Here is a 72,089-nt window from a genome sequence, read left to right as displayed (position 1 = left end):
ATTTAAGGAAATACGGTCCTTGCCATCAAAAGAGCTACAAGTGCAGGCATGTTATAAGAGCTTAACATCACCTCATGTTATCATGTTGTTATCATGTTGTTATCATGTTGTTCCTATTCCAAAATGCTAGTTATAAAGAATTTCCATTGGAAATACCTTTCCTAGACAACTTCTGCAGAGTGGCTGAATTGAATCAAATTTATTTATTTATTTATTTTGCCCTAATTAACAGTGTAACCTTGCATAGTTGGCTAAAACTCACTGAGTCTGGAGTTCTTCACTGTGAAATAGAGTGATAATACCAACTTCTTAGTATTTGGGGAAGGATTAAGTGAGCACTAACATGGCATATAAAAGAAATTAAATAAATGTTTGCTGCTTGAAGTGCTACAATCAAAGAATTTGTATTCTAGACCCCAAGAGGACAGGTAGAGAAGCAACCTCAGAATTCTGTAAAAAATGACAATGGAAGAGATAAGCCCAGGTAGAAGGGACATTAAGCATGCTAGCATGTTGTCGGCTTGGGCAACAACCAACCTATGCATGTCCATCAGTGATCAGCAATGTTGTTATAGGGCTCTGGAAGCCCCGTGATGGTCCAAACATCAAGCTTTTAGTAGCTGGCACCATGGCAGGTGAGAGGGAGGACTTCTAGGAGGAGAGACCAGGGCAGTAATGACTATGGAAGGATTCTAGTAATCTCTTGAGGAGGCTTAGCACAGTGGCTACTTCTAGCAGATAATGAAGTATTTTAATAATTTAATCATAGAGAAAAATCTTGCTAGTTAATACCAGCTCTGTGCAAAAACAGAGGAGATATAGGGACACTCAGTGGAATCAGAGAACACTTCCTGGAGGAGGAAATTAACCATAAAATAAAACTGTGGAAGTCATGAATGAATTGAAAGGACATCACCAAACTTTTCTCCCCCAAGTCTAACAAAAGGAATGAAAAAGTCAAAAGAAAAATCGTGAAGTTTTAACCAACAGTAACCAACTGAATAAAGGACTTGAGCTAGAACCACAAAGTCCAAAGCCTGATGGCTGACGATGGAAATAGAAGGCAGCAGAGACTTCAGGGGTAGGGGTGTTGTTCCTAACAGCTTCTCCAAGCTCTTGGAACCTACGGTGCTGAGTTGACCAAGACTCGAATATTCTCACTGTGTACCTAGGTCTTCAAAGAAGAGGATCCCTAAATTTCCTTTAAGTAAGAGAAAAGTAGAAATGGCTGCTGGAGAAAAAGGGGAGGAAACAAGAAACATGAACAACAGAGAGTCTCTCTTTGGCCAAAAAGTAGACATGGCAACTACATAAGGAATTAGAGATATTCCCAATGAGAGTGGGGCCACCCCTAATCCCACCCCATCTAGATGACATGAGTTCTGAGCAAGAGTATTCCACAGACATTTGGAAGAAGAGCAGAGTGGAGACATTCTTCTAAAAAGAAGAAAAGCAAAAGCTCCATCCCAGGAACATTTCCTGCTCTCTAACATTTACTGAGGGTGGAGAAAACTGGTGGGTGGAACAGGAGATACCCATTCATTGGTAAATCACAGCTCAGTGGGAAGACAGCAGCCCACACATCACCAGAGCAAACAAATGTCTGATCAGTACTAGGCAAACATGAGTCAGATGGAAAATACATTATGGCAGGCAAATTAATCTGCTTGAGGTTTTTCAGGTGAACAAGTTCTTTGGGAAGAGGGGTGAAGTGTACAAAAGACAAAAAGAAAAACAAAAAACAAAATACCATGATATGCAAAAATAAGGAGAAGGCCAACTAGACGAAAAGATTGAACAGAAGACCACTTTTAGCAATTGTGTTATGCTATCCAGAGCAATTTAGTAAGAATAAAAATTCAGGTTTGTTCCAGATGAAATAATAAACCAATTAACTAAAAAAAAAATAAATTAAAAAAGAGAGAGAGAGAGAGAGAGACAGAGACAACTTCCAGATCTAAGGACACAAGCCAAAACTGTTATTACTGAACTCAAACATAAATTACATTTTATAAATGAAAAGGGAAGCTCCAGACTAGGAGAAAACACTTGCAAATCACATATCTGAAAAGGACTTGTATCCAGAATATGTAAAGAATACTCAAAACTCAATAGTAAGAAAACAAACAGTTCAATTTTCTTTTGTTATGTTATGTTAGTCACCATACAATACTTCATTAGTTTTTGATGTAGTGTTCCATGATTCATTAATAGAACACCCAGTGCTTATTGGAATATGTGCTCTCCTTAATACCCATCACTAGACTGATCCTTCCATCCCCATCCCCCTCCCCTCTGAAACCCTCAATTTGTTTCCTGAGGTCCATAGCAACACCCACCATTTGCATTGACGTGGATGGAACTGGAGGGGATTTTGCTAAGTGAAATAAGTCAACCAAAAGACAATTATCATATGGTTTCACTCATATGTGGGACATAAGGAATTGCATGGAGGACATTAGGAGAAGAAAGGGAAAAATGAAGGGGTGGGAAAATCAGAGGGGGAGAGGAACCACGAGAGTCTATGGACTCTGGGAAACAAACTGCTCAATTTTAAATGAGCTACAGATTTACCCATAAAATGAAAACCTATGTGCACACAAAATCTACACATGAATGTTTATAGAAGCTTTATTTGTAATTGACCCAGACTGGAAAAACCCAGATGTCCCTCAGCTGGAGAGTAGATGTACCAAGTAGAAGAGCCATAAAATTCAGTAGTACTCATTAATAAAAAGGAACAAGTGACTGATACATGCAAGGTAAATCTCAAACGTATCAGGGCAAATGAAAAAGAGCCGAAGTCTGTATACTGTATGATTCCATTTCTATAACCTTCTGGAAAAAGCACTATAGAAATGGAAAGGAGATGATCGGTTTCCAGGGCCTGTGGAGGAGGGCGAAGCTAACTACCAAGAAGCAGGGGCACATACGGAGGGTTAGGGACGTTCTGTAACTTGATTGTGGTGAGAGTTACCTTACTGTTTGTCAGATGCAGAATTCTACTTTAAAAAGGGTACATTTACTGTATATACATTACACCTGAATGAGAAAATAGGAACAAATTTTAAAAATGAATAAATTAAGGGTCCTGGGGTGATGCAGTTAGCTAGGCATCCAACCCTTAATTTGGGCTCAGGTCAAGATCTTGCGGCAGTGATGGGATCGAGCCCCATGTCAGGCTCCACACTCAGTGCAGAGTCCGCTTCCCATTCTTTCTCCTTCCATCTCTGCCCCTCCCTGCTCGCAGCTCTCTCTCCCAAAGAAGTCAATAAAATCTACAAAGAAAAAAAAAAAAGTAAATAAATTAGGAACACCAAACAACAGTGAGGAGTCTGAAAATCATATTCGTGATGCGGAGAAAAGACCTGATAGAATCACAGACAACGCAGACCACTGAAGCTAAGAGAGTAATAAACTAGGAGAGGCTTTCGGTTTCCGGTTCTGCGCATGAGGAGCTCTCCATTTCCGGTTCTGCGCATGAGGAGCTCTCCATTTCCGGTTCTGCGCATGAGGAGCTTTCCGTTTCCGGTCCTGCGTGTGAGGAGCGTGGAAGTGGCCGCGCTATCCCAACAAGTGGAAAAACAACCAGGTGAAAAATTAACAGCTCCTCTTAACTGTTAGAAGAGAAGTGAGGTCACAGGGCAAACAGCTGCCCCCCAGACTGAAGAGACCATCCGGCAGATGCGGAGAATCCCAACTCCCCAGAGGAGAAACCACGGCAGGAACCAGGGCTGGGAGGGAAACCGGAGCTGTCATGATGAACTGCTGGAGGCTCAGTGTGGGCAAGTCAGTTCAGAATCCCAGGGGGACCCTGGCACTGGGTGGTCTTCATGTTTCTGTGACTTTTACCTCCAGGAGCTTGACCAGGTTCTCACAGCGAATGTAGACACAGATAGAGATGATATAAAGATATAGATATATTGTATGTATTGGAGAGAGAGAGCGAGCACAAGCAGGGGGAGCAACAGAGGGGGGGGGGCAGGGGGGAGAGAGAACCTCTCCAGCACATTCCGTGCTGAGCGGGGAGCCAGAACCGGGGCTCAGTCCCAGGACCCTGAGATCATGACCTGAGTCAAAGCCCAAAGTCAGACACTCACCCACCTGAGCCCCCAGGTGCCCCTCACAGTGAATATTGGCTAGGGGGGTGAGGGGATTCCCCCCCCCCCCCCATGCTTCTGGCAGGGAGAGAGAAAGGAACCATTTAAAAATATGCCAGAGCATCTGTTCTTATTCAAAAGATCTGCTCTCAGGAGGAGCTTGTTAACCAGAGCTTAACATGCTGGGGTTTTATCGGAGCTTACTTGAACTAGGGGAGGTGGACACCCCCAACTCCAGGCCACTAGAGCCATCTTGTGCCACCTAAGGAGCGGGCTGGAGAAATATTCGTGAGGTCCACGGTCCATAGGTACAGACTCACTAACAGACTGAGGACTCCGAGTACCTTCCCTCCCCCTACTCCTCATCACCACATTACTACAGGCCTCTTGCCAGTGGTTCCTTTTACCTGGTACATCATGTCTGGCTATCAAGACACAGTTGCTAGGCATACCAAAGGGCAAAATGTACAAACACAGTTTGAAGAGAGAGTGCAAGCATCAGAACCATATATGGCAGGGACGTTGGAATTGTTAGACTGGGAATTTAAAACAACTATGATTCATATGCTAAGGGATTTGATGGATAAAGCAGACAGCATACGGGAACAGAGGGGCATTGTACACAGAGAGATGAAAATCTTAAGAAGAAATGCTAGAGATTTTAAAAAAACAAAAACAAACAAACAAACAAAAACACTGCAATGGGTGCCTGGGTGGCTTAGTTGGTTAAGCATCTGCTTTCGTCTCCGGTCATGATATTAGGGTCCTGGGATTGACTCCTGTGTCAATCCTTGCTTAGCAAAGAGCCACCTTCTCCATCTGCCTGCCACTCCCCCTGCTTGTGCTCTCTCTCTTTCTCTCTCTGACATATAAATAAATAAAATCTTAAAAAAACCCAGCACTGAACAGAGATGAGAAATTCCTTTGATGAGTTTATTAACAGTCTGCATGTGGCTGAAGAAAGTGTCTCTGAGCTTGAGGATCTATCAATAGAAACTTCCAGAGCTGGAAAGAAAAAAAAAAAAAAAAGGCAAAAACCAAAAACAGAACCAACCAACCAACAACAACAACAACAACAACAACCCCAAAACAATGGACATCAACAAAAACCCAAAGATAGAAAAAAATATACAGCAGAATATGCTTGATGTGTGGGACAACTGCAAAGGTGTAACATAAATGTGATGAGAAAATCAGAAGATAAGAAAGAAAGGAATAGGATAAATATTTGATACAATAAAGACTGAGAATTTCTCCCAAATTAATATGACACACCAAACTACAGATCCAAGGAGCTCAAATAACACCAAGAAGAATAAATGCCCCCACAAAACCCCCAAATAAATAACAGAAAAACCCAAACTATACCAAAGCATACCTAATTCAAGCTACAAAAAAATGAAAGATTAAGAAAAAAAAAATCCAGAAAAATCAAAGATAAAGAAGCCAAAGGGAAAAGACACCTTACCTACAGAGGAACAAAAGTAAGAATTATAGGGGCGCCTGGGTGGCTCAGTGAGTTAAGCCGCTGCCTTCGGCTCAGGTCATGATCTCAGGGTCCTGGGATCAAGTCCCACATCGGGCTCTCTGCTCAGCAGGGAGCCTGCTTCCTCCTCTCTCTCTCTCTCTCTGCCTGCCTCTCTGCCTACTTGTGATCTGTCAATTAAATAAATAAAATCTTTAAAAAAAAAAAGTAAGAATTATATCTGATCTCTCAGAAACCATGCAAGCAAGAACAGTATGAAATGAAATATTTAAAGTGGTAGGAGGAAAACCCCTGCCAACTCACAGTTCTGTGTCCCTGCAATATTCTCTTTCAAAAGTCAAGGAGAAAGAAAGACTTCCTCAGACAAAAATTGAGGGAAATTTATTGTCCATACACCTGCTTTGAAGAACTGTTAAAGGAAGTTCTTTAAAGAAAAGCAGTGCAATTTAGGTCAGGCTTATGGTGGCAGGGTCTGGGGAAGGAGTGCAGGTGCCATGTCCAGCCATGGGGTTGTTGAGGAGCTCCTGCAGCAGCCCAAGAAACAGGCCAGGGAGAAGGACAAGGAGCATAAGACATTCAAGCAGAAGCAGAAGAGAAACAGAAGAAACCTGAGGAGCTAAAAGTGAAGGCCATGGGGAAAGACCTCCTGGCTGCAGGTGGAATTAAGAAATCTGGCAAAAAGTAAAGCATTCCTTGTGCCAAGGCAATGGTCTATAATTCCATGCCTGTTTAAACTTCTGGATTCTGTGTCATACTGTCTGTTGCTGCCTATACCTAGAATGAAGTGTTGTCTTAGATCCTGTTGTACATTTAAGAGTAAACTTTTATTAAAAAAGTCAATCTGTTATACTAAAAGAAGTAATAAGGGTCAAAAGCTCAGATCTACATAAAGAAAAACATCAGTGAAGGAAGAAGTAAAGGTGAAATAAAGATTATGCTTATGTATGCTTACATATAAGTGAATTGGATGACAGCTGTGATTTGAGGGACAGAATGGGAGAATTTGTAGCATTTTGGTATTATAAGGTCCTCACACTGCCCATGAAGCAGTATAGTGTTATTTGGAGTGGATTTGAATTAGCTGTAAATGTATATTACAAACTTCAGAGAAATCATTTTTTTTAAAGATTTTATTTATTTATTTGACAGAAATCACAAGTAGGCAGAGGCGCAAGCAGAGAGAGAGAGAGGAGGAAGCAGGCTCCCTGCGGAGCAGAGAGCCCTATGCAGGGCTCGATCCCTGGACCTTGGGATCATGACCTGAGCCGAAGGCAGAGGCTTTAACCCACTGAGCCACCCAGGCGCCCCAAGAGAAATCATTTTAAAAAGAAAAAAAAAAAAGTACAGTTAATATGCTGAGAGAGAAAATTGAATCATATAAAATGATCAATTCAAACCCTAAAAGGGCAGAAAAGGAGTGGAAGACAAGAATAGAAACAAAGAACAAGGACAACAAATAGAAAACAGTGAAAATATGGTAGATATTGATTGAACTCTGTCAGTCATTACTTTAAACCTCAATGGTCAGCATACCAATTAAAGAACCAAGACTGTAAGAGTGAATCAAAAAACAAGGCCCAAGCCCATATTCCCTACAAGGAATCTGCTTAAAATATGAAGATGCATATAGATTAGAAGTCAATGGATGGAGATAGGGCACTTGGGTGGCTCAGTGGGTTAAAGCCCACATCGGGCTCTCTGCTCAGCAGGGAGCCTGCTTCCCTCCTCTCTCTCTGTGCCTGCCTATCTGCCTACTTGTGATCTCAGTCAAATGAATAAAATCTTAAAAAAAAAAAAAAAGTCAATGGATGGAGAGAATTATACCATGCTAACACTAACAGAAGGAAAGCTGCAGTAGCAATATTAATTTCAGACAGAACAGGCTTCACAGCAAGGAAAGTTATCTCTTTTTTATGCAAAAAGAGACATTGCATAATGCTAAAAGGGCTTAATTCTCCAAGAAGATGTAATCTTAACATGTAGGGCACCCATCAAAATATGTCAGAGAAAATAATAGGAATTCAGGGAGAAATAGATGCATCCAATATTATAGTAGGAGACTACTGAGAGATGTTGCTGTATATCATCTGTCACCAGGAAATTGCAAATCAAGACTATGGTAAGATACCGCTAAACTCCTCTTAGAATGGCCAAAATTCAGGTCATGGACAGCACCAAATTCTGGTAAGGATTTGGAGCCACAGGAGCTTCTGTTCATTGCTGGTGGGAATGCAAGAGGGTACTGTCACTCTGGAAGATAGTTTGGAGGTTCTTACAAAGTTGAACTTACTCTTACATGGCATCCAGAAATCCCCAGTAATTTGCCCAAAGAATTTGAAAAGTTATGTTCACACAAAGACCTTGACAAGGATGTTTACAGTGACTTTATAATCATTGCCAACATTTGGAAGTAACCAAGATGTCCTTACGTAGGCGAATGGAGAAATAAAGTGGTACATCCATGCAATAGAATATATTTTTTAAAGATATTATTTATTTATTTGACAGACAGAGATCACAAGTAGGCAGAGAGGCAGGCAGAGAGAGAGGAAGGAAAGCAGGCTCCCTGCTGAGCAGAGAGCCCGATGTGGGGCTTGATCTCAGGACCCTGAGATCCTTACCTGAGCTGAAGGCAGAGGCTTTAATCCACAGAGCCACCCAGGTGCCCCATGCAATAGAATGTTAATCAACACAACAGTCAGATGACCTGTCAAGCCATGAAAATACATGGAGGAACTTTCAATTCCTGTTACTAAATGAAAGAGACCAATCTGATGAGGCTACATACTATTTGGTTCCAGCTATATTACTTTCTGGAAAAGGCAAAACCATAGAGAGAGTAAAACAAAAAACAAAACAAAACAAAACAAAAAAAACAAACAAATGATCAGTGGTTGTCAGGATGAATAGAGGGAGCACAGATTGTTAGGTCAGCGAAAGAACTCTGTGGTGGCTACATGCTTTTATGCATTTGATCAAACCTCTAGAATGTAGAACCCCCCCGATTTAAGCTATGGACTCTGGGTGATAATATGGTTTCATTAACTGTAAAAAATACATCACTCTGGAGGGATGTTGATCATGGGAGAGACTATATACGCCTATTTGGGGGAGAGTATATAGAAATTCTCCATACCTTCCTCTCAATTTTGCTGTGATCATAAAACTACTCTAAAGAATAAATTCCTTTAAAAATAAACAAATATATAAATGAATGAATGAATAAACTTTTAAAATAGGAGAGAAACTGATACATTAATATAGAAATGATTCAGCTAGATTGATATAGAAATGATTCATGTCTCACAAATGGAAAAAATATATAAACAAGATAGTATGTAATACAAGAAAATTTTCTCAAAATAAACAATAACTATATTTTTCAAAAAGCTCCAGAATTCTTAATACTGAGACCAAACCCAATTGAGTTATTGAGCTTTATAGGTAGATTTATTTCATGAACTTAAGCAAGGAGTGAAAAAATAGAAGTCTTTTTTTCAAGGCAAAAAAAAAAAAGTTAGCTGGCCTCAGATTTTTCTACAATATTCTGTGCCATAACAATAAAAGAATTACCCTAAAATGTTATGTATCACCAAGTTGCTATTATAATGTAAAGGTAATAAGGAGATGCTGTCAAGAATTGAAAGAATATACACTAGCCATTTTGGAAATTAAAAACAAAACAATTGCAGGAAAATCCTGTTTGAGTGGTATCCAGCTAAGAGGTTAAAAAAGGAAAACAGATTAGAATGGAGAAATGTATAAAGTGAATACAGAATCAATGTAAATTCATCAATAATTTTAAGAATTACAGGTACAGATCTAATTGTGATCATTATCCACATGAACATCATGATCTAAAGTAACAAAAATTTGTAAATGACAAGGAGAATCCTCACAGAAGTGCTAATAGGCTAAAAATTAAGGCATGAAGATTATTTTTTAAGTAACTCCTACTTTTGTTTCTTCCCATTAACCTCCATTTTTTACTTTAGAGCTATCCTTTTGGAATTAACACTTTTTATGAGAAAGAGGCATTTATTTCAACAAAAAGTGTCCCATTAATTAGTCCTTTTTCTTTCAAGTTCAACCTGAGCACAAAAAAATTAAACATGTTAATTTTAGCAAATCTAGAATCTAGAGAATGGTCCCAAGTTCACGTTCATGATGGTATTTCTGACTAGCTAGTGGTCCTTCCTGCTCTGAGTCCAGATAGAAAAATGCCTGTTGTAATAATTATGACAATAACAAGTAATCATAGCTAACATTTTGTGCATGTCAAACAAAATTCTAGGTGTTCTAATGTAAATTAGCCTCTATATTCTCACCCTGGTATTTCAGATGAGGAAACCGAGACATGGGTGTATCCACACACAAACACACAGAGGGGACCAGGAGTCATCAGAAAGCAGCCAGACTGGCTCCTGAGTCCTGCTCTTCAGCACGAAGCTGAGTGGCTTCCCTAGGATTCATGGTGGCCAATTCCAGAAGGAATTTTATTACACTTTCATTTTTGCATATGATTTTTCTGTATGGCTTGAATTCTTAATGATGACTTTGAATTTAAATTTAAAAGGAATATTTTTTCCTGGCCCCTGGGTGGCTCAGTTGGTTTAGTGTGGGACTCGATTTTGACTTAGGTCATGATCTCAGGGTGGTGAGAACGAGCCCTACATCCAGCTCCATGTTGAACATGGAGACAGCTGAAGACTCTCTCTCTCTTGCTCTGTCCAGCCACCCCCTCTCTGGGAAGGAAGGGAAGGGAAAGAAGGAAGGAAGGGAAGGAGGGAGGAAGAATATTTTTACTTTAATTTTTTTATAAAGAGTTGGAAGACAGTTTGATATAGGCAGGACATACACTGGGGGGTGGAAATTTAGATAGTTTTATTTCTCTGAATTTGCCTACATTTACAATTTTTATTTTTTAAAGGATTGTAGAAAATTGAGTAATTTAATTCAAAATGACACTTGCTCCCTCTTACGCAGACAAGCCAAATATGCTTTTTAACTTTTATATTGTCCATTTTTTTTTCCAAAATTCACTGCTTGGAAGAACACTCATTTCTTATTTTTCTCTAAGTGCTTTGGAATCAACCAGTAAGGGGGGTGCTACTTTTAAAGAGAGTGGAGTACAGATAATTACAGTGAAATAAAATGAGAAGAAAACCATTACTATGGTGAGGAAAAGGCATTTTTAAGTAGTTGGATTTGGAAGAATTAATGTAGGGTCTTTATAAATTTCACTATGGAATTTTTTTTTTTTCACTATGGAATTTTTAAGCAGGATTCTGTCACTAGCTCTCTGTTCTGTACTAATTCTACTAAGAAAATTGACAAGGTTTGGAACCGTACCATGAAACAAGACACATAGTAAGCCTTCAGTAAATCTGCAGAATTACAGTTGCCATTTCCACCAGACAGAAGAGCCTGAGGATCAGAGTGGTCAAGCGTCAGACCTCAGGTCAAGTCTACCAGGTCTCATCAAAATGGAGTGGTAGAAAATGGTTACTGAGTCTATCCTCCATATGCTTCTTGATTTAAAAACATTAGTAACTTCTGTGAGAAGAGTCTATAATATATGTTTACTCACCTTATCATATGTTTATACAAATAATAAACTTATACAAATGAAATATGTTATGGTCATATGCAAATGTCTGGATGGATTCTCAAGAAACTTGGGGAGTTTGGGGGGCTTGCATTTACTTAAAGGCTATCTAGGGAACAGAAAATTACATTGGAGTGTCATGGGAGTCATCTTGGAGAAGCTTTAGCTGCTGAAAAGAGTTTATCAAATTTGCAGGTTGAGTTTTAAGCCAGTGTAATCCCCCCCAAACAGCCTTTGGAATATAAACAAAAACTTGGTTAGGTTTTTCAAAGAGCTGCCCCCCCCCCCCAAGTCAGCGGATGCTAAGACACCTCCAGCAGCCCCATGTGATGACTGATCTGGGCCATGTTGGCCATGGGAGAGGAACTAGGCAGTGGTTCACATAAAAGCCTATAGAGGAAGTCACAGGGGCAGACTTCATGGGGACAGTTGCGAGTTAGAGGCCCAATGGTGTGGCAGCAGAAATTTCGCTACTTAATGATGAAACTGGGCGTACTGGGGAGGCCAGCTAGAAATGGTAGTAGTGGTAGCTGATATATTGGGGGTCAACATTGGGGTCTTAGCGTCCATGCTGTTTCCCTTACATGCATGGACTCCTCCAGTCCTGACAAAAGACCAATGAGGTAAATGTAATTATCCAGTTACCCCCCTGAAAAAACAGAGATAATGGAGCACCTTTCCAAGGTGATACCTGATGAAGGACAGAGGCAGTAGACAAACCAAGGCCTGGTCCAGGGTGTATAGTCTGCAGTCTTAACTGAATGTCTGCTTCATTGCTGCCTAAATATGCAGCCTTAACAAGGGTCTTAACTCTTCTAGCAGTCAGTTTCCTTATCCATAAAATGGGCAGAATGATAGTGTCATTGTTGTAGGGCTTTCATTAGGGAAAAATGGGTGAATAGCTTTTAACCCTACATGATGGCTGATACACACACAGCCCCTAGAATGTTAGCTATGATTCCTGTGACATGAGATCTCATGGTTCTGCTTATGCTCTGCTTCTTTGAACATTCCACACAACTGCGAGAAGATACGAGATGCTTAAGAAAAGAGAAAATTTGAATGAATTTTCGAATTTTTCTTTTTTAAAAGTTTTTATTTAAATTCCAGTTAGTTAATATCTGGTGTGATACTAGTCTTGGGTGTACAATATAGTGATTAGTTTTCGAATTCTGTACTGATTTTTTTCAACCTTGCAAGGCCCTGAGTTTAAGATTCCATCATTGAAAAACATCTGTCACTTCCTTACAAATCTCTGACACCAACACCCAAATAATGAATGGCAGAGCTCAGAACAGGGTTTTGGTTTGCAAGCAGGAAATGGCCACTTTGCCATGATGACAGGGGGATTTCTTTAGGATTTAAAATGGCAACGTGCTTGGTTACTCACTAGGTCTCTCCCCGCCTCTATCATGAGCAAAATCGCTGGGATGCTGTCCTCTCTATGGTGCTGGTTGAAGAGCATAGTCAAAGTTTCTTGTTCTTGTGTTGGAGGTTACTAAAGAGCCATGATGAAGGGAACATTTCCTGCTAAGCACGGGAGTGTGGGCACTCTTGATTGAGCCAAACTGACAAGTCAGGTCACTTTTTGGTTTGGATAGACAACTGCCACAGTGGTTGTTCTCTTGTTTTCTCAGAACAAAAGAGGATTTCTTCAGATAAAGTGCCTTGGACTCCTTGTTGTATTGATGTCCCCATTTCTCTACCAAATTGACCAAGGAATGGAGTTTTTCCTGCTCCTATGGATTGGTTGATATGACTATAAACACTTAATCCTTGTGACATGTTTGCTTTACAAACACACACACATACACACACATCAGTTTTTTGGGGGAAAAATTGGCCTTCTTTGATGAAGTGGTAAGAGCAGAGATGAGAAGATAAGGTCAATATTACAAGGGAAAATGTTTCAGGTTTGTGAATTAATAGAAAATACATATATTGTTCTCTGCCACCTGGTTCTTGGCATAGAGCTTCTAAATCCCTTGCATTTTCTGGATGATAAGAGTATCTTTTGTTCTAATGAGATGACTCTTGATGGGCTCCTGGATAGCTTCAGGGTAGGGGCTGGTCACCAGAAATACCAAACCATAAACAGAAATTTGGAATTGTCGGCCCCACCTTCTATCCTCTGGGACTTTGGGGGGGCATTACTAGAGATTGAATTAATAATCCATCATGCTTATATGAAGTGTCCATAAAAATACTCTACTCAAAACACAGGACTCCGCAATCTTCTGAGTTCACGGACACATCTATCTCCTGGCTGTGGATGATGCCTCTGTTGGCTAATTAGTAATAGCCTTCTGAACAGGTCGTTCTCTCCTACATACTAGTTGAATCAGCCTTTGTGGGTGAGTAATAGATGTGGTTGAATTCTGTACAGTTTTAGGTTAACGAGTGCCATGCATCATGCTGCCTGGGTAGTTTCTTCCCCACGGCAGTAGACACCCTTACCAACTTGATTCCTTAATCTAGAAACATCCAAACTTATGTATGAATTATGGCAGTCCAAAGCCCCATTGACAATGGCCTGTATCCAGGTGGACCTGAGTAACTTTATCATCTAGAATATTTCTATAGTACACTGTCTGGCCCTCTTTCTTCTTTGCCTCTTTAATCCTACCTGCTACAGTTCAGTCTCAACAACACCCTATATTGCAAATCTGATCACCCTCACCCCTGCTCTGACCTGTTTGTCCACCTCATGGATTCCGTGTTTCTTCATCCTATGTACGACACTCCCATAAAACCAAGCTACGTATACTTATCTCAAGTTTTCATACCTTTATTTATATCCCCGCCTCTTCCCGGAATGGTCCTTTCAGTGGTCATCCCCGGGCCAGGTCTGACTCATCATTCGGATATGAACTCAGATGTGACTCGCTCCGGGAAGTTTTCCTCCAGCACCGGGGGTTAGTCTACATGACTCCAGGCTTGTTCTGTTAGCACCCATGTCCTGATTATGTGCTTTTGCACATCTGCTGGATCAAGCTGTGAAATGCCTTTGGGTAGGCCCCTTGTCTTATTAGTTCTCAGTACCCAGCACCCAACACAGGGTCTGATACTTAGACATTCAATGAACATCTGAGGAATTCAACTGGTTTCCAACTCCCATGGCTCTGGTCATACGTTCTGATTAGGTCCTTGACAACAAATCTCTCCCTATAGCTTGCACAGCCTTTGACCTTATGATGAGGTCAGGTAGGACAGGACTTGAGGTCTAGATTTAAATTCCCTCTAGAGTACTGCTCCTGTTTTATGCTTTCTGGCTGTTGGAAATTGAGGAGATGGTGGCACCCCCAGCTGTTACTGGGTGTGCAGATCTCATTAGGAAGAGGACGTTGGATAGTTTCCGGATATGAACAGCAACACCTCCCCCCACCACACACACACTATTATCAGCCCAAAGGATGCCCTGGAAGGTAACATGGAAGCCATGCTGTGGCCTCCTGACTCTCACACATAAATGTACATGCACACATGTACAAACATACACACACACCCCCCTTCCTATTCTTGGCAGCCTAATCCAACCCATCTCCTTGAGGACAATGATCGTGGCAGCTGAGTCTCTCTCATGACTAGCCTTTTAGACAAATAAGAGAACTGTTTTCATCTTCATTGGCTTCTTTATTTAAGAAAGAGGTGAAGACTGTCACAGGTCAGAGAGAACTGGGCATGAGGTTAATTTCCCAAGTGGCTCTTATCTAAGGAGTGTGTGGCTGTCTCATCTTGGAGTTTCTTTAGTCTTGAGTAAGAGATATTCACTGGAAGAGGAGGGGCAAGTAAGGGAGCAGAAGTGATGGACATTTGCGACAGAAGTGAATCCTCTTTTGGAAACTTTGTGGAGTTCCAGAAACAGAGTTCAGTGTATATTTTTAGGCTGGGTAGTAGGGGAGTTGGTTGGAATAGCCCAATATATTATGGGTTTAGGTCATTTCTTCCAAGACTTTCTTTATGCTCATACTGAGTATTCCAGGAAAAAGCCATGGTGGGGGGTGGTTGTGGGGGCAGCTGGACCCAGTGTGGATTTTTAAATCCACAGCCTCAGACATGAATGACCTTTTGGAATGGGGCCCAGCCATGCCGACGTGCTCACACACACGGTGCTCTATGTTTACATGATTTGTCTGTGGACTGTGGCCACTAAGTGATTTTTTTTTTTTTTTTTTTTAACAAGAAGATGAGATGGACTCATCTGGCAAATGCCATCCGTAGCTTTCATCCATTGGAGCCTTCACTGAGAAAGAAACAAAACACTTAGTTCTTATCACAAACATACCATTTAGAGTAGCTGGGGCTTATATTCTTCCTCTCTTGTGATTTTCTTAAAGACGGTTCCCAAAAAGTCAGGAAGCTTTAAATTACAGAGGCATTTTCTGTGCTAGCAAAATACTAAGAAGCCACTTCCTGTTAGAGCAGTCCTTCCTAGGGAGTTTCTCAGATGCTTCCCTCGGGGTTTCATTTAGAGCAATAAGCCTGCATGTCTGCCTTGCCCAGTGTGGCCCTAGGCTGGGTGTCTTGGCGCTGTCTTATTTAGTCCACCTGAGACAGAATGATTGCCTTTTCAATTCTGTTCCTACTTCATAGAGTGAATTGCCTGTGCAGAAAGCAAGGGTGGGCTATTTTGGGGATGGCAGAAATTGGCTTTTAAGTCCCAGGCAATGGTGTGTGTCTTGGCACAAAGGTGAACACAAGTCCTCCCAAAGGATTCCAGGTGCACGGACCTGGCCCCTTTCCCAGAAGATTGGCCCGGAAGTTCCCCAGGATCTCAGCTGTGTGGCCAGAGCTCAGAGCATTTTGGGAATTCCCAAAAAGCCCTGCAGCAACATAGCTGAACATGCCAGCAAATTCTTCAACCGGAGCTTTGAGAGTCCTGGCCAGTCATCGTGCAGCGCCAAATCGGGTCATCAAAGTGAGTAACGCTGCAATGGTCAGAAAGGAGCTTCTGCTGAAAGTCAACACGTTTGTTCTGCTGTGAAGTTTGTCATCTGACTCTGAGGACACTTTCAAGAAAGGGTTTCACAACTGTGAATGATATCAATGGCCTGCAGAAATTCTTTGACCACTGAAGTTCATGGCACTTGCTGTTTTTTCCATGGTGTTCATTAAAAAAAAAAAAAAAAATCAACTTTAATTCATTTTCATCTTAGCAAATGAAGAGCAATAAGTGCTTTGAGTGCCTGCTTGGGGCCCAGAACTCTGCCAAGCACTGGGGGAGTAAAGAGGATTTTAGCAGTCATAGCCCCAAACAACAGACACAGTGCAAGTCCTGCTTGGGTTGAGTTGGGTGGAAGGGGAGGTGTCAGGGGGACCTTTGAGACTTGCCTGCTTGCTCTATCTCTGAGAGAAGGGCAGAGGTGGGAAGGAAGGGATATTACTATTGACTAAATCAGTCATCTCCCAAGTTCTGACAGCAGTCTTTCTAGTGATAGATGGCCAAGTTGGCTGGTCCAGATGATGGTCCTGGGCTTGGTCTCAGAGAAGGAAACTCAAAGCCCCAGCATGCTTGGTTGGAGACCACTCTTGGAAGGTGGCCATCAGGGCCAAGAAGGGCCTGCTTTGTGGTGACGTTGTTGGGGAATGCCTGGTCCTGGGGCCTTTACACACTTGATCTCACACACATGTGTATCTGCTCTGTTCCTTATCTTCACCCCATGCTCATAAGGTGAAGCAAAAGAAGCAAAGGGGGAGTGATAGGAACATCGGAGACCCACTGAATGTCCAAGAGTAGGGTGCTGGCTAAATTAATTCCTGTACATTCTTAGTCTGGACTGTTAGGCTGCCATAAAAATTAAGTTGAGGAGGAACCTGCTAGATTCCAGCATAGTGGTTCACAAAGGCATAATGATTGAAAATAGGACTAAGATCCTACTGGGATCTCAATGATGTCTAGCCTCACAGTTTAAATGAACAAAATATGAAAATATTTAAGTGTAGGATTGTTGACTTTTTTGGTATTTTCTAAATTTAATGTGAACATTAGAAGTTATGCTATTTAAAATATATATTTATTAATAAATAAATAAAATATATTTATGTATTTGAGAGAGAGAGAGCACGTGCACAGGCACATGCACAAGCAGAGGGTGGGGGACAGAGAGAAAGGGATATTTTCAAATGACTAGTTGGGCTCCAGAAGCTGGGAATAACTTTGTGCCAACAAATGCAGCCTCCAGTCAGAAATGGCAGGGATGGGGCAGTGAGATGAGAGATTCTGAACCAGAACACCATTACTGAAAGCTTGGAAACAAGGTCACCTTTTAAATAGAAACCTCTGCTGTTTTCTTCCACACCTTGTCTTCCATCCCATCTGCGATCTGACTCTGAGAGTCTTCTCTCTGTCACCCCTAGGTCACAGGATCATTTTTTTTACCCCCTGAGTTAACACCATGGTACTGACAGAGTTGTTTTATATTGGAATCCATTTCTAACATAAATACCATTCTGTCTCTTGCCTTTCAGCTGTGTCTTTGTTTTCTTTATTAAAGACTTAACTTCTTGGGATGCCCGGGTGGCTCAGTGGGTTAAAGCCTCTGCCTTCGCCTCAGGTCATGATCCCAGGGTCCTGGGATCAAGCCCCACATTGGACTCTCTGCTCAGCAGATAGCCTGCTTCCCCCCGCCCCCATCTCTCTGCCTGCCTCTCTGCCTACTTGTGATCTCTCTCTGTCAAGTAAATAAATAAAATCTTAAAAAACAAAACAAAACATAACTTCTTCCCGAAGTTGCTGCAGGTCTCCTGACTCAACAGCAATCCCTTCTGCTGTGAAAGAGGAGCTGGCCCCCTTCCACGATGAGATAAGAAGGGGGTGGCCCCGTGACAATGTCCATGTGTCCCATGGAGAATACCAAAGCCAAAAGCTGGGAACAGGTGACAGGAAGACCTACAGATAGAAACTGACCTGAATTTTGAGAAATGACCAGAGAAAGGGAAGTCTGGGATCAAGCTGGTGTTCCTCCAAAACCTGCTTATCGTGCGAATTCCTAGAAATTGTGTGATACCCAGAAACAGGAAGGTGCAGGACACCCAAACAACGATGCTCCAGAGATCTGTAAAGACATCAGGAAAATAAAGTGGGTGGTGCGGCAGATAAAGGACAGAGCCCCATTTTGGCCGACCAAGCTCTTCCTGCTTGTTTCTCATTATCGCTGTTACTGCTCTTGTTGACTTACTAAACTCTATCAAGAAATCAGAAGTCTAATGAATGTCCTTTATTCAAAAACTTGCCCCCTGAGTACCAATGACAGCAGCAAGTGTTCTTACCAGCCACCATCCGATCGACACCCCTTTAGGCTGTAGAAATGCTGTAGTGAAAAACCAGACTTCATGGAGACATGACCTTCATACAAGGACAGAGGATCTTCAGGTCCTGAGATCTGTAACTGAGGGTCCTCTCTACAGGACAGAGGTGTTCTAGTACACTTCCCTTTGCGAAAGGGGGGCATGACATTTAAAAGTTCTAATGCTTAAGTTCTAGTGCTTATGTCCATCTCCGCGAAGGATCTCTACAGAGGAATTTTATTCCCCCAATAATGTCGTCACATCATGAAGCTCTTTGGTCTAAATATTGGATGAGAATCTCACTAAAAACAAGATTTTTCAATGGAAGAAGATGTGAACATTCTGGAGCTCCAGACCTTACTGAAACTACCCCTCTCCTTTTTGATTTCTTGTGCTTTGCTTACCAGAAATCTATGCTGAATCTAAGAAAAGAGTTTCCTTCTTGGATTTTAAGAGTAAGAGAATTTTTAAAACGTGAAGACTGAAGAGCCATGTGAATTTTTCCTTTGGTGGTTTCCACGGCTGGCAACAGTATTTTGGGGTTCCAGAGAGATATACATTTAGACACTAAGGAAGTAGTATGAACCAGGTGCAGAGAAGATGGTATCATAGAGCAAGCACAAGAGACGCTTTGGGAAACCTGAACTCTGATCCTGGTGTCTTACTAGTATGATTCAGGATGATGCCACCTCTCTGGGTCTTCACCTTGTCTAAAGCGAGAGGTGCACTCTGGGGGAGTGGGCTGAGACCACTAGATTCTATGAGCCTGTGAAGGACAAAAGTGTCTCCCATACACTCAGATGTCATCAAAGTGATAAGCAGCAGATCTCCACCAGATACTCCATTTAATTTAAAAAATAAAAGGGTATTAAGAGCCAAAAGCACCACAATAATAATAATTAACATTTGCCAAAAGCTTATAAGGTGCTGGGCAGAGTCTTTCTGTTAAATTTCATGACTCCCTAATGACAAAAGTAGCATTCTCACCTTTTTGTTTTTATTATTATTATTATTTTAATAATTTTTTATTATGTTATGTTATGTCACCATATAGTACATCATTAGTTTTTGATGTAGTGCTCCATGATTTGTTTTCTGCATATAACACCCAGTGCTCCACGCAATCCATGCCCTCCTTAATGCCCATCACTGGTCCAACCCATCCCCCCACCCCCCTCCCCTCTAAAACCCTCAGTTTGATCCCCAGAGTCCATAGTCTCTCATGACTCATTCCCCTTCTGATTCCATCCCTGCTTTATTATTATTTTTAATTTTTAAAATATTTATTTATTTATTTATTAGAGGAGAGAGCACAACCATGAGCTGGGGGAGGGCAAGAGAGAGAAGTGGACTCCCCGCTGAGTAAAAAACTGACTCAGGGCTGGATCCCAGGACCTCAAGATCATGACCTGAGCTGAAGGCAGACGCTTAAGCAACCGCAGCATCCAGGCACCCCTCACTTTTCTATTTATCCATTCCCATGGAGGCTGGGGCTCAGGAAAATGGCAACAATGGCCAGAAGTGATGAAGTTGGAAATTGGTAGAACTAGGGCTCAAGCCCAGGTGTCAGGCTGCAACTGTCATGTCCTAAAGGAGGGTTACTCTTATGAACAACTTGTTTTCCTCCATGGTTGGTCTCCGTAAGCCACTGAGGGAGGGGGGAAGGAAAGGGAACCATGTTTCTCTCTGCCTAGGTTTCACATACAGAAACAGCTTCAGGGACTTACTCCACGAGAAGGAATTTGCTAGAGAAAACCTGAGGTGTAACCCTGTAGTTGACCCTCAGGTGTCCATAACCACCACTTGCCTGGGACCTGGTTATCTGACAAAGTTGCCCAGACATCACAGCATAGTGACTCATCTCACTGTCTGCCTGTCAATGCCATGGTCCTCAGACATTCTGGTGGCCTGACTTAGTTGTCTGTTCATGTCTCAAGAGACATGACTTTGAGATGCAATGTAAGATGTTTTGAAAAATCAGATATTGCTGAACTGGGAATTTGGGAAAATCCAGGGAGAGTTCTCCAGATTCCAGCCCTGATGGCAAATGATTAAATGGGAGTAAAGCCTTAAGTGGAGATTCTGTAGGAGAATCAAAAGCCTTAAAACATAGGAATGGCATTTAGAGATCATCCAATGTTGTAATCATTGAAAGTTCGAACGTGTGCTAAACCATTCATTCATTCATCACACATTTTCTGAGCTCTGTTAGGCCCTAGGGAGGCAAAGATGAATAAGGGAAGTTGCCTACTTTCATGATCAAGTTGGGAGATACCTCTTATTAGTACACCCTTATTAGTCTTTTGGGAAAATTTACAAGTTGTATTACATGGTGTATCTCTTTCTTTGGAATCAGAATATCAACCTTGAGTTTAGATCAGAGTCTCATTGCTCATTCTAGTCATGTGACTACTCTGAACCTCAATTTTCTCTTCTGTAATTTGGGCGTGATCCTTTCTACTTCATCGTATCATTCTGAGGGGTAACTGAGATTCTTTGTAAGGACATACATTTGACCCTTGAAGAACGTGGGGGTTGGGGCAGTAGAAATTTTGTGTATCATTTTGACTCCCCCAAAACTTAACTACTGATAGTCTATTGTTGACCAGAACCCTTACAGATAACATAGTCTATTAACCCATATTTTATATGTTATATGTATCATATGCTGTATTCTTACAATAAAGTAAGATAGATAAATGAAAATGTTATTAAGAAAATCATAAAGAAGTGAAAGTATTTTATTAAGAGCACAGTCCCAACCCATGTTGTTGAAGTGTCTACTGTAATTTGCCAATAATTTAAGGTAAAAGATGGTGAATAAATTGGGTGAATAATTTGGGGCTCCCTGAACAGATTTCCCTTCTCCTTCTATATTCCAAGATTATATTTAGCAGCCTTACAGGCAACAAGTACATTTTTTTAAAAAAGTTGATTAGTTGAGATTTTCCCCTGCTTTTGTTCCTAAAATGAAACAAGGTCCATTTTTACTAATTTCTCAGGGCTGTCAAGCTTGGGAATTCTTTTTTTTTTTTTTTTTTAAGATTTTATTTATTTATTTGACAGAGATAGATCACAAGTAGGCAGAGAGGCAGGCAGAGAGAGAGAGAGGAGGAAACAGGCTCCCTGCTGAGCAGAGAGCCCTATGTGGGGCTTGATCCCAGGACACCGAGACCATGACCCGAGCCAAAGGCAGCGGCTCAACCCATTGAGCCACCCAGGGAATTCTTATACCAGTTACAGCTCTTGGATGATAAGCATCTAGTGTTACTCAACTTAAAAGGGCATTTCAGGGATGAGACAAAGGGGATTTTTTTTTTTTTAAGATTTTTTTATTTTAGAGAGAGAACACAAGCAGGGGGAGGGGCAGGGACAGAGGAAGAGAGACTCCCAAGCAGTTTCCCTGCTGAGCGTGGAGCCCAACGTGAGGCTAGATCCCAAGACTCTGAGATCATGACATTAGCCGAAATCCAGAGAATCAGACACTTAACCAGCTGAGCCACTCGGGCTCCCATAGTGGGATTTTTGATAACCTCATCAGTGCAAGAAGCAAGCAAGGGATCTTAAGGATTATGGACAAAATCCTTCATGAACACCTTCTGACCACTGTTGCCCAAACAGGAACAAATTTGCGGTGAGAAAGCCACAGACGGGCTCAGGTTTCTTAACAAGCGCTGGATGGCCGCCCATGTATTATCAAGGGCTGACCCAGTTCCTAGTGGTGCCAACAGTAGGCATTAAGCAAGTCCTTCTGTTTATGAGCAGCTGGAGTTCAGGTGTGCCTGGTCTAACTGGCTTGTACTGTGCTAACAAACATACATATTTGGAAAAGCCTGGTGATGGGCCAACCTGAACTGTTGGTTTCAGAGCTGATCTCCTGACCTCTTTGCACCCTGAATCCTCCTCTGAGTTCTCTTTTTCTCTTTCTCGCCCCGTTCTCCAGTTCCCTATTCCTTATCTCCCACCTTGTCTTCCTTTGAATAGATGACCTGTCCAGGCCCCTCACCCTCCTGACTTAAACACTTTGACCACCTTTTGGTTTTACTTGCAAGTAGTCCTCAAAACTCCAAAAACCAAATTCAATGTCTAGAATCCTTTCTACCTTGGCAAGAGTGGTGTAAGGCAAAAGTTTCTTAAAACTCCTAGACTCACTGGGGCACCTGGGTGGCTTAGTTGGTTAATTCTCTGTCTCTTCACCTCAGGTCATGATCTCGGGGTCGTGAGATCAAGCCCCATGTCTGACTCCACACTTAGTGGAGGACTCTGCTGGAGATTCTCTCTTCCTCTCCCTCTGCTCCTCCCCCAACTCCCTCTCTCCCTCTCTCTCTTTCAAGTAAATAAGTAAATCTTAAAAAAAAAAAAAAATCCTGGCCTTGCCACAGACCCCTCCCCCCCACCTTTGGCAGGCCTGATTCAGAAGATTTATGGGGTATCCAGGAATCTTTCCTTCCAGCACGTACCCTAGGGGATTGTGATAATCAAGTCTGAGAAATAGCTCGAATCCTCCTGGGCATAGTTAAGAGCTAATAATAGTGTTATGTTCTTCTTCAAGTACATTTGAATTTAATGTTAACAAACCCCACGCCGCTACATGATTGGTTTTATGGATGATTTGACCCGCAAGTACGGCCTTACTGGAATGATAAGAAATACTGTGCATATAAGGCGGGGAAAGGGCTCTGGGTACTGATGCACCCCAGTCTTTAACCAGGTCTATGAAACATATTTTGGAGCTCTCAGAGCTAGAAGGATGTGTTTTCCATGGTGGTAATTCAGTCATCTGGGAAAATGGAAAAGGAGAGATTTATGTTCAAGTGTCTCGCACCTTGTTTATATAAAAAAAATGAGAAGCCTAGAACAAATAATCAAGCTTCATGAGGGTGGGGACCGCCACCTACTCCGCTCACATACAGAGCCTGGCACACAAGAGATTCTGAATAAAGCAAATGGATTAAATGAATAAATGGCCACTGCATTCAGGGAATTTGAGTACGGCAGTGGTCCTGACCTCTCCCCAAACCTCTCTATGGTTTGCGTATTGGTCTTCCTGTATGTGTGATGTAGAGAAGAACTTAGCTGGAAAAAGTGGAACTTAGCTGGAAAAAGCCACAAAAGTGGGGTGTAAACTTTAGACTGCTGTCTACAGGATAGGCATTCGCCCTCTGTGGGTATCCTGAGCTTCAGGCATAAAGAGAAAGGGTGTTTCAAGGACACCGTGTGGGCCAGCTGAGACAATGAACTCAAAAGTCTTTGTCACCTCCTCGTTCTTGAATAGCTCTGAAGGATTATTTTATGTTTCCTCTATGTAAATCAGACGAATTCCCTACCCCACGTGACCCCATCATCACTTCTTGGTTCCATATTCTAATGGGGAACCTTTTAGAAGGAATTTGTGCCTAAGATTTGAGAGACAGTGGTGCCTATTTGCTTCCTTTTCTCAATATATGAATGGTCGGTCTCTTTCAATTCCAGAAAAACTAAAGGTAAAGTCTGTTATTGGCAGTAGAGAACGGCTAGAGAGGGTGGTGTGCTTGGTGACTGTGAGCAAATTCCTGGCTGTCTCTAGGCCTGGGTGTCCTTCCCTATAAGATGGGTCAGTTTGTTTCAGTCATCTGTCCTGTATATACCATGTCCTCTTGGAAACCCCCTGGCAGGAGATAAAGGGTAGGTCTATTTAATGGGCTGAGGATATATGGGAAGAAGCCCAAGGGTGTTAGAGAAGCAAAACAAAGGTGAGGTCCCTTTGACCCCTTTCCACGTTGCAGACATGGAAAGGTAAACAGGCATGACAAAGAAAGGAGTCCTGAAAGGAACAGTAGTAGACTTATCTCTTTTTCTTCTCTGCTACAGTGACCCTCCCTTACCCATGTTGCGAATCTATTTTTCTTCTTTTCCACCTTCATGTATACACTCATTCAATGGATATTTATTGAAAAGGTCAGTTCTGCTGGCTTTCTAATCTGCACAATGGTGTTGCTGAGCTTTGCACTTTCCTCTTGCTAAACTTCCATTTTCTCAAGCCAAAGAGCAGTTGTTCCTGTTTTTCTGCTTAGCTCTTTGCAAGGACAGCTATTAAAACCCTCTCAGGCACTACTGCTCCCACAAGTGGCCTGCTTTTGTTTTCAGAAAGCTGAGCTTCCTGTGGGTCACTCTGCTTAGGGTGACTCTAACATTTCACACACTGGCTGGCCTACATCTTTCCAGATGTAGCTTCCCTCCCAGGCCAGGCAGGACTTGGGTTCTGCCAATTGGCCTGTTACTATTGCATGCATTTCTGTCTCGATTGGACACATAAGCCTTTGGGGGGGGGGGGGGTGTAGTGATGACCAAAAGAGTAAAGGCTTTGCAGATTGTAAAGCCAGGGCTTTATTCAGAACTAGTTTTGAGAACCATACACAATTTCCTAAGTTCTCTGAACCTTGGATTCCTCATGTTTGAAAAGATAATTATGATAATCCCTTTGCAGAATTGTCTTTAGGCTAAAATGAGATCAGTGAAAAAAAGGGGTTGATATTTGTTCATGAGATATCTTGTTAAATGTCCTGATCCCTGTTCTTGTGCCTGTAATTTCTGCCCAAATTTTTTAAGTTGGGTTTTTGTCACATCAATAAGAAAAAAAGACATAGTTAATAAAAATGGGCAAAGAGTAGGAATAAGAAATTTCACAGAAGATAAAGCCCAATAAACATATGAAGAGTTGTTGGACCTCACTAGTAGCTATGGAAATGAACACTAAAATAATGGAGAATCACTTTATAAAATGAAAACTGGAAAAATAGTAAGTATTGGTGAGGATGTAGGAAACAAGGAGTCTTAGAAGATGTGCATTTCAAATACACCATGAGGTATTCCTACAACGAAGTACAAACACACATTCATCCTTACAATGAAATACAGTGAAATTGATCTATGTGTTAACACAGATAAATCCTGAAAACATGATAAAGAAGTATAGACTAGTATGACCTCATTAATGTGTAGCATCAACACACACACACACACACACACACACACACATACACACACACACCATATTGTTTCTGAGGGGGAGACAGAGTAAGACCATGAAACATGAATGAGATAGAGTCACACACATTGGTACTCTGGTCTTCTGTAGGAAGGGGTGAGCGGGGAAGCCATCAAAAACTAGAAATAGGATCTTTGATTTTTATCTAATATATTAGAACTCTGTGTGTAGAAACATATAAAGTAAATACAGCAAAATGTGGGTGGTGAAAAACTGGATGGTGATTAAAAGTGTTTGTGGGTGGTGAAAAACTGGGTGGTGATTAAAAGTGTTTGTACTTTCTTATTTCCTAAACTAGAAATCCTTTATAGTTTTAAAAATGAAAAATAACAAAATTTCTACAACCAACAGAGTGACTAACCCAATGGAAATTCAGGTTTGCCAACCACCAACCTACCCAAAGGACTGACCTATGCCCAGATGTTTATTTCCCAAAGTTTCCAGAAATAAACTCGAGAAGAATGGGGTGGTGACTTTCTAATCTACACAAAATCATACTTCCAGTGATCTCAAAAATCTAGGTACATTGTTAAGAATGTATTTAAAAAGCTTCAATCTTTCCTACAGATATACTGCTGCATGTAAGGTGACCCTTTGTGCTATTTTTTTTCTTATTTTCTACTCAATACTGATAGCATATCATCTGCCGATAATGCCTTGACCTTCAAGGCTGAGTGCTGAAGTCATTTATAGAAACATGAAAAACAGCTCTCCCCAAGGTCCTCCCCCCACCGATCCAATCCCACTTTTCTCTTGAGTGGTAGTTCCATGCACGCTCGGTGGGAGTTGGCCACCAGGATCATATGTGGTGGCTACACTAGACCCCCTAGAACTTCTATGGGAGAAAAACAGAGGGTTAGTTGGGGGATTACTGGGTAGTATATTAGGCGGGTGTTCAGGGAAGAGAAGAAGAAGGAACTGGATATTCCATTTCCCTAGAATCAGATTGAACTCATCTCATTATTGAAACAAATGATTGACATAACTGTTTCACATTCATCTAAGGTTTACAGACCACCTATTATGGCTCCATATTTTACAGAATCTATCTTTGCAAATGTTACCCAAGTATTTCTCTAAACAACCACTGAGACTGTATTGTTATTATTATTGTTCAGATAAGAAGACTGAGGCCCAGAGACGTTGAGTGATTTGCCAAAGGTTGTATATTTGGGAATCCATGAGTGAAAGCCCTGGTCTCTGATTCTGTTGGCTCTCACTTAGATAATTCTCTCACTGGATCTATTTTCCTCTGTTGAAGACAGACTCCTTATTTCTCCTTTTTTAGAAAATGTTCTTTGGTTAATTGTAAACATGTATTTTGAGAAGAGCCTCACACTTAACAAAGTCCTACTAAATAACCTCAGGGCATGCAAATGAAGAGTGAATGCCTTCTGATTGCTTCACAAACCTTTGTAAATGGAGTAGACAACTACCCTCAGTCAGAGTCAAGCTGTATGTTGCCCACAAGGAATGTTTCATGAATGGGCTAGCCAGAGAGAACCATTAGAAGTTTCCTTCTATAAGAGCTAGTATGTTTATGTTTGTTTGAAAACACGTGGCAGCTTATTACAGGCTTAATGTTATTAAAATGCAAAGTTTGTAGTGTTTTTCAGAGATAAAATACTTCTTTTTCATGTGTTCTTTCATTAAGGATCTGTCTATCCCTAGCTGAGTTACTCAGTCTTCTTTGAGTCTTGCCTCTGAGTGTCCAATCTTGAAGGTATCAGTCAACATTGTTAAGACTGGACATGTCCAGTCATACAGCCTTCTGTTTAGTGCAAACAAATACCTGTTTTGGACCCCTGGGAAACAAGTGGAGAGCCTCCTGTTTTCTTACATTGCTTGAGGAGTTCATGCCCAGATGGCTGGGACAGGGCAGAACGGATGAGCTTGGCAGGAAAGAATGGTATTTGCACTCAACTACAGATATGGAGAATTAGAAAGAGTCATTGGGGTTCACCAGAAAATCCTCTACTGTCCCCCCTTTCCATGCCTTCGGGACTGAGAAGCTCCTGCCTGATCATGCTTTTGAAGGAGACATCCAGAAGGCATTCAGCTTCTCGATGCAGAACTGGTATCTGCCCGTTGCCTTTTGTGCTGTAAAAGCGAAATGAGAGGCTTTTAAATTATTTCCGTTGCCTAGGAAAGGGAAATATTATCCATGGTGATAAAATCATCAAATTTTATTATGCACAAGTCAGTGCTATATATTTCAGAGTTTTGCTTTAAAGGATATCATTTAGAAAAATGGGACAGCTTTTCATTGGCTTGCAAGTTTCTATTGTCAAAACATATTACCAGGAAAGTACAATATGTTGTAAAATGACAAGGAACTGCGATTCAGCCCTATTTTGACTTTATTTATAAAAAACAAATTAATAGCAAATGAATAAAACTTTTAAACCATTATCTGAGTCATAATACTAAACAAAACAACTAATAAAGCAGCCGCATTCAAATAGCTGTTTAAGAAAACCCAATGATATTTCATCCATTGTCAAACTTGGCATTTGGGCAGAATAAAGACCAAAGTAAATATTTATTGATTCATGTGAGAACACTGAAAATTCCTCCTTTATAAGTAGAATAAGCAAATAAACCATGATTTATAAAAACCCTGGCTAACTAAATCAGCTAATGGGTCTATTCAAAAAATTCTTATCATGTAAACTGTGAACTGACAATTATAATTGAAAATTACCAGTTTCTCTATGAATTTAATATACATATAGTTAACCACCTGCTTGACTGTTCCACAGAGCCATTTAAACGTGCAAATGGATGTACAAATGTTTGAAGGCTTTTGAACCAAACACATTAATTGCCAGTCTGTGTTAATGGAAACAGGCAGAATGGATGCTTGCCTCTCTCTGTAATAAATATAAAAATTCCCTGGGCTTCTGAGTCTGTGCTGAACACAAATGAAGGGCTTTTATAGGAGAAACTCATGTGTCAGATGGAGCCCCTCAACCCCAACCAAATATGTGAAAAGGAGGCCGGAAAAAGCGACACTGGCCAGATTTATTAGGAGGGTCACATACTTAACACAATTCTGTCCAAACTGGGGACTGGTTGCTTCTCGACTGAGCCCCAACCACTGCCAAGTAGAACCAAGAGAACCAAGATAAGTACGAAGCAAGCCAGTGGGCACATCGGTGCCTTCTTCCTTCGTGATCCTGTGCACTCCTTTGACCGCCCCCCCAAACCTGCCCTCACATGTAGTGACCCATGGGCTCATGAAAGATGCATCAGTCCTCTGTTCCCTGTCTACATATTGAGTCTGGGTTTCTCACGTAGGCATATTCATGGACACCTGGCATAGACCGCTCCGCCCAGTCTCTCATTCAAAGGAGTCATTGGTTGTGTGGGGCAGGTGGCCTGTCTGGGAGTTGCCATGAGGTCCTTCCTGCTGTCGCACTCTGGCATGTCCTGCTTTTCTGTGACTCCACCCATCTCCATCCAAATGGAGGGGCCCCAGCTCACCTCTGACCCAGGGCCTTTTGATGGATGCAGATACATGGGAAACAGTTAGGGAACCCCCTAGAGTGAGAAAGACTCATCCCGAGGTAAGAGGCTGCTGGGGAAGGCAGGTCTGGTCCCATCTCAGAGCTTTAGTCCTCAGAAGGGAGTGGGGAGGGGCACCTGGGTGGCTCAGTGGGTTAAGCCTCTGCCTTCGGCTTGGGTCATGATCCCAGGGTCCTGGGATCCAGCCCCGCATCGGGCTCTCTGCTCGGCAGGGAGCCTGCTTCCTCCTCTCTCTGCCTGCTTCTCTGCCTACTTGTGATCCCTGTCCAATGAATAAATAAAATTAAAAAAAAAAAAAAAAAAAGAAGGGAGTGGGATCCTGAACTTTGCCAGCAACACAGTACCAAGGTTGCTCACCTGGGTCTTTGGGAGTGGGAATTCTGCAAATAACAAAAACAGTCGTTTCGCTGAAACTTGGCAATCGGTGGGAGCCCAAGAAGCCATGTCTGGGGGGTTTTGGGGAAAAAAAAATACAAAATAATAAGAATCATTCTCCACTTGACAAAAATCAACCTCCTGTGTGTCTGTGAAGCCTTTAGGGATTTAGAGATGATGTCAGGGACTAGTGGGGATGGGCTTATTCATGGAACCTTCTAGAAGGTTCTTGGGAGTAAAAGAGGAATTTTGTAAGAAGATTTTTGAGGAACAGGTTGGAGTCAGGGTGAGTGACATAGAATGGGGTTATTATTTTTAATGGGACCCAATTTACAGCCACAGACTGATAGCACCTGGGGACACACAGGTGAGGTGGGGTATGACTAAAGTATTGTATGTCAGCCATTTGAAAATTTGGTTCATCCCCATGAGGACATCCTTCTCAATGCTGTCCCTCACCTCAGCTTTGGTCGATTTTCTCATTGCCACCACAGCCTGGCATTCGTTTTTACTCTCCAGCTTGTTTCTCCATGGCTTTTGGATGGTCTCAAAGCAATGATGCCAATCTCAAAGGATAAAGACTTTTCACCAGTGGACAGATGGAGATGACTATACCACAGGCTCTAAGGGCAAGTTCAAGAGAGGAGCTCCAGATGTCCTTTGAGCAAAGTTGTGTTGCTGTGCTCTGTGGCTGTTCCTGGCGTGCTGCCCATACTGTCTTGTCCCAGGACTTACCCCATGTGGTAATCACACAATGATGGGGGCCAAGATCAAGCTGGACCCAGGTCATTGCTAAGGGAACTGCAAAAGGAAGAAAGGGACCCCACAGCTCTTGGGAAATCAGGTCCTCATTTCTTTGAAAGTGAAAAAGGGGAAGAGAGAGAGACACACAGAGAGAGATGGCAGAGGAAGCTAGCAGACAGACAGGGCACCATGTGGCCTCAGACCATGTATATGTGTGTACAGAGCTCAAAGCCTGGGAGGAAATTGTGGGCAGAGATGTGACCTGTGATCCAGAACCCATCCCTGTGCCCAGCAGCACTGCAGGCTGTTGGCAGACTGACTCTCCGTGGCAGAATGAGGAAGGAGAGGCCACTGTGATGGGTGGAGGTGGGGACTGTGGGTTCCAGTCCAAATCCCAGTGGCCAAAGTACCCTGCGCATTCCAGGCCCCATGCATGCATCCTTGTTCACTTTAGGGGAACACTTCTCACAGGACCTTTTGGATGATGGAAAAAGAATCTTGGTGCTGGAGCCTCAGACATAAGACACAGTGACTCAGTGAAGGCCCACAGCCAATGTGTTTAGGACGTGAGGAAAGGAGCAGGCCTGTCCTTGATTGGAGGGGAGGGAAAGGTAGCGTGACCAATTCTGCCAGTCTGTCTGGAAAGGGGTCCCAGGGCATGGGGAATGTGGTGGGCACACAGGACAGTTCGGGTCTCCTGGATGAGGGCAGGCAATCACTGAGTTAGACAGAAAGAGAGTCATTAAAACCCTGGCTAGGTAGAAAGTAAGTCTCCAGCTTTGGGATTATCTGGGTCTTTTTTTCTTTTTTAAAAAAATATATTTATTTATTTGACAGAGATCACAAGCAGGCGGAGAGTTAGGCAGAGAGAGAGGAGGAAGCAGGCTCCCTGCTGCGCAGAGAGCCCGATGCAGGACCTGATCCCAAGCCGAAGGCAGAGGCTTTAACCCACTGAGCCATCCAGGAGCCCCTATCTGGGTCTTAACATATAAAGTTCTTTGACAAAAATCAGGTAGAAAAAAAAAATTCTTGCAAAGCACAAAATGAACACCAACAGACAATTTCCTCCTTTTTTTTTTTTTTTTAAGATTTTATTTATTTCCTTGACAGAGATCACCAGTAGGCAGAGAGGCAGGCAGAGAGAGGGGGAAGCAAACTCCCTGGCTGAGCGGAGAGCCCGATGAGGGTCTCGATCCCAGGACCCTGAGATCACAACCTGAGCCCAAGGCAGAGGCTTAATCCACTGAGCCACCCAGCGCCCCCTCTTTTTTTTTTTAAGCATTTATTTCTTAAATTATTTTTTAAATATAAATTCAATTAATTAACAGATAGTGTATGATTAGTTGCCAAGGTGGAGTTTAGTGACTCATCAGTTACATAGAACACCCAGTGTCCATTACCTCCGTATTGCCCATCACCCAGTTTCGCCATCCTCCCACCGACCTCCCCTCCAGCAACCCTCAGTTTGTTGCCTAGAGTTAAGAATCTCTATGGTTCAGACCATTTCCTCTCAGTGAATGTATCTGATGTATAGGAACTCTCATCTTCTGCCGAGAGGAGCCCCTTCTGTTTTATTTTTCAGTTTGAAGAATTTCTTGCACCTCTGTCTTCCTGGGGGAAGCTGCTGTTAGAGTTGAGGTTCTAGGTCTCAGCTAAGAAGGCAGCTGTCGGGCGCAGGGTTCTGTCCTAGCATCCAGTGAGTCCTCCGTGTGGGTCACACGGCCAGCGAGAAGCCCTGGCTGAGCAAGGCGGGCGCTCAGATGCCTGGCTCAGACTGGCTTTGTACAAAGAGCCCTGGTGTAGTTCACAGCAGCATCTGCTTTGGAACCAGCTGGGGGCCTTTATCTTGGAACCAGTCAGGCTCATTTTAAAGGGTAAAAGACCTAGTGTCTACAGCAGGAGAAAGGCTGGAGAAAGAAGAAGGTTAATAGGCATGCTGTCCTCCCCCCCCCCCCCCCCCCGCCAATTCAGCTGTTCCTTGTTGAGACTTCTGTGTCGTGACTGGAAGCAAATGGGAGACCATCAGAGAGTCCCTTGTTCAATGTGGATACTGTTGAAAACATCTCCCATGGGCAGGAGGCATGGTTCTTACTTTGTTGCTCAGAGGATGGTTCTGGGGCTTGTTGTTTTAAGATGGGCTCAAGGACAATGCAGTTCACTTTCTAAGGTCTTATTTATTTATTTGCCAGAGAAAGAGAGAGAGAGAGAGAGCACAAACAAGGGGAGTAGCAGGCAGAGGGAGAAGCAGGCTCCCCACTGAGCAGGGAGCCTGACTTTGGACTTGACTCCAAGACCCTGGGATCATGACCCAAGCCAAAGGCACACCCTTAACTGACTGAGCCACCCAAGCATCCTTGCAATTCATTTTCTTAAAAAAACGCCACTTTTGTGTGATGTGATCCCACCACCCTCTTAGAGGAACAGCTGTTGGTATCTGCAGCAGGCCATACGTGTGTAAGATAAGTTATCTACTCACAAGGTTACCGAGGCTTTTTGTACTGTCAGATAAGACAGTTGCTACAGTTTTCCCCGGCACCCAGCATTCTGTATTTCCCTAAAAAGAGCCAGGTGTTGAATTAAGGATGGAATAACAAACACTGGGATTTGCTTTTAAGTCCACCTCTGTGGAAGTGGGTTCTCTTAAGAGGTTTACAAGGAATTTTTGACATGAGCCTCTTCTGAGGAAGATAAAGAACTAGAGACTTGTTTGATAGTCTATCCCTCCTGTGAATACGCATACACAGCCATCTTAAATTTGTTCTTATTTAGGCAGGACAAAAATGTTATAGTGTGCTTAAGTGATTTAGCTGTTTCTCCATAATCTTAGTTCTCTTGGAACTACGAAAACTGATTTGCAGTGAGGCTGTCTGGTAGCAAATATTCTGCATACTTTCTTGTATTGGACTCATATCGGTATCCAGAGTTTTCTCAGTTTTGCCGGTCATTATATCAGCTCCCCAAATGAAAACTCATCCTTTGTGTTTCTCTAGTAGTGGGATGAGTTGGCGATGACAGTGTGCCCTCTCTTGAGTCCCCGAAGGGATCAATAATACAAGTGTTGTTCATGAGCTGTCTGGCCTATGGGGTAAGGTCCCCGGTCCAGTAACAGAGCATTTGCGTATCTGTGTGTGTGTGTGCGCCTATTTGCCTGCTGTATTTTGAAGTAAGCTAATTAACTACGGACCATAAATCTTTATACTTGACTTGAATAAACTGAATAAACGAGTCCAGGCAAGTCTGAGTATTTGCAGTGATAGCAAATACAAATTAAGCTATCCTATAGTGTGTGAGTGCTTATCACACAGGCGCTCAGTAGATTAAAAGACAAAATAAAAAAAAAATTAAAAGTACAAAATTAAAAAAAAAACAAAAAACAAATCCTGGCCTCTTCATGTTAGTTAAAGTGAATTTGTGTATGTGAAGAACACAGTAAATTCTATATGTATGAGTGGCGTTACTGTTACTTTGGTTTCGAAGATGTTATGTCCTTCAGTCATTAAATAGACATGGGGCTGCGGCAGAGCGTGGGGACAGACCATGACTGTGGCCATATGCAGTAACTATTTTAAAATAAGAAAGATAAGTTCCCTGCATCTACTACCTTCAGTTTACTCATTTAATAGTTATTTAAAAGTAAAATAAATAAAATATAACAATGTAATAAGTGTATAAAAATACGTTATATAAAGTGGTGCCAGAGTGGCTCAGTCAGGTAAGCATCCAACTCTTGATTTTGGCTCAGGTCATGACCTCAGGGTTCTGCAATCCAGCTCCGCATTGGGCTCTGTGTTCAGTGGGGTTTCTGCCTGAGCTTCTCTCTCTCCCTTTCCCTCTGCTGTGCACCCCCATCCCCCGCTCATGTATGCACTGTCTCCAAAAAAAAAGAAAACCCCCAAAAAACAAAAAAACAAAAAACTCTCTATATAAGAAAGGTAATAACTAATTATTTCCCTGATATTCCCACTAGTGTTGTACTGTTGACTGTTTGGGGGAAGACAGTTGGTAGAAGAAGTTGCCAGAAAATGGCTTCTCTCCCAGTAAATTCCTGTGGATGCAGGAACCCATTGTCTGCTTCTATCTTTTGTAACAGAAAAAAACATTGACATGCTTCCTTGATTAAATAGACTCGGGTCTGAAAGAAAATAGCGTAGACAAAAGGGTGAGAGATAAGGGTGTCTGTATGCACGCGTGTGTACACACATGTGTGCGTGTAACGCATGTTGGAGGGAGGACGATTGCCAAGTATGAGGGAAGTGCCTGCAGGTTTACGTGTTTCCCCTGGCAGTTGCTGCCTTAAGCATGTCTCTTCCTGTCCACGTAAGACATGTTGGTTTTTTGAAAATGTGGGCAGGGATGAAATCTGCCATCCATGAGCACAGCAACGGCTCCATGTGAATTCAGTTCCGGTGACCTTCTGGAAATTGGCACTGGTGACCTTTTATCTGCCTGCACCCCTCTGTGTGTGTGTTTTGCTGCTTCCTTCCCTCACTGACAGATTCATGTCTTCTTCCAGGGAAAAGCTCCTTAGGTCAGTATGTAATGGCCTCTAGAAGAGTTCTCTTGTCTACAAAAATCTAATTGTCTTAGCAAGCAAGTCTGTGTTTTATATTGTATCATTAAGAAAGTACGCATTTTACAGTTAATTTTTTCTCAGCTTCCAAGGGGGCTTTTCATCTCAGATATTAATCAGCAGGACTAGAAAGAAGGGAATTAAAGCAGAGACAGAAAAAAAAGAGGAAAAAAACCCTACAAGATTTAATTAAAAAAAAAAAAAAAAACAACAAAACACAAACATGCAGGGTAAATATAATTTCTTTCCTGTATAATTTATATGAAAATTTATCAGGTACTGATAGGATAAATAGCCCAAGGTAGTTTTTCCTTGGCTTATACTTTCATCACAGATGTTTCTGCTCAAGTATAATGTAACAGTTTTCTATCTAAAGGAAAAATACTCTGGAGATGTGGGTGGCTTAGTCAGTTAAGAATCTGACTTTGGCTCTGGTTGTGGTCCCAGGGTCCCGGATCAAGTCCCACACTGGGTTCCCGACTCAGCAGGAGCTGCCTTCTCCTTCCCCTTGCTTGTGCTTTCTCTCTCTCTCAGACAAATACATAAAATATATTTTTTAAAAAAGGTAAAATACTTTAATTCCTTGGCAAGCTAAAAATGAACCCCGAAAAAATCTTTGTTACTTGCATTTACGTATTTTTGTCCATAAAAGGTAGCTCTCAAAATCAAAACCAAAATGTTTACAATGGTATCATGCACCCGTTAGACATTTTCTTTGCAAATTGCAAAATGAAGTTTCAAAGTCAGTAATAGCCGATTTGTCGCTTCCAAAATGTCTCAGCTGAAACATAAAGGCACGAACTGTTGTTACAACTTGCATGGATCTTAAAAGTACTCCCCTGAGTGAAGAAGCCACTGGAAAAGGTACAGAGCACTTCCCTGTATCTAGCATTCTCAAAAATGACAAAATTACAGAGATAGAGAAGAGATTAGGGGACTAGGAAGGGGAGGGGTTCAGGCACAGGGGCAGCCAGAGGGTTTCTTTGTGGTGATGGGATTTTTTTTTTATCTTGATTGTGGTGGAGATGGTATGAACCTAGACATGATAAAATGAATGTCATGGAATTCTCCACAAAAACTGTATGCAAGAACAATGACTGCATTCAAAAACTAGCCAAATCCAAGTAAGTCCTGAATTCTAGTTAATGGTAGGTCATGTGTCATTGTCAGGGTCCTGACTGGGGTCATGTACTATGGTTATGAAAGATGTTCCCTTTGGGGGAGACTAGGTGATGGGGATGCATGATCTCTGTCCTATGATTGCAGCTTGTGGGTCTCTATTTCAAAATATAAAGTTCGAAACAAATCCCTCTGCTGAATAAAAGATCCCAGCTACTAATTAAACCTCCTTAGGAAGCAATTTAGTCAAAGACTGGTATCCTTTCAGGAGGCAGGCCTTTTAGACAGAAACACAGAAGATTCTTGATTTAGCATGTGCTTAGTATCCTGTTCTGCAAGGGTTACATTGTGTAGCTTTAAGTGATTGCTGTTTCTGTGGCTTCTGTTAAACTAGCAGAATCAGGAAATCTTAGAGTGAGCAGAGATCTTACAGAGAATGTAGGTCAGACTTTGAGGTTCCACCTCTGGGTTTTTGGTATCCTCATTTGTAATAGGAGGGCTTTGTCCTAGATTCTTTGCTAATGTCCTGCCTAGTTCTAAATTTTAGAACCCACCACTTTGGCATAGAAACTACAGAAACAATAAGGGCAAATTCTGCCTCATTATTTATTGCGTGAGACAAATGTCTCCATTTATGTCGATTGCCAATGTGGACCTACAATCTCTTTATTTAAGACTATCTCCCATAGTATGAACACCTAGAGAGTAAATGATGAGGGCTCTACCACTTAGCTAAATTTGAGAATTTTCCAGAGGAGGGAGGATCCAGGCAGTTTTCTTGAGATGGATGTACCATTACATAGTCCTTATACAAAATGTGTGGCTTCTACCCATTTGAAAGGGGAGGTTGACTTGGTCAGTGCCTTCCTGTATGGGTCCCCGGACAGCTCATCAGATGCACCAAATTTCCCAGGGAAACACGTGGCCCGTAAAACACAAAAGCTCCGGAAGCTATAAAAAGTAACCATTGTCATTTGGGAATAAATGAAGGTAACACGCTCTCAACAACCAAGACAGCTTAGGCTTACTCATGCTACACTTTTCTTCATGGAATGCTAAACACTGATTTCCTTGGGGAAACTGAGCCCACTGTAAAACCAGGCTCAGAAGCCCCCAGGGCCCTCTGACCCGCTGATAGTCCGCATATGCAACAAAGGATCTTAATTTAACAGCAATTACACTTTGTCCTGTGGTACCCATTTCCCCTAAGTCTATAAGGATTTAAGTCATAGTCTTACCAAAACAAAGCAAACACAGAAGCAGCACCTCACAGCCTTAGTGTCATTTTATTAACAAAAGGAACCCATGGGGTTCAAACCAGAGTACAAAATACAATCTTTATTTTTTTTTTTCCTGTAGGTTAAAGAGTTACATTTTTAATAATAAAAATAATTAAAAAAAACTTTCATATTTAACTTATCAAAAACAAAACCCCTGCCTACTGAGTTTCTTATTGTGCAAAACAAAAACATAAAAATTAAAGTTCCGCCCATGGAAGGATTTTGTGTGCCAAAAGATGCACATTTTCAATTTCAAAAAAATTTGCATCAAAAAGAAAATTCTAAGGCCACAGTTTCTTTGCAAACTAAACAGAATAACAAGCAAATAGCAGCTAAATTTTTATCTTCATTCCCAAGAATTCTGTTGCAATGTAGAATTTTCTACATTCATAGAATAATTTCTTGATTATGAGAAAAGGTATGCAGTTTCAACCTACTGCTTAAGGTCAGATATACTGATACCAATTTGATAAGGCAAATCATACCTTTTACCTACTCTTTTAAGTGCTCCAAAATCAGCTTTGCTTTAATTTTGTGAGCACATTTCATGATGTCTCTGTTACAGGTGATAAAGCAATCCTAGTGAAGGATTCCACTGAGTCGTTGGAAGCCAACGACTTGGCTTTCTACACGGGGCCAAATAATTAAACTTCCTTCCTTCATACCGCTCTGCTTTGCTTCTTTCCCTTTATTTTTGGTATCACGGAGATGGACAATGTCTTGACAAGGCATAGAAGTCAAGAAACAATTGAAGAGGATCTTTTTTTTTTTAGAGGAAAAACAAAACCGCTTAGATAACACTTAAATACACATATCTGTTTAAAAATACACAAAAACAAAGCAAAATTTAAACAAAAAAAAAAAGGCACTAAAAACCAAACCAGGAAATAAAGTTCTGTGACAATTTCAGTACCACAATTATTGGTATAACAGTTTTGCACTGTGATTTTAAATAGTGGCTTATGATGAAAAAACTGCCTAAGATGCTTATGTGATTACAAAGAGAGGTATGTCCAGAAGGGGGAGAAGTATACGTTTACCTAATGCATGTAGAAAAATCCCTGATCAGATTGGCCAGCTAACTTCTAAATACAAAACTTAACCCTAGAGGAACTTTGATACTTGGGACTGAATATACCGACTGAAAGAAAAATCACTTGCTCTGGGGAATGAAGTATGGCATTCTGCATGGGAAGCACCAGAGTTTCTGGGTCGAACCCATAAGGATGTCGAGAAAACCAAAGTACTCGGCTGGTCCAAAATCATTATTGTGGGGATCCCGCCTCCTCTCCTTTCCACTTAGGGTCCAGGAACACTCTCAGCTCAGGAAACTGACAACAGAAGAAAGGAGAAGTAAGGGGCCACGTGGGCACGAACAGAAGGGGAGTGGGTGATGGTAAAAACACTGCTCAGACTTCTAGCAGCAACACAATCTTGTTGGTCGGAATATCCTGAGGTTAAATGATAATAAAATATTGCACCAAAACGATAAAGAAAGAAAAAAAAATCACAGTTTAACTGGAACTACCGAAGAAATGGAATGGGAGTTAAGAGTGCACAGCACAGGGACTGCCCTATGTGGGCGTCAGGCTCTTGGCAGGAATTCAGTTTGTCCTTTTTAAAAACCATGGTTATTTGTACCCTCTTTTGATTTTGCGTTTATTTTTAAATACCCTTTGGCAGACATATATTAACTTCCGTATGGATCTTTCCCTTGGTCCACCTGCAGATTCAGTGATTCAGAAGAGGACTGCCACTGCCAATTAGCGAAAACTCCAAACAAGGCCCATCAGGCCTAGAGTTTTCAAAAGATTCTGATAACCCCACTAGAGGTAGGTTAAGAAAGGCTTTTGGGTTTTTTTTTTTTTTTTTTTTTTTTTACCTTTTTTCCTGTGTAGTTATCATGGCAGTCTGAGGACATAACCTTTTTTTTTTTTTTCTACTGTGATCCTAGGTGAATAAGACATGGAGAAAATCAAACACATATCCTACCAAAGTACTTAAAGGGGGTAAAAATCTAGCCTTTGACAAAACGTGTTCTCATGCTAAAATTCATCTTTCCCCTCTGAACTGACATGCCTTGCAAGGAACCCTTTTCTTGATTTCATAATACTGTAGAGCTGATTTATAAAGTGTCACCACATTAGGACCTCATCAAAAGGTTCTCCCAGGGACTTTGGTCCTATGGCACACTGTAAGAAACCACGAAGCCCCTGGATGTCAGCATCACAGTGCATCTTTAGAGCAGGCCTTTCCTATTATGCTGCTACCTCCTTCAAAATCAAGGCTCCCAATGAGTCTATACTTCCTTAAAGCTTGGGGTAACTTCTGTTCCACTTGGAGAAACCTTTTGAAAGTGACGCTTGCGTAGCGTTTCCACTCTCCGCACAGTCTCTTCTCTTGAGCGCAGGCACCCTTCACTTACTTGGTCACTTTTGGCGTCCGGGACGTTCTTGTCACATTGACTTTTCACATCTGCTTCGCTGAGTTAAAGGGGACACACAACCCTATCATCCGCTCGTGCAAGAATCCTGTTGGCCCACTGGGAAGTTCACATATTCTTTAATTTCTATGACCTTCGATCTGGATGTTCGTTTCTGTCCTCGCACTCCTCTTCTCTCCCTCTTTTCCAGAAAGGCAAGGTCGGGGAAGGAACGGATACTCGAATCTGATGAACACAGTGATTTCTGACATTTGCTCAGAGAATGAAGGAAACAGGCTGGGTCTCCTCGACATCAGGAGGATGTGGGTCAACCTGCGGAAGGGGAAGGAGCGAGGACCAGGCTTACTACCCCAGCACCCGGCAAATGATCTCAGTGTCTACTTCTAATTACACAGTGGTTAGAAGCCAAGCTTTGAGCCTATTACTAAGAAGTCCCAGCGGGTCACTTAAGTGCTTTGTACTCCACGGCCACAGAACACAATTTAGAGGCGATCACAGTACTCTATGGGCACACTATCATTTATAAAGAAAATATTACAAAAGGAGGTAATTGGATCAGTGCCGGTCTATCATCACTAGAAGACTTTTTTTAAGTATGTATCCCTTACTAATTAGGAATCAGCAACAGATACTTATAAAGGATTATTTCCCGAGGGCAAACTAAAAGTCTCATTTTCTTTAATTTTGCTTACCTCTGAATAAAGAGGCGGAGGCTGAAACCGGAATTCCTGTATGCAGGCGAACATGGGACAGCACGCTTCTCCCTCACAGTTAGGGGGCTGGGGGTAAGGAGGCACATGTCGAGAGAATTCCTCCTCGGACACCACATCTGCATAATTTGGTGGCGCTGGGACAAAAAAAGAGTCTCAGAAATCCATGCAAAAATTCATCACATCAATCTCTTCTGAACTCTCATCAAAATAAGAAATTTAGCTAAATTTGCAAACAATGGTTCCCTCCCCCCCGCCTCTAACGAGCAAGTTTTTGTGCCCATCAAGACAGAATATTCTGTTGTTGTGAAATCGCTACTAAGTTACTGTATTCTACTCTTTTTTTGTTCAAAACTGTGAACTTTATTGATAAAAACATGATAATAAACTATAATTGTTCATTGATTTACTTTGCAGTTGCCATCCTGCAAATTCATATTAAAACTGGGCAAATAATACTATTTATATGTACACCAAAATCAGGCAATTATAAAAACACCTTCATTAATACGAGGTGGTACAAAATTCTGTGTGAACAATTCTTTGTGCAGAATGGTATTGTGCATTCCAAGACACACAGCATCTCCGCCTGCTGCTAACTAAAATGCCAGTTGGGCTCCAAACAATACACAACCCCCCCCCCCCACCATTTCCAAACCTCTCCTGGGGGGCACTACCATTCCTACTGAAAACTTGTTTTAGGCAAAACCTTCCAATAAAACTATTTTATGATCTTTCCTGGGTCTGCAGGTCACAGGTTCAACAATACCCTGGAGAATGAGCCCTTTGGTCATTTACTTTCAAATCATCCTGACATCTAAGCTACAGTGCTTCTTGGTATAAGTGTCCCCCAGTACGGATGTATCCGGGGACCTCTAGGTTGTCCTAGGTTGTATTCTACTCTTCTAAGAGGTGCAGGTTATAGTGCAGGTGAGAAAAAGAAAATCACTGAAATGAGGCTACAGAAAATACATAGCACTGTCTGCTGATTCTATTTCGTGTTGTCTTACTGTTAATAAACGAGAATTGAGAGACAAAGACTATATTGTAGGCTCTGCCATCAGCACCTCTGTGTCCAGGATAAGCTGGGCTCTCCAGGTCCCTGCCAGGAAGGCAGTTTTGTAATGTCCAGTACTCAGAAGAGTCTGGAAAGCTGTGGTGGCAGGAGTCACTGTCGTCTGAGCACCGGTGGTCTTATGTGGTCCTCAGGGGCCCTACGGATAACATGCCATGCGCAAAGAACCTCCAAGCCTCGTACCTTCAGGTTGCTCCGGCAGAGTCAACGTCAGCCAGCTCATGTCCACGCTGAACTGGCTGGCGATGCTAGAGTTTCTGCTGCCAAAACCGTGGTATGGAATTGTGCCAATCACTAACGGCAGCTCGAGCATCAATTTTTTAGCACCAGGAATGTGAATATACACCTAATAGGTCAAAAAAAAAAAAAAAAAAGAAGAAGAAGAAAAAGAAAGAAAGGCAAAGTTAGACCTCCAATTTATTTTTTCCACAGAAACAAGATCTTTGTTGCCTGCCACCACTTTCCCAAGAAAACTGTAAATGATCATGACCAAATAAAATGAAGAACAAACCAGACGAAGAGCCCAGGAAATCCAGTGACTGCTCTGCGATGGGGAACGGTAGCCTTAACATACTTTACTGTAAGCGAGCACGTCTTACATAGTAATTATAAAAAATGAAGTCTATGTTTCCAATATAACAAATACCCCTTAATGCATGTTAGTTAATTCAGTTCCTTAGGGGGACAGTTTTCAATTAAAAAGAAAGGCCAGCCTTCACCATTCCCGGGTCTGCTGTAATGTTGACCTACAAGGACACTTCCCCAGGTACGACATGTGCGTATTTGTGCAGATACGGCAGCGAGCGCCGCATATTTTCCATCGTAAGGAGCTCTCCACTTACAGCTAAGGAATAGTCTACTCGGATAATGCAGCAATCCAGGATGGACGGAGTAACAGGTGGGATCTTCAGAGTCTTCCCATTCCACGTGTCGGTGCCCCCAGAAGCGATGTGGTTTCCTCGCACGTTGGCAACCATGTGCCGGACGGACTTTGTTCTCCCACTTGCCAAATACGTCTGGGTTTGGAAAATAGCAGCTTTGGGAACAATCAGCCGAGAGGAACAATTCTCTATCTCTGCGTAGATTGGAATGGCTTCTCCTAAAAAGAGAACAAAAACACCTTCAGAGACTTTCAGAAAGTTCTTACCATGGTGGAAGAGAGCCACTAACCAATTAAAGCAAAAGTCGCCACGCAAACTTTGATGGAAAACTTGTATTGTGAATTTGCGTCAGAAATCTGAGAATTCATTGCAGGTCTTGGTAGATACTGGCTTCTACTTATTGCATTATTTGCTTCTCTAATGTAGCAATAGTACATTGGCTGTTTGAAAGATATGTAAATGACTAGCATCTATAAAAATCAAGAAAAGACCTAAAAATAAATGACCCAGTACTATCTTAAGTACAAAAGATCACTAACAAAGTCACTGATGCCCATCAAGTTAAAATCTGCCGAACAGAGGAACACAGACGTTGCATTTAAGGAACCGATGTGAAGGCATAAATGAAACAATGGGCGGAGCAGGTGACTTTCCCACCCCCATTATGTGTCCACCATTCCACCATCTGGACCACATCCATCCCCAGTGAGCTAGGATCCTAGAGTAGAGGCCAGGCCCGGCGGAGGGAATCAGATCCTTCACAAATGGTGGTTCCGTTATCCATCTGACTGTTCGGGAAGTTCCTGTTCTACACGCTCACGCCCCGTGTTTGTGCACACATCCCCAGCACGGGGTCAGAACGCCCCACAGGAGTTTCATGCCGTGACGGCGCTCTTCTGAGCAACACTGCTCCTGACGTTCTTTTGCAACATCAAGTAAAATGCTGGCATTTTCCCATTCTCCCAGTTTTAGTCTTTGTCACTCAAGTGAAAGGACCAAAGTCAGAAATACCAGGAGTTTTACTGGATTCCACTCATCCAAACAAAAATACATACATATCCATTATTTATATGAAAAACAGAAAGCCATATTATCCATGTTTTAAAACAGTCTGTACCTCATGAATTACAAAATACAATATTTAAAAATCACTTAAAAGTAGCTCATAACATGCACGACTCTTCCATTTGGACTTTCAAAAATTTTGCTTACCATTACAGTATCCTTTTCTTTCAATTTTGGCACTCAGTGAGACAGGACCAGACGTGAAAAACCAACAGCCAACCATTTTCTCTTGAGTTTTCAATACAGGGGTCTTGAAAATTACAAACAATAACATGACTTTAATTAAACCAGTAGAAAACTCACAGAACTTAAAATTACGTCATTCTTTATTAAACAGTTGAGTAGAAAGGTCTTCTAGGAAACAACTCAACTTTTTCATCCTCATGGGACATATTAGGCAAAATACTTGCTAAAACATAAAGCATTAAAAAAAAATCATTCTCTTTTTAGGAAAACTAAGATGAATTGTCAGACTCAAATAAGCTGATACCACCCTATTTTATCCTACAATCATTATAATTCTGGAAAATGATATACCTTCCCTTAAGGTAATGATAAAAAATAACAGTAGAAACTATTAACATGACAGAGATGTTTTTTTCCTTTAAAGACTTTATGTGTAGGTTAGGTAAAAGAAGAAATGGCATAAAAATCAATAATCAAAATCTTCTGTTTCTTTTGGCATCTAAAATAAATGGTCATCAGCAAATGGTCTTTTCCTGAATTCAGAAATGCATGATTAGGCAGAAATTTCAAGTGCCCATTATTGAGACTGGTTTGGGGTCTTGTCTGAGGACAGCACAACACGCCCACCATAAAGGACCCACAAAGTTACTGAACAGACCTCCCCACCTTTAGCATTTAAAATGCTCCATTTAAAAGACGCGCAAACCAAAAAAGCTCATCGTAAAACCTAAAGCAGCAATTCTTTTACTTAAGGAAAAAAAAAAAAAAATTAAAGGATTAGTAGTTTCTCTTTTTGGCAAAAAAAATAAAATCTCCGTAAATCATTTGCCACAATGGTCCTATAGTTTAGAAATAGTCACCTTCCCAATTCTAAGTAGTTCTAAAAGCACAAGACAGTATTGTCAATTTGCAAAAAACAAAAAAACAAAAAAACAAGACAAAAACAAAACAACAAAAAAACCGAAGGTATTACGTGGATGGTAACTTCCAGCTGTAACTGGAGCCTCAGCCTGGACTATTGGGTGCTGTCCCCAAGGGACCACGCAGCTAGAGTGTAACCAATACACGGCCATTACAGTGAAGTCCATTCCATTTTTGAATGAAAATTGAGTGAAACACCTTTGAACTCGTTTTTTACCCTTCTCTTTAAAAACACTGGCTAGCGAAAGAAACCCCCAGCACTAATGATACATCTTTGGAGCATCCGTATCATGATGGAAAGTTCAAATTATCCCAGTGTTTTCTATGAAGTTAAAAAAAAAAAATCATTCATTCATATTTAAATGAAGAACCATTAGGTCCTCATAGCTATCATGAAAGTACAAGGTATAATTTTATATTATTTTGATAATATGGGTTTAGATAAAAGAATCTAGCTCATTAGCTCCCATCTTGCCTATTCTGTTGTTACTTACAGCGTAATCTTTCTTATCAGCCTACAGTATTTCTGGTGATGATTAGAAGTTCAATGCTTTAATGTGGCCAAATCTGTCATAAGGAAATGATAAGAGAAAGGCTCTCCACAGCAGCTGCGCGCACTTACTTAATGTTGGAAAATGACATGCAAAATGGAAGGATACATAGCATAATGGCCTGATCCTCAATAACAGGCTGAGCTTGATTAATACTCTTCCATAATTACTGTTCCTCAACCTGCTATTATTGAAGAGTTTAGAATACCACCGCCCCGTGAATGTGGCCGCTCTGGGGAAAGTAAGCCCTCTCTGTGTGCGCATTAGTGTTATTAAGCCTTATTAATGCATTTCAAGCCTGTGTAACTTTTTGGCAAAAGCAGCCCCGAACAACGGAGACATAATCAATAGTATTAACACACACAATTTGTAATTTGCCCAACCTAGAATCACACATTTATCGCGAAGGCCCACGGGTTACAAGATTGTATGAGAAAGTGACAGGACGGGCTAGCGCCGCACGGCTTGGTGTACACAGCAGTACTGATGGAAGCGAGGAAGGGAGGGGAGGAGGAAGAGGAGAAGGAAGACTCACTAGTAACGCTGGTGCATTGACATCGATGTGACTAACAACCTGGAGCTCCCGCTTCACACTCTGGTCAGGTACCTTGGGTCGTTCCAAAACTGCCCTCACACAGTACTGAATACTTCCGTATTTCCCGGTGAATGAGGTTACTAAAGGTCTGAAACGAACCAAAGAGGTTAATTGAGAAGTTCATCTTTCAGTGAAACACTACTGGAAAAACACCCTTAAAGTGTTGGTTTGGGTTGAAAAAAAAAATAAAAAGAATGTGAACAGGGGAAGTCTGTGAGGGGCTATTCAAAATCAATGGGCATCGCTGAGTTTCAGAGATACTCGGCACCCTCTTCTCGGGACTGGCGTATTGCAGAGAAAGAAAATCATAAAAGTAGTATCGTTTCACTTACTCAGATGGAAGTTGAAAGCTAAATGGAAATTCATGCTTTCCAGGCTGTAGTAAGAGGATGCCTTCACCTAAAAAAGAAAATACATTTTTAACTGAGGTTCCTATTAGATCAAGAATTTTCACAAGTTAAGTCCTATTTTTTTAAAGGGAGGTTTCCCCTGGAGTATCCAGGATATTCCAAAAAATACATTAATCTCTAAGATTTAGAGAATTAGAATGTCAATCAGTTTCTACCAAGTTTCATTAATTTCAAACCATATATATATACATACAGCTTCCACCTTTAAAGGGACCAATCACACAAGTATCAGAACCCAGAGGTCACATGTACATCCACATTATGAATATACATGCACATATCTGTATACATGCACACACAAGTATACCTGTAACACGTGTGTGCGTGTACACATACACATTTGTTTGCCCACTCATAAACTAGTACAAGTGTCCCAACATTATATGATAAACACACACCAATGCTATTACACTAATAGTATATGTTATAGTATATTATTATACTAATATGAAATACCAATATTAAAATGGATTGAAAGCTGATTTAGCAAAAAATGCATCTATTTATTTTGGGTGTACAATAAAAATCTGATTCTGTATTCTTTAGGCAAAAATGCAAAAAGAAGGTGAAAAATTTCCTTAGGATATTGTGAAGATTGAGTATAATTCCAAACAGCCAAACCAACAGGACAACTTACGAGGTAAGGGTCATGCATTTACATTTAAGCTCTACCAATTAATAGGTGGTTAGTTAATTGGTGGTTAAGTCAACATACAGAGCAGGGTCTGCCAAGCACAGCCATGACTCCCCCCTCCTAGTCTGGGCCTGCTGGGTCAGCCAGCTGGGTTTTCTCTCACACAGAGGCTTAGCCCCGCTTGTCAAGGCTGAGCTGCAGGGGGCAGATAGACCCTGGGACGCCCGGGCACTGCTGGAGTTCCCATGAACACACAAACAACCGGCATCATTCAGATCCAAAGTCAACTCCAGGCTGTCACGTGGTTCAGACAGCTCTGCCGAGACACTTAGAAACTTCCCCTTCACTTTATGCTCATCGATTCAAGTTCTGAACTAAACCCCCTCATGAAGGGTGGCACGATTCAGAGGAAGAAAGTGCAACAGAAATGAGAACTTTCTTCAAGATTTGCCTGGTCAGTTGATACTAAAAACAGAGCTTCCTACTGTATATGTTCATTCAAAAAAGAGAGAGACATTTAAAGGGCTGGTAAAATGGAATATTTTTTCACTTACTAGAAACAATTAACATTTTAACCTTGTACTTTCAGAAAACAGGAATGCATTATTGGCCCATTTAGTCTTCTGAATCTGTCCCCAATTTTCAGCATGTAATATATTAGGGGGAATAAAAGTAAGGTATTTACCACTGAAAGGTCATTCAAATAAGAAGCACAGCACAAGTAGGGGACTTGGAGGCAATGTGAACAAGGGACAGGGACATGAGGCCCTGTTCAACCACAGTGATGAAGGCGGTCCCCGGGGCTCAGCTGTGCCCAGGGCTGCCCTCCCAGTGAGACTCAGCACTGTTACTGCTGTGCTAGAGCGTAATAGGTTCCAGGCAATCCCGATGAGAGCTGGACAAAAGTTCTAAGTTACAACCCTTAGACTATGGAATATGACAAGCTGTGTCCTTTACAATGCTTAGAAACGTGGGTTTCATGTGAGTTCAAACCTCACAGCGCTTAGACAGCAGGCATGGTGGATACAAAGATGTGTAAGGTCAATCCTCAGACAGACTGCAGGAAGAGAGGAGGCTACAGACACACACAGAGTCATGAGCACAGAGTGCAGGAGCCCCGGGAGGGGACAGTACCTGCTCTGCACCTGAGAGCCGGCACGGAGAGGCACAGGAGGGGGTTTCAGAGGAAGGGAACAGCATGAGGCCGGGCACAGTGGGCATGTGTGGAGAAGAGCATTACTTGGGCTACCGAGAGAGAGAAAATTCTCTTATCATAGAGAATACAAATGAACACAGGAACTAGAACATTTAAAACAAGACTTTCAATCACCTCCATACATAAATAGGAACACAAATGGAGAAAGTTGATAAACCTAGCTTATAGGATTTGGAAACAAATCTTAGTTTTCTTCCTTTCTCTTATGACTATTATTTTTTTGTTAAAAGTTTCACAGGCTGAATCACATGCCCATTTCCGCCTCTGTTCTCATGATTCAGTGCTTCTGCCTTATACACTGAAGACTACAGTGTCACAGAGAGGCATTCCAGTCACCAATGGTCTTATGGCCTGAGCTCCTCACTCAAGGCACTAAGTGGGAGCTTAGAGCATCATTACAGAGTCAGAGACTTGGGCTCAGGAAGGTTCAGGGACTCCCACAAGGTCATACTGCTGGTGGGTGACCAAGTAAAACCAATTCTCTGTTCTGTTTTGTCTTTTTACCATAATTCCTCAATAATTTAAAAAAATGAAGAAAATCAATCACAATGATAGCAAGTAGATTAGATTAACAGTGCCAAACAGTTACTCAGGGAGGTTTCCTGAAAATCTCATAGACACATTTTCCAAAAATCTAGATTTCTAAAAATCTCTTCGGATGACTGAAATTCAGCTAGTGTTTGGAAAACAAATGACCCTGAGAATCTACAGTTATGTAAACTTGCTAACTTCTTCCAAGCTACAGATATTATGAGTGTTCTTTTTTTTTTCTCTCATGAGATCCCCTAAAGCAAACTATGATTTTTTTAAATAAAACAATTTTTGCCAATATTTGGTATGATATCTTTTGAGAAAACAAGCTAAAATTTTTCAGCTTGCCTAGGCTAGGACATTCTATTCCATCAGAATGAAAAAGCAAGATCTAGCCTGTGATTCTTAACAGTAATTGTCAGACCAGATTCTACCAAAGCAATTTCTTTATTGCTAATCCCAGGTCCAACTGCTATTAATCTCACTTCTATTTACTCAGTAGTTATGGGCACAGAGATCTAGAGAGTCCAAAGTCCTGGACAAAACCACTTTACATCTCTCTTCGATGATCCTTGACTCCAATCAGCCATCTTGAAAATCTGTGTTGTCCCAACCATGTGTGGGCTGATCCTGGAAACCACACTGAGGAGAGGGTGACCCAACACACTGCACTGGTGAATTCAAAAGAAGGCTTTGGTTCCAAATGTGCTCTTTCCCCACTACAATACTTGGGATCACTGGATTCTCACATACCTTGAGGATTTAACTGCGAACAGTCTACTTCTCCAAAGTAGGAAAAGTCAAAATTGCACATACTATTTCCTGTGTATAAGACACAGAGAAGGTTAAAACATTAAGACTGTTTATACCATTTTTTCCTTCTATAGATAAAAGCTGAAGCTGATTAGGCAGGAAGGTAAAGTAGTTAAAGCAGCTGCCACCAGCTTCTTGAAGAGCAAGACTCACTGTTCCTAGTATTTTCATGATTAAGATGATCAATTTTTGCATAGTTCTTATATACAGTTGTATAAAATTTTATATTTATACACAGAGTATACAAACAGATGAAACAGCTATGTCATGGTTGCCACAGAAGTCCTTGGAAAGACCTGCACTATTAACTGGACTTCACCAGAGTGGACTAGAGGTGGGTAATCGTTCCTCCCGAACCTTGGCAACACCCGGATCCCACTGTCTCAAAAGGCCTACACTGCGGCTGGGAGGGGAGGGGGATGTTGCAAGTTAACAAAAAGAAGCAAAGAATAAAAGACAAAATATAGGGCAGAAGCAGAACTCTTAAGTTACTCGGCTCCCAGAAGAGAGAAACCAAGTATGATGGTCAAGAAACACTTCCGCTGAACTCCCTGAACTACTTCCCTCTTCCCAAGACTGAGGTTTTGCTAAATCATCTTGAACCGAGAACGAGAGTCTACCTCCAGGATGGAAAGAAGGGGAGGCCCATAAAACACTGAGCACCAAGCATGGGACCTCATCGTCTGATTCCGCTCTCCATCCCTCAGGCCAGAAGGGACTGGACCTAGATCCCCCGTCTTAGATTTCTGACTGCTCATCACAGGTTCCCATGGCAACGGTTCATTCCAGCCGCGATCCTGGAAGGTCCTGGGACGCCTGGCGCTGGGCAGGCCCAAGCGAACCGGCCGTGAGGCGCCAGGAAGACGTGCGCACTCCCCTAGCGGGATCGTCCCCACTGCTTTGCAACGGGGGGCACAGGCATTGTTACCCTCCCGTCACCGGCCACCAAACCGAGGCTCCGGCCACCAAGTGGGCGGACCCCAGCCCCGGATCCCGCCCCCACCCCTCCCCGCCAGACGGTGGGCATCCGCCGGCGCGCGCCCTCCCGGTTCCTGCCAGCCCCTCTGCGGAGCCTCCGTGACCCATCGGGGACCCCCAGGGCCGTGGCCCTCGCTCACCGGCCGGGGGCTCGCGCAGGCTCAGGCGCACGTTCAAGTACTCCACCTCCGAGGCGGCGGCCGGGGATGCGGCGCCAGGGCTCGGGCCCCAAGCGGCAGTCGCTCGGCCGTGGGCCTCCAGGCGCAGCGCGCGCAGGGCCACCGGCTCGGCCGCCTCCAGCAGCACGTGTCCCGCCACCGTCTCGCCGCTCGAGTAGCAGCCCTTGCGCTCATCCTCGAACACCAGACCCAAGCTCTTCACGCGGCCCTCGGAGCCCACGGCCGCCGCGGACCCCGCCTCGCCGCCCATCCCGCCGGGCGATGGGGCCGCGCCAGGGAGGTCGGCAGCTGCCCGGAGCCGGCCTGGCGAGCGGAGGGGCGCCGCTGTCACGGGCGCCCGCCGCACGCTGAGGGCCGCTGCGGCCGCTGTGCGGTAACCGGTGAAGCCCTGGCGCGCCGCGGGGCCTATCGCTTTAACAAACCCCGGTGGGCCTGGACAGGGGCCGGGACAGCCCACCCCCGGCGCGCGCCCATAGGCCGGCTGTGAGTCCTGCCTCGTGCCGATTGGTTGTAAATGGCTACTGAGTCATTTCATAGGCGCTCCCACGCACCGGATGGCGCAGGTAGGCTGTGCGTGATCAGGCGGCAGTGACCAATCGGGGTACGCAGGCGTACACGTGCACAGGCCGCTTATTGGCTGGAACAAGGCACAGTCCTGGGGCACTGACCAATAGTGAGGCGGTGCGCCCATGTGGACAGATAGTGGGAAACAATATTTGTTAGGGAGGGGGCGGAACAGGGAATCTCCGGCTCGCGGAGTGTCTGCCGTTCCCATGGTTACGAACGGGGGCGGGGTTTCTGGCGGCGTGGGGCCAGTTTGCAGAAGTGTCTGGGTTCGCACTGGTTTATGCGGTTGTGACTGCAACTGGCTCGTATTTATGATTTAATCTGCAGTACTTCTGGGGAAATACATACCCTGGAAAATGGAACTCAGCAATAATTCTCCTGTGAGTTTTGGGTGGGTGGCCAGCTGTCTGGAAGCTTTCATGGATAACTTGGCAACTACCAACCTCCAGGTTCCCAAGCCCCGCCTCTCTAAGGTCTCGCAATTCCCAGCCTGAGAAAGAACCGCAGACTGGAAGGGTGAACGCTCCGATTCTCAACCTGGTACAACACCCAAAGAGTTCTGCTGGGCTCACGGGTTTTCTAAGCTGGTATTCGAATAGCCCAGAACACTGATTCTTCCTGTTGTAAACAAGATCATGAATCAGGTCGTTTCAAAACCGTGGGTGCTCCCCAAGTTTCTGCTCCACCCTAAAGGATTTCCTGACCTCCTTGTCATAGTTCAGGACGACTTGGAGTTGCCTTCAGGACTTGTTCTCCACGCCCATGCTCCTTTTGCCTACCCTCATTTTCATTTTGTTCTTTAATATTTCATTCCTTCTCAACTCTTTTTCCAACCCTACCATCTAGCATAGCTGACATTATCTGGGCATTTTCTAACCCTTTTAAGTTCTTCCCTTACTAAATTTCCAAGTTAGTGAGGAGTTAATCACAGATGGATTGATCTCATATTGAAATTTTAAAACTTTGCCGAAGTAGGTATTTCCTTTTTTTTTTTTTTTTTAAAGATCCCAAATGAAAGGTTGCTTTGTTGCCGCCTTTGAGTTTAAATTATTAACGTGAAACTTCACTGAAGATTTACAACTTCGAAGTGTCTTTATTGCTTCTGAAAGAAAGTGGAAAGGTCTACAAATCTCTGCCTAGTTCTGAAATAGCTGTTAGTTTCTCACGACTTCAGAAGAGTTCCCTCGTCCACTTTTCTTTATAACAACCTCACCTTCTATTCTTATTTGCGTAGTGTTCATCACTGCCATTTGAAGCACAGAACATGTTCTCATTGTTGTATCTGTAGTACCTAACGGAGTTTGGGACAAAATCAGCACTCGATAATGCTGAGTTGCTTGAGGGAAAGAATCCCAACCCATACAATATTATTTGGCTTTGTAATAAATGAATAGTACTTGGCCTCTTACTCTGCTATATCTTCATCTTCTCTAGGCAGATGTTCTCTGTCTTCTCCCCCCATCCCTTCCAAATTAGGTGGTTGAGAAAGGGGGAAGGGTAGTGGCTCTAACCATGCCCAAAAGGCAGAAATGCACATATGGTAGACATTCTGTGCTGAGAAAGATTGGGCTGTCTTTGCTACTACAGGTAGCAGAATGCATGGCCAGACGTTGGCTTGAGCAATAAGTATACTTCTTGTTTACTTAACCAGAAGTCCAACAGCAGGTGCTGTCAGGGTTGGTTCAATGGACTCCTTTCCTCTTCCTCCACTGTCATACTCTGCTCCCTTCCTAGTGGCAGTGGTTACCACAGCTCTAAATATCCCAAAGCAGAATTTACAAAATAAAGCAAGAGAATACATGCTCACAAAGAAAAAAAAAAAAAAAGAAAGAAAGAAAGAAAGAAAGAAAGAAAAAAGAAAAAGGTGGCTTTTCTTTTCTTTTTTTCTTCTCTCCTTTTGAAAAGAAAATACATTTGCCTGGATGCCCCTGGTAGGCTTCTTACCTGGTGTTGGCCAAAACGGACTCATCTGTGCACCATAGGTCATTAACTGGCAAAAAGAAATGAGATTCTTACAGTTCGCTCAGACCAGTGATTTTTCTCTGGGGGCTAAACAAAATCAGAGCTCTGGTAGCAAATGGCTGTTGTGTGGTCATCTAGAGCCGTTTAACTGACTTCAGTGGGCCTGGCCATGTGTGCTGTAGAGAAGAGCTGTCTCAGTCAAACCTTTAAAAAGGAGGATTTAAAAAAAAATTCTATGACTAGGTGGATTTTATTTATCTGGTGATTTAATTTATCTTGTGCCCCCCCATTCACAGATAAAATTCTGTTTTTATGGTGCATACATTATTATGGCTATTGGAGTTCTGCTAGCTTTAAGATAGCAGCATGCAGCATACTAAAAAATAAAAAATCCAATCTGACAGTCTCCATCATTAATTGATGTGTTTAGACCAGTTACATACAATGCAATCTTTGATACAGCTGATTTTGGGTGTATCATTTTATTATTTGCTTGATTTGTGCCTCTGTGGTATATGTGTGTGTGTGTGTGTGTGTGTGTGTGTGTGTTTATGCTCCACCTTTCTTACTCTCTTCTTAATTATTTGAACATCTTTGAGTAACCCATTTAAATCTATCAATTTTCAGACTCTATCTCTTTGTAGTATATTTTAAGCAGTTTCTCTAGGAATTGGTGTTCCCCCTTTATGTCATAGTGAGTATGTATATTACATCCACGGATACTGATAACCCCATGAGACACTGTTTACATTTTTGCTTCCGATAGTTATACATATTGTAAAAAGCACAAGAGAAAAGGGCTCTATTATAATTACCCATGTCTTTTTCATTTTTGTTTATCTCTTTGTTTATTTTGAAGTTCTGAGTTCCCTCGGGAACATTCTAGATTGAAGAATTTTCTTAGACATTTGTTTTAGAAGAGGCCTGCTGACAATGGATTCACTTAGTTCTTCTTCTTCTGAGAATGTTTTCATTTTGATGTCATTACTCAAGGATATGTGTGCTGCATACAGAATCCCCAGTTGGAAGTTCTTTTCTCTTCAGACTTGACAGATGTTGTTCCATTGTTTTCTGATAACTTTGGTTTCTGGTAAGAAACCAAGTGGTCCTTCAAATTGTTGTTCCCATATATGTTATTTTTTTTTCTCTTTGCTTTCAATATTTTTTTCTTTATCTTTAGTTTCCATAAATTTGAATATAATGGGTTTTTTTTAGTTTATATTTTGTGGAGTTCTTACAGCTGTATATTTTTGTCTTGCACCAAATTTATGTTTTTGTTGTTTTGTTGCCATTATGTCTTTAGATTTTTTTCCTGCACCAATCTCTTTCTCTGCTTCTTTGGGGACTTAAATATGAATATTAGATCTTTTTGATACTGTCTCATGGGAACTTGAGAGTCTCAGCTTTTCACTCTTTTTCTTTTCTCTCTCTGTTGGAGAAATTGGGTAAATTTTATTGGTCTCTTTGCAAGTTCATGGACTCTTTTCTCTGTCTGCTTCACTGTGTTATTCAGATCCTCCAGTGAATTTTTTTCATTCAGATATTTTCTTTTTCAGTTCTAAATTACTCATTTAAAAAATAGTTTATTTTCCTCATAAGAACACCTATCTTTCCATTCATAAAGAGTGTCTATCTTTATCTCTTTGATCATGGCTTTAATAATTGTTTAAAGATCTTCGAAAAAAACTAATTTCTGGGTAACCTTAAGCTTGACATCTGACTATCTTATCCTTGGAGCATCAGTCACACTTTCCAGTTTTTATTATGTTTAGGAATTCTAGATTATATCCTAGACATTTAGAATATTATGATATATTAAAATCTTCTGGAGAATGTCAACTATTTTAATTTACAGGCAATGAACCTGGGTATCTTTAGACTGTTCCAGACACACCTTATGTGGGCTGTGATTCCAATGTCAACTTAGTTCTCAAATCCTTTGCTCTTTGGCTCTGGGTCTTTTCTCCATGTGAGCGGCTCAGAATGAGCCCAGGACTTCTGTCACTTCATACACAGAATTAAGAGATACTCTTGTCCATTTCTTTCTTCTCCATTATTTGCCCCATTTTCTGTGGCTTCCAGGGCCCCTTTCTCCAACCCCTGAATAGAAATTTGCTGATTCTCTCAAAGTTTAAGCCACATATGCTACGAAGTAGTTTTGTACAATTGGGATTACTCTCAAGGCAAAGTAGCAAGGGAAAAGAGAGAAAGAGATGGGGATTTCCCAGAAAGACAAGTTTTCTCCTTAGGTTTTAGGTAATGCCAATATGACACCTCACTGTAGCTCCAGGAGGAGAGCCATTTTTAGGGCAAGGCAGAATTCCCAGTAAGTGATGTAGATTCTCTTTCTTCTCCCTTTGATTTTGCACCAGATTTAGTGATTTGTTTCCAATCCAGAAAACCCTATTTTAGCCAGGCTGACATAATCAGTGATACGTTATGTTGATAGCATCTTCCTCTGATAGGACATCATGAAAACAGCACGTCACTCCCTTTGGTATTCTTTACCTAAACCCGTAACTCCAATATAAGCAGAAACAAAAGATTAGGCGATTTGAGGATCACCTGATCCCCAAAACTCTCAAGACCGTAAAAACCAGAAAAGACCAAGAAACTCCTAGATACAAGACTAAATGCAGTAGGGTACCCAAGATTGTATCCTGGCACAGAAAATGACATTTATGCAAAAAACAAGTGAATCCAAATAGTCTGGAGTTTGGTGAAAATAACGTACACATCATGATAAGTGATAATTGTACCAATGAACACTTTCTTCATTTTAAAAAGTGGACCATGGTAGTATAAGATGATAACAATAGGGTAAAGTGGGTGAGGGGTGCATGGGAACATTAGACGATCTTTGCAGACTTTCTGCAAGTTTAAAATTATTCCAAAATAGCAACTGGGAATTTTTTTTCTCATAGTCTCCTGCTTGTAGGAATACTTGATCTTGGTTCAGTGACTGAAAGGGGAGCCCTATGATATTTTTGCTGCCTGTGGTTGTGTGTATTTCTACAGTGGGATCATTGTTGGTTCCAAGCCAAGAGATGAAAGAAAACCCTCCAAAAAACCCACTCATGATAGTTTGCTTCGTAAGTTTTGACTTCCCTTCCCAAGCCACTTGCTGTCACGAGAGCTTAGCTATTTCCTATGCCTTCTCCTTTTCTTCCTCCTTCCCCCTCCTCCTCTTCTTTATTATCAAAGTTTTAGTTATAATCCCTGGGAAAGAGGTGTTTTATTGTGTGACTCTATGTTTTCCAGCGCTAGAATTTATTTTTCCCGATCCTTCCCATGTTAAAAAGATAATTAAAATGCTGCATACGTACCAACACACATCCATTATCTTTTTGGAGGGTACACACATTCCTCTTTCTCACAATTTTTATGCGGTAACTTTAATCTGTGCTCACTCATACCTTGATTTTTATTTGGAGGCTGACTGAGGTTTGACACTCATTTGCTACCTGAATCGGAAGTCAGGTTTACCAAGCAAAGATCTCTAGGAAGAAAGAGGATCTGACCTTACTGACCATTCCCTGAACACCAGCCTAGGGGCTCAACACATGTAATCCCGTTCAACCTCCCAAAAATTCCTGTGAGGGGCCATTTTGGGATGGAGATCCAGGATGGTTTGCAGACAAGGAACAGAGGTTCAGAAAGTTGGAGTGCCTTGCTTCATGTTCCATTTTCAGTAAGTGACAAGACCAAGGTCAGACCCAAGTCATTCTGTGTCCATAACGTTGCCCTTCAGTATCATGGTTAAATGGAAAAGAGAAGGGAAGGGAGGGAAGAAGAATGGAAGAGAAAAGAAGGAAAAATGTCTCACTTACTCTAAGGAGAGGAAAGAGATGTTTAGCTCTCCCAGTTGGGGTTCCCTCCTAGCACAGTACACACTGCCCTTGACGCTGAAGTGCTCCTTTCTGTATTAACAATACCCTCCCGGAAATGGTTAGCATTGTGTTGGAGCACCTGTCTCTCCACAGGCCTAAAATGATCTCCACCTTCTTCCAAAAATGATTGGTGGCAGCTGCAGAGGAAATAACTGAAATGAGCTTTTTTCTTTTCTTTTCTTTCTTTTTTTTTTTTTTTTTAACTTGAAGGAAAGTTGGAAGGGAGAAGGCATATGGAGGAATAGACAACTGACTGAGCAGGGAAATCAAATAGAACAAAAATACACCCAAAAAGGGAACGACGACCAATTTGATCTCCCTGCCCCCCTTCCCCCACGTGTGATAGAGAGACAGGAGTTCATGTAAGAACACAGGACTCTTTGGCTACAGCTATCTTATTCTGAAGAACAGAAAGGCCCTGCCTTCTTCCTGCAGGATTCTCGCATACATAATGTGGTTGAATTGTGACAGCACCAGAAAAAGCACAGCAAGGAAGTGTTTCCTGCGAATGAATTGATAGTAGATTACAGTTCCATTACTGAATCTGAACAGGCAAACATGAAACCAAGACTCGGGAGATAAGTAACAATTAAGGATCTTAAATAAACATAATTAGACCCATATTGAATGCAGAATTGATGGGAAGAGCTCATCTGTGACGGAGCATCATCTGTCTGACGTAATTGTCCTTGACGACTATCCTTTTGGCCCACGAGGGTCTGCTCTGATGGAAATGGCCACGTATGCATTTCACAGAACACCTTCCTGCAACTATTTGGGGGCTGATGAGGAATTATAATTGATTTAAATCATAAAATTATCAATATTAAATGATAAAGCTTTATTATACTGTGAATGGTAAAACCTGTAGAAAATCACTTTAGGAATCAAGTCTCTTTCCCAGTGAACTCAAACAGAGAGCATGTGAGAGCCGGAGAGTCCCGTGCTCCTATTTTGGTCCCATTTAGACCATCCGTCCCTGGTCTGAAGCCATAGCCACTATTTCTAAATAAATACTAGCCACTAAGTATTTACACTTGCAAGTGTGTGTGCATGTTTATAGTTTTATATGTTTGTTTTACACACATACCCACAAACACATAAAATCATACTCTAGTTATGGGCTCTGCACTTGGGTTTTCTTCACGTCAAAGTATGCCGGAGCCTGGTTAATCACAACTTAAAGGTCTGCCTCATGGTTTTTATGAATATCATAGGATTTCATGGTGTGACTGCACCATTGTTTATAGAATCACAACCCACTAATCACATCCATATTTATGTTCCTTTAGCTTTGGAGCTATTAGTAATGATTTTGCACAGAGCCTTCTATAAAGTGTCTGCATATTTATCTTCCCTAAGGTAGAAATCCTACAGTGCGATTGCTGGGTCAAAGGACATGTCATTTTTAATTTAAATACATCCTGCCAGATTGCCCTCCAAAAAGATTACAGTCTCATCATCAGTGTGTGGAATCACTTTTTTATCTTGCTAACCATGGGTAAAAACGGCCTAAAATTTTTGCCAACCAGTTGGGTGGAAAAGGGTATTTTATTGGGGTTTAAATGTACTTTTGTAGGAATGTGAATGAGATTGAGTATATTGCCATGGGGCATGTTATTATATAAAATGGCACTTCATTTCTCTTGCTTTTTTACAAGTCCTCCCTTTACCATGATTATGAAAACTTTACCTATGTTTTCTCCTTTTGTTAATTTTTTTAACTTTAAGCTCTCTAAATTTGAGTTATCTTGTGAACACAAGTATTTAGTCATTTCTCCCCAAAGATATAGCTAATTCCTCCAACATAATTTATTGTAATTTATTTATTTCTCTTTCCCATTGTATGGAATATTCATCTTTATTGCATAACAAATGGACAAATCAGCCAGTCTTTTTTTTTTTTTTTTAATTATTCTCCCTTATACTGTCCTGTTGTCTGATCCTGCATCAAAACATTTTTGTTCATTTTGGGTTTTTCCATAGTAAGTTCTGATAACTAGTGGAGCAAATATCACCTCATTTCTACCCTTAACATGTTTTATTTTGGCTATTTTTCTACACTTTATCTTCCTGAAGATATTTAGGACTAACTTGTCAGATTTTCATAGAAAAACCTGGATATTTTATTGGAATAACGTTGGGGAATGTTTGGATTTATCAGTTAAGTTGTAGAGAATTAGCATTTACACATATTAAGTTTTCACATCCAAAAGCTTATGTGTTCAATAAAAGTTTATGTTTTTCTTCATATGGGTGTCACACATTTCTGGTGAGGTTCATTTTATGTATTTCCCTGTTTTCTTGACATTCATTGGATTTTTTTTTTTTTCTTCCTCCTGGAGATTCTCAAGTTGGTTCCTGCTAGTGTATAGGAAGGCTGTTGTTTGTATTTGCTCTAGAACCTCAGCATTCAGTGGACTTTCTCCATCTGTTAGATTATTGGGCTCATGGAGCCTTCTCAGTTTTTCTCAAGGGTCAAGTAGATCCCGGGCAAATAGGGTAAATAAGGCATCACGGTATAAAAATAATAAATCCTTTCACAGATTCCAAGGGTCAACTTCCCTGTGTCCTTTGGACCTCCTGAGTTACAAGAAAGCACAGCATTAGGCAAACAGGAAGCCTTCCAGCTCCCCAAGTCATACATTAAGATGGTGGACCCCTTGGTCTTTGACATCTGCTCCATGGCCACAAGCTGCTCAGTGGGGCTTATTATGTGATTGACGTTCAGAAGTGGCTCATGTGAAGCCAATGGAGCACAGAAAAGGGTAGGGGTTTTGTTTTTTGGTTCAAACTCTACTACTATCACTTACTCTATAAAATTAAGGAAGGGACTAAGTTCCTCTGGGCTTCAGATGTTAATGTCTTCTTTGCTATCTGTGCATCCCCTGTGTTAAATTGAACATTTCATGAGGTGCCTGGTATATAATAAGTCCCCAGTGAATGGTGGCTCTTGTTCTTCTTAAGATGAAGATCTTAAAAATCTCAGTGGAGATGGGCTTTGAGTCTGACAAGCCTGCTTCTGAGTCCTGGCTCTGCCACTTCCTGATGGCATGACCATGAACTTCAAAATTGGTCTAGTGACAATTTAGGGATTCAGTGAGAATATGTAGGTGTTAGTTCTCTGTGAACTGCTGTGTTTCATGTAATGATAGTCGGTGATGTCATTTCTGTCATTCTTCCTTCTAGGGGCAAGACAAAAAGTTCCCATTGAGATGCTGAGAAATATATTTTATTAGCTCACATTAACATCACATTTCTAATTATAATCTTTAGAGGAAGCTTCAAATATCACTTGTGTCCTGTGAAGAATGTTAGAATTTTGAATGACTGGATTTTTGTGTGTTTTAAACACGTTCTCAAATAGGCTGTTTCCCATAAATATATAGAATAAGGATCTTAGGTAATAATCTAAGCTGTGTGCTCAAATCCTAGCGTCTAACTGTTCTCATGAACCTGAGCATCACAGGACACTGCTTTCAAAGGTGTAACCAACTTACAACCTTGATTTTGTCCTCAAGCGACACCATCATGGATTACTTGGGGAAAAAATGAGGACGTCTTAGTTGTTTGGGCCCAATACACTGAGTCTCATTAGCAGAGTTGAAATAATACATTTCATTTGTTCATTTATTCATTGCACTTAGGCTAGCATAGAGGGGAGGAGTTCAACTATTGTTAATAAAGAAAATTAATTGTCATCAATTTTGAGTTAGAGTCAGAAAGTTGTTTTTATTTTTGTTTTTGTTTTTTTTTTTTTTTTCCAAGGTGGAGAAGAGCAAAGGGAGAGGGAGAGAGAGAATCTTAAGCATGTTCCATGCCCAGCCCAGAGCCCCATGTGACGGTTGATCTCATGACCCTGAGATCATGACAGGAGCTAAAATCAAGAGTCAGACACTTAACTGTCTGGAGTCAGAAGTTCCTTGAAATTGGACAAGGTGGGTCAGGGTGGGAGAACTTACATTTCATTGAAGGAAACCTTATTTGCAAAGCTACTGTTTCTATAGAATCTGCAACCAAACAACGACTGATGTGCACATTGTAGAGGACAAGCCAGATACTAACCAGCCACCAAGATGTAAGGACGATGTATCCATCTATCCTTGGGGAAAAAAAAAAAAAAAAAAAGAGTGCTTTGTAAAGTAGCCATTAGAAGTAGTGAAGGTTTCCAAGTGGAGCTTTAAGACTGACAGATAATTCATCACATTTGTTGCCAATACCCACAGGCTTCAAATCGGCTGCGCAATGATTTTCAAAGAAGTAACTTTTACCTTCCTTCTTTTTACTTACTTCTTAAAAGGGTGGACTGGAATAATCCACCTTTTCAAATGCATATGGAAATGATATGCACATATGGACCAGAGCTTCACTCACAGGCAAGTAGCTTGGAGATATAGACTCTTACTTACTAAACACGGAGTGGTTGACCTGATTTTTCACACCCCCAGGTGAAAGGCTCTGTGAGTGAGGCCAGAGGCACGTCCCCACCCTGCTTGTGCAAGACCTTTGTCAGTGATGGAGAGGTGAAGATGGACTGTTCATTGGCAGGTGTTTGTTAAACTTGAGTTTTAATAGTGTGTGTGTGTGTGTGTGTGTGGGTGGGTGGGTGTGTTTCAAGCAACTGCCCTGGTCACCAGATCCTGGTGCCTGCGACAACTCCCACCTAACAATTCTGACCCCGAGAAAATCACCTTTCCTTGCTGAGCTCAATCATCTCAAAACTACAAATGAAGAACAAATAATTAAGATGCTCAAACAATGAAGAAAATAGTAGCAGGTCAGAGGGGAATCTCTCCCGCTCCCTCTTTTCTGAAAATTTCAGGTGGAGAGTCTTTTAATTCTTACTAGGCTCCTGCTCCAAATTTCCATTCCATTTCCCATATATCTTAACTGGCTTCCCCCATAGACCTCCATCTCCACTTGGCCTGGAACCCTCTTACTTCTGGCTACATAGGAACATTCTCTTGAGCCAAAGTCTCTGGCAGATCCATAAGAGACTGTTAAAGTTCCTGAAATGTGGGACATGCTTCATGCCTTCAGCACCTTTCCACTTCAGTCTGTTTTCAAAGCAAAAATGGCAAAGAGGTTTGAACTCACACACTAAATCCTACCGTTCGATAAGGGAATCTTTGCAGAACTTCCTAAACTGAAATGAGCACTTGAAGCCCAAGGCTATCTTGCTAAAGATTCTCGTTCCCTCTGAGAATCACTGTACGTGGCCAGATCCTAAAGGGGTCTGTTGCGGGTGACTCGGAGGTTGGGACCCTTTAGCTCTGTCTGCCCCTGGGCTGGGGATTTGACAGAGCAGGTGACACCCCTGGTTTCAAGCTACCAGCCCTGTTCCTCCCTAAAACACTCTGTCGTTGCTGCAGCTGTGTCATTCCAGCAGGCTCTGTGCTTTCCTCTCCACTGCTGATCTCGTGCCTTCCTTTAGCTCAGGAAGATGGTCTTGTCCCTGCCATCAGGACACAGCTCGCATTACAGCACTGCCTTTATTTGGCTGGAGAGCGGATCTTGGCAGCTGCTTGCAAACTCTCTCCCTTCTGCTGTCTGGATGGGTTTGGAGAGTTATTGCTGCCCCAGCCCAAGCAGTATGACCAGATCCCTGGTGTCCCACGAGCATCAATCTGCCCCCATCCAGCCACCCGCTCTTGTTCTCTGCCGGGTCTGGAGCCCAGGCCTGAAACCTAGATGTGATCTCGCCTCCCTTCTCCTGAGGTCTGCTGCTAATGCTGCTGGTCCAGCCCAGATGGAAGGTGAAGGTGAGATGCTGGCCGCATGGGATGATGAGATTGAGATGCTGGGACGCAACGCTTTGTGCTCTTTCCCCAGACAGCTGCCCCTGGGGTGGATGCCAACCCTGCCGGCACCAGGATTAACTCTGCTGCTTCAACTTGGTGAGTCAGATGTCCCTGGGTCTTGCTGTTCCAGCCCTGGAAGCTGCTGGCATGGTCCCTTATTGCTATTATTAGTAGCACTAGTAGTAATAAAAAAGCAGTCACAATTGGCATTTATTCAGTGCCCCCCTATGGTGTAAGCTCTGGACTCAGCCTATCACATTTGTTGTTACATTTAACCCTCTGAAGAACCCTAGGAGATGGTTTCTTTTTTTGGCACAGTTTTCTCAATGGGGAAACCGAGGCCCAGGAAAGGTCAACTTGTCCAAGGTCACTCAGATAGTAAGGGGCAGGATGAGATGGGAACTCAGTTTTCAGACTACAAGGCCCTGCTTCTAACCACAATGACGCACTGTCTCTGCTGACAAGTGCCAAGTTTGTCCTGGATTGACAACTGCTAGATCTTCAGCCTAAAAACAAACAAACCAAAAACCAAAAACCAAAAAAAAAAAAAAGAAAGAAAGAAAGAAAGAAAGAAAGAAAGAAAGAAAGAAAAAACCCAAAACAACAACAACAAAAACAACCAAGACCCAAAACGCTAATGAATTTCTTCTAGAAGCCACCGGCGTCATCTGATCCTGCAGCATTTGCTTCTGCAGCTGATCCTGCAGCATTTGTGCTCTGGGCTCTGCATAAGCAAAGTTCTCCGAAGTTTGTGGGCACACTTTCTGCATATAGATGACTGCTCACAGCTTAAATGCCCGAGAAGGGAGTTGATACCTTCTGTCGTCCCCGATTGGTGCAGGGAATTAGTAAGGAAACATGACCAGCAGTCGGTGGAAATCATGAAGTGTTTCATGCCCAGAGTGATTGTAAAACTCCAGTACAATAGACGAGCTAATAGAACCGCGGCCCGGAGCTGCCATATGTCAGTAGAAGGAAGGAGCCCAGAGACAGTCGCCTTCTAGCCTGCATATGCATATTTGGCCCAGTTGCTAAGAACTTTGGCCTCTCCTGGCACGTGAGCGCCCCGGCGTACGGCAGCCCCCGCTGCATGGAAATGCTGCTAGACAATTGAGGCTTTGCAGGAAAAATAACACGCCTGAGTCCTTTCTCTAGCATTGGTTGTTCCTGCTTTGCAGTTGCATTGCCTTTGTCCTTAAGGATGTTGAAGGAGTTTTTAGAAGTACTTGCTGGATGCCAGTCTTCGTCTGATCTCCTGGGGCTCCGTGTGCGGCTCCTTCTGGCTTCCCCCTTTTGCAAGGGACCCTCTTGCGTGTGAGGAGCTCTTCCTAAGGAGACCGTGTGATCCCATGCTGAGGGCAGGTGGCAGTTCCCTGGCTCGCTTCTTTGGGGGTGATCAATACAAACCAGCTCTGGCTGTTCCTAGTAGGGAAGAAGGGGTGCTTACTGGAAGACACGTGGTAGTTTACAAAAGGAAAAACCAAGGAACCAGGCACAGGACAGGAAAGGACACAGACAAGCTCAAGAAATCTAGACATCAGGGTCCCTGGGTGGCTTAGTGGGTTGAGCCTCTGCCTTTGGCTCAGGTCATGATCTCAACGTCTTGGGATCAAGCCCCACATCCGGCTCTCCTGCTTCCCCCCTCTCTCTCTGCCTGCCTCTCTGGCTGCTTGTGATCTCCCTCTCTCTCTGTCAAATAAATAAAATAAAATCTTAAAAAAAAAAAAAAAAAAAGAAAGAAATCTAGACATCAGGACCTAAAGCTCAGCCTTTCCAAACCGCTTGTTGTTACAATGAAGCCATTCATTCTTCCTCTTGATAGCCAGGCGAGACACCTGGAGTGGGGAGCATTTGACTCTTCCTTCCTTAAGTCAAGAACCCACTTTTGGGACTAAGGAGGGGAAACATCTTGACTGATCATTCTGTTGTGGTGGCTGATTGCCAAAGGGGTCTCCATTCTCCCCATCCCATTAATTATCTCCCTTCCAGTATCCATGCTCCCTCCTTAAAGTAAGCTCTGTGCCCAACATGGGGCTTGAACTCATGACCCTGAGATCAAGAGTCAATGGCTTTGCAGACTGAGCCAGCCAAGTGTATCCCTGCCCCTTTAACCAACGTGACTTTGCCGCTTGTTCCCTCAGGGAAGGTGTTTGTGTTCCCACCCTTAAACCTGCACTGGCCCAGTGACTTGTTTCAGGCCAGAGCAGGTAGCATGCCATTTCTGAAGTGAGGCTCAGGGGGCTCAGAAGCTTCTGCTTACTTTCTTGGAAGCTTGTCGGTGTGAGAGCAAGTCCTGGCTAGCAGGACGGACGATGGAAGATGAGAGGCATGGAGTGGAAGTGAGTTGTCCCCACTGAGACCATCTTAGCCTATGTAGCCACAATCTGTTACCTTCTCTCAGATTACTCCCCAAACTAGTGGCTTACAGCAACAATGGACGTTGATTACCTCACACAGCTTCTGAAGTCAGGAATCCGGCTGCAGCTTAGAGGGGAGGTTCTGGCCTGAGCTTTCAGGTAAGATGCAGGCTGGGCCTTTAATCTTCTGGGGCTGGAGAATTCACTTCCAAGGTGACTCCCTTGCTGGCTGGTGAGTTGGTGTTGCTTGTTGGCTAGAGACCTCCGTTACTCCCCAGGACAGCCTCTATCCACAGGCAACAAGATGGCTGCCCCCTTGCCCCTCCCCACCTCAGAGCAAGCACTCCCAAGAGGGTAAGCTGGAACCGGCAGTACCTCCGATGACCTAGCCTCAAAAGTCTCCTGCCTTCCCTGCTCTGCCACCTTCTGCTTATCAAAAGTGAGTCATACGTTTGGGCAATATTCAAGGGAAAGGGAATTAGGTTTCATTTTTTGAAAGGAAGAATGTGAAAGAATTTTTAGACCCATCTTAAAACCACCCCAAAGAGTGAGCCCAGATGCATAGGTAAGTCCCCAGCGTCAGGCAGCCCAGCCCACATCCGTAGAACTTCCCAGCTAACCTGCAGACCCATGGGCCACATCAATGCATGTTTTAAATCATTAGTTTTTGGCATGATTGGTTTTACAGCAGTACTCAATATACCTACTGAGACTGTGTGCAGTGAGGGAAGGCTAATTTTCTTTTCTCTTTTCTTTTTCTTAAGATTTTATTTATTTGTTTGAGAGAGAGAGAGAGAGAGAGACTACAAGCAGGGGCAGGGAGAGGAAGCTGTAGACTCCACCCTGAGCTGGGAGCCTGCTTGATCACAGGACGTGGAGATCATGACCTGAGCTGAGGGCAGATGCTTAACCATCTGAGCCACCCAGGTGCCCCCAGGGAGGGCTAATTTTCTAAAGGACGGTCAGGTTGCTACTGGGCACAGAGATCTGCTAAAGGACTTATCTTTGCAGAACTCTGACAGTTCTTCTGTTTTGTTTTTAAGATTTTATTTATTTATTTGACACAGAGAGAGAGAGAGAGATCACAAGAAGGCAGAGAGGCAGGGAGATAGAGAGGGAGAAGCAGCCTCCCTGCCGAGTGGACAGCTCAATGCTGGGCTTGATCTCAGGACCCTTAGACAATGACCTGAGCCAAAGGCAGAGGCTTAGCCCACTGAGCTACCCAGGCATGCCCCTCCAACCTTTTTTAAGATTTTATTTTTTTATTTTAGAGAAAGTGAGAGAGTGCATGCATACACAATAGGGGTGGGGAGGAGGAGTGGGAAAGGAAGAGAATCCCAAGCAGACTCTAGGCTGAGCGCCCATCCCGACAGAGGGCTCGATCTCCTGACAGTGAGATCACAACCAGAGCCAAAACCAAGAGTCAGAGGCTTAACTGACTGAGCCACCCCAAACCTTGACAGTTCTAAAAAGGTGTGGCACAGGTAGATGTCAGAGTGTGAAACAATCACAGGAGTAGTAGCATTTTGGGATCCAGAGATATCACAGATAAGAAGCTCCCAGAACATAAAGGTCAAAGTAGATCACAGTGTAGGTGCTCAGTGACTGATTCTTGATACAGGAAGAGGATGGTTGACACTGGAGGTCCTTCCCAAGAGTTAACCACCTGAGCGTGGTTTTTAAAGCACAATAGGAATTTCTGAATTACTCAGTAGTAATTACTGTATTATTCAGAGGGCTTTGAATATGCAACGCCTTGAAGATATGGAGCAATGTGGCATAATATAGAAAATAGTGGCGTGGAATTCCTAGAACATGAGGTCCAAAGACATGCTGGTAGAAAATGAGTATAAGGAAGTGGGAAAGGGTACAGAAGGTCAAAAGATTTCCATGTAGTTGGTCATTCATCTTTGTGCTGCCAGGAAATTGTGAGTTGAATTCTTAATAGGGCTCCCTTTCACTGTTAAATAAGCCCTGGTTTGGGCAATAAATTCTATGGTCAGTGTGATCCTGTGTGCTGTGATGAGAAGAACCAGTGTCCACAGGTTAATCAATGACTAGGCTTTTCACTCTATAATGAAGCGATGAAAAGACATAATGTTTTTTGAGTTGAGAATACATTTGCGAGAAAAATAAGAATCAAGGAAATTCTTTCTTTTTTTCCAATATTTTATTTACTTATTTGAGAGAGAGAGAGATCAGAGCAGGGGTGGGGAGAATAACAGAGGGAGAAGCAGACTCCTCACTGAGCAGGGAGCCTGACACAGAACTCAATCCCAGGACACTGGGAACCTGACCTGTGCTGAAGGCAGACGCTTAACCAACTGAGCCACTCAGGCGTCCTCAAGGACGTTATTTCTCATAAGTGAGTGCCAAGGCAAGACTTTTGAAAAAGCCTTCTTAACCCTATTTTCCACAAGATTATATTATAATGTTTTATATGGTTTCCTGTTAGGAACATGAATTTAATTTTTAATATGAATTCACAATTTTCTTTTCCTCTATGTGCCAATTAAGGACTTACATGATAGCACTGTTGTTTGGAAAAACTGTAAATATGTAGGGTTTTTTGTTTTTTTTTTCTGATCAGAGAAAATAGTCATAGAAGAAACTTCAGGGTTTTTTCTTTTTTCCTACATACTATTTAATTACAAAAGTAATGCTCCTGATAAGGACTCAAGTGATACAGGGATTTACTCTAAAAATTATTAGTCAATTCCCTTCTAATTTTAGGAAATTTTAGGGAATCTAACAATCTAATTTTAGGGAATCTAATAGTCCCTCTGTGTTAGCTAATGGACTTTCTTATTCACAAAGTTATCAAGGCATTTTCATATATTTTATTGAAATACTCTCTAGTTTTATTAATTATATTATTATATTTGGGCATTTAAATATGGGTAAAATTTTTGGATACTATGTGAGATAAGAATCCAATTTTGTTTTTTATTTGACATTTTTAATCACTAACTTGAAATGCCTTTCTATAGTCCCATAAATATATGCTCAGTTTTGGGATTTATCTTGTGTCCCCTTAATCTACATACATATTTTTGCATTTTTATACCATAATTTCAATTTCTATGGGTTTGTATTATGTTTTACTATTTGGTAAAACAAAGTCTCTTATTGTTATTGTTTGTCAAAAAATCTTTATTGGTTTTCATGAATTTTTTTTCTTTTAAATGATTTTAGAATCAGGTCATTGAGTTTCTGTCTTAAAAATTCCTTTGTGGGGCACCTGGGTGGCTCAGTGGGTTAAAGCCTCTGCCTTTGGCTCAGGTCATGATCCCAGGGTCCTGGGATCGAGCCCCGCATCAGGCTCTCTGCTCAGCAGGGAGCCTGCTTCCCTTCCTCTCTCTCTGCCTGCCTCTCTGCCTACTTGTGATCTCTGTCTGTCAAATAAATAAATAAAATCTTAAAAAAAAAATTCCTTTGGGGTTGTGCAGGACCTTTAGGGTGGTGAAACTGTTCTGTATGATAATGTACTGGTGGACATTATATATTATGATATCATGAGTTCATGAAAACCAAAACAAAAATAAACTGTACAATACAAAAAGCAAATCTCAATGTAAACTGTGGATTTCAGTTACTATTCATGTATCCAGATTGGCTTATTTCTTGCCGTAAGTATACCACACCCATGCAAGATGGTAACAATAGGGAAACTGAGGGCAGGGGAAAAGCAATAGATGTGAACTCCCTACTTTCTGCTCAATTTTTCTGTAATCCTAAAATTCCTCTAAAAAATGAAGTCTGTTAATTCAAAAAAATTTCTGTTGGAATTTTTGTTGGGAGCCGCATTGATTAATTTGTGGGGAATTGGCATCTTTAAAATAGAAAGTCTTGGCATCCTAGAACATTAGTTTAGGTCTTCTTGGATGTTCTTCCTTAACATCTTATTGTTTTCTTCAAGTACCTCTTCCACTTTATCATTTTGTTTATTCCTAGGCATTTTACAACTTTGTTGCAATAGCAAAAAATATCTCTTATTTCTACTATGTATTATTTGCTGTCTCTGTGATTTAAAAAAGATGATAATTTTCTTAGTGTAATTTAAAGTAGTTTATTACTATATATTATGCTGTCAATTCATTTCATTACTCACTAAGTCTACATTGTTCCAAAATCGACTCTTTTAAAATAGTTATCATGAATTTTCTTTTTAAGTCTGATCTCTAGTATTGCATTAAACAGGTTGTAGGCATATGTACCAAAGATCAAAATGTTTTCTACATTGATTGCAAAGAACTTTTAAGCCTGTCTTTCCAGGGACTTTAAGTAGATTTTTAACTCTGAAAACAGCTGTTTTAAGATGAGCTACAAGAGGATTTGCATTATTTGTCAACAATGGTATTGCTTATGCACTTCCTTTCAGTCCACAGTTACTAAATAGGGTACAATTACAGTTCTGGCATTCATGATTCAACTCCAAATCACACTGCTACATAAACAACTAAGTGATTATATAACAATACCTTTGAATATGTCAGAGGAATTTCAACACACTTCCGGAATGGTAAATAAATTCTCTCACATATGCAGGTAGGTTAGTCATATACTTAGATTATGTTTTCCATTGTTAAATCAAAGATTTCAATTTTTCTCTTCATTGTGGTCAGATGTTTTTATGGTTATTATTTACCTGTAAGTTTCCTATATAATTTTTATACTTATAGTTATTTAAAGTGTATCTTAAAATTTAAATTGATACATTACCCCTAAGTTTCAGAGTAAAATTAAAGCAGAGAATAAGGATAGAAGAGCAGCTACAATCCAATCCAATATGATTCCATTTTTACTCCTTTTGCTAAATTATTGGTTTTATAAAATATATTTTTACTTATGTAGTCTCTTTTCAAGTGCTAATGTTACCAATTAATTTATAGTTAAAGACATTTAAGCTAATATGCTTCCATTTATCTCCCTATAACCTTTGTGTTATTGTTGTAATATATTTTACTTTTGTTAATATTATAAACACTACACTACACTGTTTCCACTTTTGTTTTAAATAATTGACTATATGGACACTAGGTTGACTCATTCACTAGGGGATGCAACTCTTGATCTCAGGGTCATGAGTTCAACCCTATTTTGGGCATGGAAACTACCTTAAAAAAAAGAAATAAACAAATAACTGATTATTTTTTAAAGAAAGAAAAACACCTGCTTACCCATATAGTCATAGTTTATGGTATTTTCATTCCTTTGTATAGATTTATATTTCCAAATGGTATCATTTCCCCCCTGTTAGAAGGATATCCTTTGGTATATTTTGTAGTAAGGGTCTGTTGGTGATAAACTCTTTTGCTATCATAAGTCTGAGAAAGTTTTTATTTTGACTTTGGTTTTTGAAAGGTGGTTTTACTGGATTAGAACCCTTAAATTGCCAGTGTTTTCTTTTGCTACTTTACAGATGCTGTTCCACTGTCTTCCTGCTTATATTGTTTCCAAGGAGAAATATGCTGTCATCCTTACCTTTGTGCCTCTGTATATCACATGTTATTTTCCTCTGTTTTAAGATTTTTCTCTTTATCATTGGTTTTGAGGAGTTGACTGTAATGTAGATTTCACTGAGCTTCCTAAATCAGTGAGTTTAAATTTTAGTCACATTTGTAAAATTTTCAACCATTATTCTTTTCAAAATTTTTGAATGTTTGTATTTATTTATTTATTTGTTTGTTTGTTTATTTATGTGAGAGAGACAGAGAGAGAGAACAGGTGAAGAAGAGGGGTAGGGAGAGAGTCTCAAGCAGACTCTGAGCTGAGCACAGAGCCCAACATGAGGCTCAATCTCATGATCCCGAGGTCATGACCTGAGCTGAAACCAAGTAGTGGTTGCTTAACTAACTGCCACCCAGACATGCCTCAAATTTGTTTTTCTACCTTTCTCCACTGCACTTCTGAAACTGTAACAATCTGAAAATGTAAAATGAATGAATTATGGTATATTCATTCATTTGGTAGCAAACTGAAAATGTAAAAATGAATGAATTGTGGTATATTCACACTGCAGAATCCTGGGTAACAATCCTGGGTAGTGTTTTTTTTTTTTTTTAATGTCTTCATGTTCACTAATCTTTTCCTCTGAAATGTCTAATCTGTAATTAATGCCATCTAGTGTATCTTTTAACTTATACATTGTAGTTCTCGTGTCTTGATCTTTGATTTGTATCTTCATATTTCTGTATCTCTTACTTTTCGAGCTATGGAATACAGGTATAATAAATGTTTTAATGTCTTTGTCTACTAATTTAAATATTCATTTTAGTTCTGGGTGAGTTTCAGTTGAGTTTTTTCCATATTATAAGTTGTACTTTGTCCCTCTCTGCATGAATGGCAATTTTATTAGATATTAGATATATAGATCCTCTTGAATGTTAGTATGGGATGCAAGTATTAGGAAGGAAGTTGATTGTCACATCTTTATGATTTGTTAAGACAGACTGAAGCAGTGCTCAGTTTATGGCTAATTATTCCCTACCACAGAGATGAAGCCCTCTGAATATTCTGCCTAATGCCTTGTGAATCAGAAGGTTTTCCAATTGGCTGGTAGGAACAGGCAGTATTTCCAGTCTTCTGTGAATCAGAGCCCTGTTACCACTAATATTTCCTGGTGATTCTTTCCTAAGTCTTAACTAGTTTCTTTGCACACATGCACTGATTAGTACTTAGCTGAATCCCCGAGGTAGAGCCTCAGCAGATTCTCATAATTATATCTCTGTCCTGCTCTCTTCTCTCTGTTAGGCCATTCTATAGACACTAGCCACCTTGGTCTCCTCAGCTTAACATTGTCTCCCCAGTTCAGTTAGTCTGCCTGTTTCCCCACTCTATGAATTAGAAACTTTCTTCAGTCAATAAACTGCAAAAATCACACGGCTTTCATTTTTGGTGAAAGTGTAAATTTATGCAAGTGTTTTGTGAAACAATTTGTCATTTATTTGAAAAAAATTGAAGGTATATAATCTACAGCTTGGGGATATACTTGAAGCACTTGTGTTTAAGAGCATTCATAGCAGCAAAGTTTATAATAGTAAAGTTTTTAAAAACAAGCAAAGGCCTATTGATAGGAAAATGAATGAATTGTGGTATATTCACACTGCAGAATCCTGGGTAACAATGAAGATGAGTTCAGGTACCTTTATTTTTCTCAATATGGACAAGTCTCATCACAGTGTTAAAGGAAAAAAGCAA

The 72,089-nt window shown here is 41.7% G+C and overlaps 1 protein-coding gene and 1 pseudogene across 1 annotated transcript; one reads left to right on the top strand and one right to left on the bottom strand.

Moving 5' to 3' along the window:
• Positions 1-6,080: 6,080 nt before the first annotated feature.
• LOC132029213 (translation machinery-associated protein 7B-like) lies at positions 6,081-6,271 on the top strand (annotated as a pseudogene).
• A 30,840-nt stretch (positions 6,272-37,111) lies between these two features.
• ARRDC4 (arrestin domain containing 4) lies at positions 37,112-50,841 on the bottom strand. The gene is made up of 8 exons (XM_059371649.1): positions 50,274-50,841; positions 45,884-45,950; positions 45,492-45,639; positions 43,446-43,548; positions 42,195-42,451; positions 41,536-41,698; positions 40,260-40,414; positions 37,112-39,879 (listed from the first exon to the last, which is right to left on the bottom strand). Exons 1-8 carry the CDS (start codon positions 50,560-50,562, stop codon positions 39,823-39,825), a joined length of 1,239 nt encoding a protein of 412 aa, XP_059227632.1. The 5' UTR covers positions 50,563-50,841; the 3' UTR covers positions 37,112-39,822.
• Positions 50,842-72,089: the final 21,248 nt, after the last annotated feature.

Source organism: Mustela nigripes, chromosome 13 (genome assembly GCF_022355385.1).
Source record: "Mustela nigripes isolate SB6536 chromosome 13, MUSNIG.SB6536, whole genome shotgun sequence".
Lineage (NCBI taxonomy): Eukaryota > Metazoa > Chordata > Mammalia > Carnivora > Mustelidae > Mustela > Mustela nigripes.
The sequence above is the reverse complement of the archived record's forward strand: the minus strand, read 5'-3'. Positions and strand labels throughout refer to the sequence as shown.

Bases quoted from the DNA above. Each gene is read 5' to 3' on its own strand.
- ARRDC4 (XM_059371649.1), bottom strand. From the start codon at position 50,562: ATGGGCGGCGAGGCGGGGTCCGCGGCGGCCGTGGGCTCCGAGGGCCGC. The intron at 45,640-45,883 runs GTAAGTGAAACG...GGTTCGTTTCAG, and splicing joins AGCTTTCAACTTCCATCTGA to ACCTTTAGTAACCTCATTCA. The intron at 43,549-45,491 runs GTGAGTCTTCCT...GTAATTTTCAAG, and splicing joins TCAATGCACCAGCGTTACTA to ACCCCTGTATTGAAAACTCA.